Source organism: Spinacia oleracea, chromosome 1 (genome assembly GCF_020520425.1).
Source record: "Spinacia oleracea cultivar Varoflay chromosome 1, BTI_SOV_V1, whole genome shotgun sequence".
Taxonomy (NCBI): Eukaryota; Viridiplantae; Streptophyta; class Magnoliopsida; order Caryophyllales; family Amaranthaceae; genus Spinacia; species Spinacia oleracea.
In genome coordinates, this window is record NC_079487.1 from 109,014,708 (window position 1) to 109,086,796 (window position 72,089).

The following is a 72,089-nucleotide window of genomic DNA, read 5'->3' on the forward strand; positions in this document are numbered from 1 at the left end:
TATAAATAAAGGCCTAGGGGTCATAATTTATACACAAGTTTCAAAGTATTCAAAAGTGAGTTTTTTGAGAGAAAATTAAAACACACATCTTGCTCATAAAGTGCCGAAATTTTCTAGTACCTTAAGGGCGATTCTAGTTGGTCAATCTTAAGGCGGATCCGGACGTGCTGTGGACTATCTACGGAGGGACGACACTTGGAGTCCTAAAAGACTTGTTCTTGTTCGGTTCGGGCGCAGCTAGGGAGGGCACGCAACAAAGAGTATGCATCTAAATTATGCTATATGATTATGTGTAAATAATATGTTGTCCTGGGTTAATGGTTGTTTCCGCATGATCTATGTAGTGTCATATGTATCATAACCTTACAGCAGATGAGGATGATAATGTTATCACTGGTACCTTTTCTATCCATTCTTCACCTGCCCATGTTCTTTTTGATTTCGGTGCTTCGCATTCCTTTATTTCTCCATTGCTTGCTAAATGTTTAACTTTGAAACCATGTTGTGACTTTCATGCTATGAGTGTTGCCCTTCGTAGCGGAGAAATTGTGAAATGTAGAACCATGTATAAGGATTGTCCTATTGTAATAGAGGGAGTTGAGTTTCTAGCAGACTTAATAGCTTTTGACCTATCTGAATTTGATGTAATCTTGGGAATGAATTGGTTGACTAAGTATGAAGCTAACCTTAATTGTTCGAGGCAAAGTGTGACCCTTAGAACGCCAAATGGAGATAGAATTTCATTCCATAAGTTCGTAAGAGAACTAACGATCCAGATTGTCCATGCTTTGCGAGCCCGTAAAACGACTGAGAGTAGTTTTTCTGGTTATCTGTGTAGTATTATTGACCTAAATACCCCTGGATCTTCCATTACCGACATACCCGTTGTTTGTGAGTACCCACATGTTTTTCCAGAAGAAATACCTAGTATGCCCCCACCAAGAGAATTAGACTTTAGCATTGAGTTAATTCTAGGATCCACCCCCATCTCTAAGGCACCATATAGAATGGCACCAGCTGAGTTACAAGAATTAAAGAAACAATTAGATGAGTTACTTGAAAAAGGATATATTCGACCTAGTGTTTCACCTTGGGGAGCCCCTGTTTTATTTGTGAAGAAAAAGGATGGAACTATGAGGTTATGCATAGACTATAGAGAGTTAAACAAGATTACCATTAAGAATATGTATCCCTTACCACGTATTGATGATTTGTTTGACCAGCTTTGAGGTGCAAAAGTATTTTCTAAGACTGATTTGAGGTCTGGATACCATCAACTCCGAATTAAACCTGAGGATATTCCAAAGACAGCCTTTAGAACTAGATATGGTCACTATGAGTTTGTTGTAATGCTTTTTGGGTTGACCAATGCACCAGCTGTATTTATGGATTTAATGAACCGTATTTTTAAACCCTACCTTGATAAGTTTCTGGTTGTTTTTATTGATGATATTTTGGTATATTCCGAGAGTAATGAGGAACATGAGGTTCATTTGAGAAGAGTGTTAGAAACATTGATTGAAAACCAATTGTATGCCAAGTTATCAAAGTGTGAGTTCTGGCTTAAAGAAATCTCATTTTTAGGTCATATTATTTCCGAGAAAGGTATATCTGTTGACCCTGAGAAAATAAAAGCAATTGTGGAATGGCCTAGACCAACTAATGTCCCTGAAGCAAGGAGTTTTATGGGTTTAGCTGGATATTATAGAAGGTCCGTTCAAGACTTTTCTAAGGTTGCCTTACCCATAACCCGACTAGTTAGGAAGAATACCAAATTTGTGTGGAATGATGATTGTGAACGTGCATTTCAAGAACTTAAGAAACGTCTCACCACTGCCCCTATTCTTACCCTTCCATCTGGAACTGAGGGATTTGTTATTTATAGTGATGCTTCTAAGAATGGGTTAGGATGTGTCTTAATGCAAAATGGAAAAGTTATAGCTTATGCTTCTCGTCAACTCAAAGTCCATGAACAAAACTACCCTACCCATGACCTTGAACTTGCAGCTGTTGTTTTCGCCCTTAAGATTTGGAGACATTATTTGTATGGAGTTTCGTGTCAAATTTTCACTGACCATAAGAGTCTTAAGTATATTTTCACCCAGAAAGAACTCAACATGAGACAACGTAGGTGGTTAGAACTCCTTAAAGATTATGATCTTGACATTCAGTACCATCCGGGAAAGGCCAACGTTGTTAAGTCGGAAATCTCACCTAAGCTCAATCCTAACTTTTTCTCGAGCCAGCCAAGATGATCTGCAAAAGATGGAAATTTAGTTCATTAAGAAAGGAAGTGCATGTTTGTATACGTTGGTAATGAAGCCAACTTTGATTGATGAGATTAAGGAAGCACAATGTCAGGACTTGCAATTAGAAAGAATAAGAAACGAAGTGCAAAATGGGAAGTCACCTGGTTTTGTAGTGCAAGAAGATGTCACGTTGAGATTTCAAGGGAGATTATGCGTACCAAACGACCAAAAGTTGAAAAAGAGAATCTTAGAGGAAGCTCAAAGTTCGCCATACTCGATCCACCCGGGAGGAAATAAGATGTATAAGGATTTGAGACAAGTGTATTGGTGGAGCAACATGAAGCAAGAAGTGGCAGAATATGTGGCTAAATTTTTGACGTGTCAAAGAATTAGGATAGAGCATCAAAGACCAGCAGGTTTGCTGCAACCTCTGGATGTGCCAGAGTGGAAATGGGACTCAGTTTCAATGGATTTTATCGTAGGGTTGCCAAGGTCAACCAAGGGGATGAATGCTATTTGGGTCATTGTTGATCGATTAACAAAGTCAGCGCATTTCTTAGCAATGAAGAACAATTCAAATTTGGATCAACTTGCTGAGCTATATGTGAACACTATTGTGCGATTGCATGGAGTGCCTAGTTCGATTGTTTCTGATCGTGATACGAGGTATCAATCAACCTATTGGAAAGAATTGCAGAAAGCTCTTGGGACGAAACTTAACTTCAGTACTGCATTTCATCCAACGACTGATGGACAAACGGAACGCACTAACCAAATTGTTGAGGATATGTTGAGAGCTTGTGTTTTGGATTTTCAAGGAACGTGGGAAAAGTTTCTGCCTATGGTTGAATTTTCGTACAACAACAGTTATCAGGCCACTATTGGTATGGCACCGTACGAAGCACTTTATGGAAGGAAATGTCGAACACCATTATGTTGGAGTGATATCGATGAGGCACGTGTTATAGGACCAGAATTAATTCAAGAAACTACTGACAAGATTCGTTTAATCCAATCAAGAATGATGGCAGCGCAAAGTAGGCAAAAGAGTTATGCGGACCAACGAAGAAGACCACTAGAGTTCGAGGTTGGAGATCACGTGTTCTTGAAAATTTCGCCAATGAAAGGAATAATGAGATTTGGTCAAACAGGAAAGTTGAGCCCAAGATACATCGGGCCATATGAGATATTAGAAAGAGTAGGTGCAGTAGCATATAGACTAGCTTTACCAACCGACTTGGAAAATGTGCATAATGTGTTCCACGTGTCGATGTTAAGAAAATATGTTCCTGATCCTAGCCATGTGATTACGCACGAACCCTTGTTATTGCGAAACGATTTGACTTACGAGGAGAAACCAATTGAAATTCTAGAACGAAGAGAGAAACGACTTAGAAGCAAAGTAATTCCAATGGTTAAAGTCTTGTGGGCCAATCACTTGACATCTGAAGCTACATGGGAAGTCGAAGCGCAAATGAGAGCGAAATATCCCCAGTTATTCGTTTAGAAACGATAAGATGTATGAATTTTAATATGTTATTTAAATGATTATGTTATAATGTTATTCCGCCATGGTTGTCTAGCGAATAGAATGGTTAAGTGTGAATTGTATGATTTCTATGGATGGCTAGTTCGACTGAGCTCCAGTTTCTAGGACGAAACTTTTTCTAACGGGGTAAGGATGTAATACCCCGAAATTTTTAAACTTGATTTATTAAAATTAAAAATATTTATTAGCTTGATTTCGTTTTAAATAATTACGAATTATCGAATTCCGTTAATTTAAACGTTTTTACGATTTATTTTAAACGATAAATTTATAAACGAAAATTTATTTGTTTTTCGTTAACGATATTTTTATTAAGAATTATTTTAACTAAACATTTCTATTTTTAGTAGTTTTCAAAAATAGCAACAAATTTCAGAATTTTGGACTAATCTTGTGAAATGACCAAAATGCCCTCAAGACTAAGAATTTCATTTTTCTTCTCTTTGCTTGCTATTCACGTGTAGCAGGAAGAAGGGAAAACAATTCCTCCCTTCCTCCTTCCCTCATTTAGGCCCCCATTCAAAGCAAAAATCAAATTTGCTTCTTCTTCTTCATCCATTACAAATTCAACAATTCAGAATTCAATTTCAAAAATAAAAACCAAATCCAAAAATCAATTTCACTCCCCTTTGATTCGGTCCACGAACCACCACCGCAAACACCACTGCAACCACCAGCCACCACTACTGCCACCTCCGCCCAACACCATACAACCACCCCAACCACCGTCGCTCCCCAGAACCACCGCACGCACCACCTCCTTCCCTCTCCTTCCCCTCGTCACACTCCCCTGTTCTCTCCCCTGCTCCCTTCTCCTTCGCCCCACCGCACCAACACCACACCACGCACCACCACCTCCATTCACCTTCACCACCATGGCAACCACCTGCTGCCATCGCCGCACCGCCCCTGTCGCCGCCCAGAACGCCCAGAAACACCCCCCAATCTCCCCTGTTTCTCCTCTCCTTCGCGCCACTCATCACCCTTTCTCTTGCTGCTCTGTCGCCGAGAACAAACCACCACCACCGCCGTACTCACCGGCGTATCCGGCGCCACCGAACCCAGCCCCGTCGCCCTTTTCTTCGGCTCTGCTCCGCTGTGCTTCCCCCCTGCTCGTGCCCTCTCCTGTTCTAAATAAACCAAAATCAAAGTTTTATTTTAAAACTTTGATTCCCTTCCAACCCATATTAAAATTGGGCCATATTTCATTTGGGCTTTTTGGGTGAGTTACAAACTTAATTGTATTTTCAGATTTCTAATTATTAATTTGCATGCTTTAATAAATTTTGATAATGTAGTTATTTACTAATAAATATTATTTAATGTTTTCCAGGTTTAATTATCGATTTTACGAAAATAAAATTACTAGCTTTATTTAACCAAAAACGGAATTTATAAATATTTTCATGAAAATCGGTTTATGAATATAAATATATATACTTCGATTGAAATTCGATTAATAATATTTTCAGTAAATTTCGAAATTATATTTTATTAAAATTCGTTATTTATAAATTCATCACTTATAAAATTTATTATTTATAAAATATCGATTTTAGATTATTTATCGTTTTAGTACTAATTCAATAATTTATTATTTTGAAAGAAATTGGACTCGGAGCTCAGGACGAACGAACCAAGGAAAATCCTTAGCAAAATCGTGGAAGTGAGGTAACGGCTATTGCTAGTACCCGCAATTCCCTTCTAAATGTGTTTATGAAATCATGACAATATGATTGAATTTATGATCTGAATGCTTTGACATGTTTTATTGAATTGCGGGAAATGAATTATGTTTTGATTGAATAATTTATTATAATATGATTTCATGGAATTATTCCTTATTTTATGATTGATTGAATTTCTTATAAAAATGATATTATGATTGATTGAATTTCTTATAAAACGCTGTTTATAAGAAACCATGAAAGAAAGGATGTTCGATCGCATGATCCAAAGGAAATATATTACTTCAACTGAAGTAAAAAGGCTAAAATGTAAAATTAAACGAAACATGATAAATGAAAGTGAAAGACCTAGTCCGCTTGGCAGTATATGTTCACAGGTTACGATTCTCGGTCATGCATGTACTCATGGGGCATCCGCCCATTGAGCCAAGGCTCTCATATTTTCGGGCCAAGACCCCATGTTTTATGGACAGCGGTCCATCGTGGAAGACGTTCCACCATGTCATACTTGCCACGGCTAGCATGTGCACCCTAAAGTTATGAATGAATTAAATAAAAGACTTTATAAAATGTTTTACATTATTCTATTCTCCCTGTGTTATTAAATAAAATGAATTGAAATGAATTTACGCTGCTAGAATAGTTCTTTACTGAGTTTTCGGCTCACCGTTTTTGTTTTCTGTTTTAGGTACGGCGGGGAACGATGGAAACGAGTAGTGGCGAGGAATTTCACTTTAATAGTATTCACCTAGTTTATGTTTAAAGTTTTAATAGTTTAATTAAAGACTTTTAGTAAGTTATGTACTTTTATTTTGGTATTATAAAGGATTATTATATATTTTCGGAGTAATTAATAGCTTACGATTGATGTTTGCCTTGTAATTTCCAAAGGGAAGTTACGGCAGGTAATGTCCCGACCGAATTAGGTTAATTCCGCTGCTAATTATGCTTTAATAATTGAATTAGAGGTTGGGGCGTTACAGTGGCGCTCTAATATTTTAGCAAATATGCCTCCTTTATATATATATAATAATATATATTCTCCTTTTTTTTTTTTTTAGTAATTGTCAACGTGTCTTTTGGATTAAGCGCTTGATAACTATTGGTCAAATATTAAAACTTCAATATGACTTTAATTTACATAGTGGGAAAAGTAGTGGATTTTCTCACCCAAACACCTATATATTTTGTTACACTTTTGATGTCAAACACTTTGCTTTTAAGTCGGTAAAATCATACAAGGTTGTAGTAGTATTATGTTACACAACCTTTAGAATCGAACTTTGTCTACACTACTATTCTTATTGTAACTTTAAGATCCTTTACTCACCATTCATATTGATAGCAACAAACTAACAACGTCATAAATAAATACAACGATTAGTTGCAAAGGCTTACAATTAACATTACTCTTTTGGTTGTCATTTGTTTCAACGAAAAATATATTTAAAGGAAAACATAATAGGAACATAGTTCTCATTTTTCTCTATTTCCTTAACCAAAACATTATAAAGAAAATAAAATTGTAAAAGAAATAAGAGATGAAAGGATGTGAGGAGAGAAAAAAATGTACTACAATGTGGCATTTCTTTTATCCAAAAGGATCTTTGTTTTGCACCTTGGAAATTCGTTATCCATCCTTATTTTTTTTGGGTAAAGGAAAAGTACACAGAAGTTAGGATAGTTCTCAACTCCCAATACTGTAGCCTAACATGTCTAAAGAAATAAAAATAAGAAAATTTATTGTCTTTATAGGGATCAATATCTTGTTGTGTCGGAATATTGTGACCTACAGAAGCAACGTAATTTGCCGCGCCGTTAGCTTCTCGATATATGTAATGGAAAGAAGCTTCATCAAATTCTTTCAACAGATATTTGAACTCATCCATTAATAATCGAATCTTCCAAGGACACTGTGTTTTTTCCTACAAAATATTAATAATTAATAAGTTATCACCTTCAATAATGAAAACATGACGAACGTTATGTTCAATAGCTAACAAAAGATTGTTACATCGAGCGATAGCTTCAGCAAGAACCGAAGACGATTTTTCAAGATTGTACATACGACTAAAGATATTATTACACAGATTATCTCTAAGCACTACACCAACTGAACCAGAATTATTACGAATAGATCCCTAAAAATTAATTTTAACAAAGCTAGTGGCCGGGGTGACCATGCAACTCGGATGGTGCTAGATTGTTAGGGGAGTGATAAGTACATTTATTAGGAATACTTATCATCCAAAGAATCAATACTAGTACAAAGCCCCATTCCTTAAATTTTTTTAAAGCTCTAATATAAGTACTCATAGAAGAAGCAGGAGTATGTCGAAAGATGAGATTATTACGAATCTTCCAAATACTCCAAAGTGCAGCAATGGTCTTTTAATGGGAAGGTTAACATTACAACGAAGCTTACGGAAAAGATCAAGGATAGTAGAGTCATGAATACAATTTCCTAGCCAAGTAGTCTTGCGATTCTATTTAAGTACCACAGATGGTGCATATTTTATGGATAACAATATTACGATAAGCCAAATTAATACGAGTAAGAAGACCATTTTGCAATAGTTGCCACACAAAATATCTTGAGTTTGGAGCAATATCTAGTTTCCAAATCCATGAAAATTCCCATTTGAAATAAGAAGAGAAATTATGGGCTAGCCAGGTGGCAGATTTAACAGTGCATTCCCCGTTACTAGAAAACCCCAACAAAGCTCATCCACTAAAACAAAGGAATTGGAAAAAATCATTTCCCAAAAAAAGTGTTTTCCATCAAAATGAACAAACTTTTAGTCACAAAGGTGAGACCTATTATACACAAACCCTCAATCTTAATCAATAGGCCAAGATATGCTCATCAGGATATGAGTATATAACCTCAACTAATTTAACCAAATCAAACGATACATTTACTGATACCTCTTCGTATCAACCCAAACAAGGCAAACAAGAATGTGGACATTCAGATTCAGAACCATCAGGAGTAGGCGTTTTTCAATCCTCTTTGTTTTTTCTGTGCCATAACCTGGGCCAAACCAATTTGAAAATTGGGCTACCCGAACGTCAAAATGGGCCCAATTGCGATTTAGAACTCACTGAGTTACAAGAAATCTGAGTCGTACGACTCGCGCCTCAATGTAAATTATGCATAATTCTGTTTCTCTCTCATCTAATTCAACCAACAGAGCTCCAATCTTTCCGCCATGAAAACCAGATGACAAAGGCTTCAATAATTCAACCACAACAAAAACATTAATTAAGCCCACCAGTTAGGCATTAATCCCTTCATTAATCTTCCCCCTAATTGTCATTTTCTCTTCCCTCGAAATGGGTAAATCACTGCCTTCAACAGCAGGTTTAAAGAACTTTGCTCGAATCATCTCATCAGAAAGAATCACCCCTCCAAAGCAATTCAAACCCACGTCATCGAACAACAAATCGTCTGTCTCAATTGCACAGTCAGCAACTACGCAACCCCGAGTTGACTCGGCGCAACTCGGGCTGAGGATGGACATCACAAGCACTGAGGGTCGGGTTCGGGTGCCCTTGTCGGAGGTGGTCATGGATTGCGCGAGACGGTGGTTTCAAGACACCCTTAAGGAGGCCAAAAAGGGGGACACTACAATGCAAGTTTTGGTGGGCCAGATGTATAATAGTGGGTATGGTGTTCATAAGGACACTGAAAAGGTATACAACATATTTTTGATGCAATTCGATTTGAGGAATAATTGTTATGTGTTATTTACTGTTTTTAGGTTTGTGGGATTGATCAATATCGGATATTAACATACACAGTCTTCTGAATATGTAATGGTATGCCTTTGATTGATGCTTGTTCGTGTGTTCTTGGTTATGAAAAAAATATGGTTAAGCAGGCTTAGCAGCATGAAAGATTGATATTAATTATTTGATCCTTAATTCAAGTGAAGTTAAAGGAAATTGAAGTGAGTTAAAGGAAGGCATGTAGATTTTATGGCTGTTTACATGTGTGTATGACACTGTGTGTGGCAACAAACATGCCATGGTTGCAAGAAAATATCTTTAAGCACACACTACTTTTTGAAATTAAGCTTTCTTATAGCCTTATAGGTATGTTGGTTGACTAAGCTTTTCATTTGGTTGAAATGAAGTGATATTGACATTTAATGGAATGGACTTTTTGATAGTCGAGCAATTTGGGAAAAGGAATGGGACAGGAGACTCGAATTTAACCGATTTGCAGATTTTTCTCTGGGAAAGGAAGAAACCCGGCTCGAAGTTTTTTTGCTAGAGCCTAGAAGGCCTATAACTTGTCAGTGCAAAGTTTTGTTCAATACTAGGATAGTTTGGTTCAAGAGTGAAGAATGACATTGATATCAAGCATGTCAAGGACCAATGCTTTTACCGCACTGTCTACTGTCTGTACGCTTCGTCTCTCCCTTTAGCCGTAGAATTAGAAATGTGGATATTTGGAGGAACGTTGGAGTGACGGATATTATGAATAAGGTAAGGGAGAAATGGAGAATTGACTATGTTGGTTGGGGCATGTGAGACGTTGACCAAAGGATGCCACCAATAAGGAAGGTGGAAGGTGGAGTGTTGGGATAATAGAGATTTCAATGGAAGCCGAGGGAGGCCAAAGATGATTTGGATGGAGGGAGTAGAAATTGACATGAAAGAAATGGGCGTGGCTTTGGTTTGTTTTTTCCTTTTGGGGTTTTCACGGTTATGTTTCCATTTTCACCCCCCTTCCCTTTTAACTTTTAAGTGTGGAGAAGTCATGGAACGCAGGTCAACTCCGATCGTTTGACCTTATTTGTGGTCTCTATTTTGACATAAGGAGTATATAAGTTCTGAAGGGACCTTAATATTTCAAGGTACTTTAGATTAGAATGTTATAACTTATAATGCTGTGATTTCTTCACCTAGAATGCCATTTACACCAACCTCCTGGTTTTTGCACGCCATTTGCACAAACCTCCTTTGCGCTATGTTCACCAGGTGAAACTGAGGCGCACCCCTCCCGCCATTCTTCTTCTTTGTTTCTTTATTTATCATTTGTGCAATAAGTGTGCTTCATATGTGTAATGCACACAACTTTGCTTGGGTTAGGAAATCCTATACGTCCATTCCTCATGTTTTCTATAACCAACCAGTGGTTAGGTGGTGCTGATTTCTAAGAAATGGATTGAACTCGGATTTATAGGCCACTAAATCTGATGTCTGGTGTTTTAAATCTTTTTACATATCACATTTTGTTGTTGTGAGTGACAGCTTCTTTAATGCATGAGATTTTAGGTGAAAGATGATAAGTTGAAGTATCTGGTAGTGTGACCTGACTACTAACTTCTTTTACATATGTAAATCAGGGGCGTGGTTGGATTAGTGTAGCTTCTAAGGGCAGGGCTTCTGCATGGAAAGTCAGCAACAAACCACCAGGTTTCTCGTTTTCCCAAGTTCGGTTTCGATTGTGGACTTTATCAATTCTTATATCTATTTTCTTATAGGGTACAATGTAAGTGACTCAGAGTCACAGGATCTCGAAGACAGCAGGAGCTAAATACAATTCTGTGTTACAGTCATACGGAGGATCCAATTGTAAGTTGGTTCTGTTTATTTATTTTAACTTTCTACTCTCTTTTTTGTCTTACCAATCTAGACAATGTAGTACCAGAAGTAGCATACATAAATATTTTGTCATGCGTATGGCTGTGAAGGCAATATCATCTTTGGTAGGATGATGGTATTTGATGATAGATGGCCTTTTATGAATTGATGAAACGTTTTCTCATTAGGTGTTCGTTCTTTTCTGCTGCTCGGTATATCAAGAGCGAAAAGTGATAGTCCCTTCATTTATATAAATATTTGTTCTTTAATATCAAATGTCTCTTGACTTGTTTTATAGTTTGTATTGTGATCCAAACAAGGTCATTTTTTCGTTTTTTTTATTCCCAGGCAATAACGCACGGGATAACAATCTCAATGCTTGCATGTATATCACAATATGCTAACAATGCATCATTTTAGTACAGAATTTTGCTTTGCTTCCTTTGAGATGGCTTTTGAATTGTTCTGTTTGTACAGTTAATGGTTCGGGGATGTGTAGATAGACGTGTTTCCTTCTCAAGTTTTCTGTTTTCCAAATCACGAGTTAGTTCCCAAGGTTTAGGTTCACCTTGAACTTTGTTATACATTTTTGTGTCCCTCTCAGAGTAAAGTCGTGTCTTCCCTTGTCCATGATAATTGAAACATTTAACTTTCTTGGAAAATCACAATGCTTCCTTTAAATTGAGTTAAGCTTAAATTAGCTTAGTCGATCATAAGAACTAAATTTGACCTCAACTTTCAACTTGTTTCCTGATTGCCTGTATTTCCTTTAGCTAATGGTTAGGAGAGCCATTGAGTACTAGCATGTGATGGTCCTTTTCTTTCCAAACATCATCGTAGTAACAGATATATGGTGGGGAGGACTTAAGCCACTGAACTAGATCATACTATCCAGTGATTTCCATTTTTTTTTGCTGTCTGACGGATAGAGTTGATATCACACTAAATTCATATTTCGGTTCTATGTGGTACATTGATCTAATTTGTGCCATTTGTTTCTTGCAGTTGTGGTGGGACCTTGTCATTTTCCAATCATTCTCATCAGGTTCCGGTATTTTCTTAGTTGCTGTTGCACTGCTTCTAAGTACTACTTTTATTGGCTTTCTTAAGCCTGCAACATTTAAAATTTTCAATCAATGTACATGTACTTATAGTCCTGTAAATCTTACATTTGGCCTTTTTGTTAAAAAAGGAAAAAGTTCCCATTGATCAACCGAGGTTTCATTGGATGACAAGATGGTCACCCTTGTTGCTGGAATTGCATTTTTTGTTTGTCGTTGTTGCATATTTTATACGAAGTTCTTAATTCACTGATAGAAATGGTATGATTGCTGGCCGGAAGTTCCATTCCGCTTGTATTGATGCTTGTTTATTGCAGCCTAAAAGATATTGCTCAAATACAGGAGTGACTAATAAACAATAAAACATAAACAATATACATAATATTCAACAAAATCAATACATGTTGTACAATAATAGTGCCTCTCTGTATCATTCACACTGCTTCCAGTAAAGTTGAGGAAATTGTATCTTGATTCTAGCTTTCACTGCGTGTTATTTATCTTCCTTCACGTTTGTTTTTTCTCCATTCCCATGGCTCCTCTGCATTTTTTGAAGCCCATAGCCCTACCCTCTTAGCCCGTGCCTCCTTTTCCCACTGTGTCAATGATCATTATGTACATTCTAAGTATAAGAGTTTGGATATAAGTAGAATAATTTATTATATTATGCTTTTCTTACATTTGCTAGTTCTGCACGGCGGTCGTAGGCTGCGTAGTGCCATGCTAATCCTTTCTTCAGCATCACTTCCTGTTATAAGGGTGACATATTAGTCTCAAAGATTCATTTTAAGTGGGGAGTCAATAACTTTTTGGAGGGTGAAAGAATTAAGCCATGTAATGGTATTATAGTTAAGTTCAAAGATCACACTGACTCCCATGAAAGGGAAATTGCAATGGTAGATCATGCAAGGGAGTGAAGTACCTGTGCAAATATGCCGTTGCAGTAGATGTCCCCTACATAGCGACTATAACGGTCTTCTCCATAGACGAGAACCCTTAAGCTCTTTCCTTGTACAAGATTAGTCAGCTCCTCTTTCGCCTGCTTCCCGAATGGCATTGCACTCTCAGGTGCATCTATTCCCCTGAATTCTTTTCATAGGCATTACAAAATTGGCAGATAGAGCTCAAGTTGTTACTAATGGTATTTTTATCATGATTTATAATACCTTAATCGAATCCGATACTTTTTGGCTAGAACTTCATCATTTTGAATAGGAATAACCCTGTGACATGAAAGAAATTCTTAAGTTCCTGTTTTTTTAGAGCTCTTGTGTGCCAACGATTTAAATAAATTTGGAAAAAAACGTAAAAACCTGTAATTCTGATCGATTATTTTCTTATGAAGGGCATCTGCCTTGGGATAATCTCTCTCGGCACGTGCCTTTGACCGTTGGATTGCCGCAGTGTGCACTTCTTTAGGAACTGAAGAAGACTCTCGAGGGTCTGCAGTACTTACATATACAGTTATGGTATCTCCATCTGCTACTGCCTTTGCATCCACCTGTTTTCTTTTCAGGTTTAGTCTTCCTGATTTATCAATTTGGAGCAAGAGAAAGAGAAAAGGGTCTTACCGGTAAAGTATGGAGCTCGTACTTCACCCCATCAGGGTGCGCGGACGGCACTCCAGTTGACAGTTCGACTAATGAATGAGGAAGAGGCAAGCCATAGAAGGCAAGTAAGCCCTGCTCATCATAAAGTAATACCCCCAAAATTAAAATTGTTTTTAGTATGTTATTTCATTTCCCTAAAACACGCTATTTTAAGAAATCTTTTGTTGTGGGTTTGTGGAAATTACCTCCACATCTGCCTTCTGGTGGTTTTTCAAGGTTGCAATGATGAGCCTTGATGTTTCCTCTGGGGTTTTTGGTGGGGGCTTGGCTTCCTTCCATGCTTGTAGAATTTTTCTATACCTGAAGGGTAAAATCTCATGTTAGCGATATGCCTCATGATTTTTCAAAATTTCCTACTCATTCTTATACAGAGTAACTTCTATTGTCTCATACGCTGATAAATTAGCGTGAAACAGTTTCACCCAAGACTTGCTCGTGTGCTATAATCAGCACTGTCTGTGAGTCTGTGACCAGTATCAGGGGAAGGGGGGTGGGGGCAATGTCAGAAGCTTCTTGAAGGGATTTTGGTTGCTAATATGCTCAAAATCTTGAACTCTATCATGGGAATCCACTGATCAAATTTCCCTTAAAATTCGCTACATTACAGAATTTGCCAGTCTCCTGTAGCCTGTGGATCCTCCGGTAACAGCCTCTCTAAAGGTATTATCTAGTCGGAGGACGAGTAAATATAGAGTCTGGATCAAGAAAGGGACATACTAATTTCAGGTAGACTGTCTGTTTGACTATTTCTGATCTAATTTAAAGTATTCAAAGCATTCTTGTGTTCGAATTAAGAGCTTGATCAGTAGAATGGTAGAACTTACCAGTTGGCCTGAGCTTTCTTAGAGGATACAACATGCTTAGTAAGACCTTCAGGTACCTGGAAAACATAAACATCAACATCCAACCAACTATTTCATTAATTTCACCTAACATTTTGATGGGATACCAATTCCCAGATTATGCTTGATTAGGAAACGGGAAACCTTACCTGGGATGTGGCTTCAAAGTGGAGGAGATCCTTGGCTAAGGCCGAGACTCCGGCATTCTGTGCAGAAACACCGTGGGGGCCGTACGACTGGGAGTCTGTAGTCGTAGGGTGGATGCAGTTCTTGTACAGAAATCTGAGGGCGTTTCCCATTATTTTGTTTGATCAGCTAGCTAATGCTTCTGTTTGTGGTTTTTTTGATCCAAGAATGGAGAGCAAGAAAGAAAGAAAGAAGAGAGAGAATTTTGTGAGGAAAAGAAGGAATATCAGGAATTCAGGATGACAGATATGATTTGGATATTTATTTTCTGTTACAATCACAAATACTTGCCCCCATTATTTTCAAATATTTTTAGTCAACGGAAAGAGAGTACTCCCTCCGTCCCGGAATACTTGACCTGTTTTCCTTATCGGGCCGTCTCTTAATACTTGACCTGTTTCTAAAAATGGAAATATTCTAACAATATTATATTATTTCTCACTCCACCCCTATTAACCCACCTACCCCCTACTCCATACAAAAAATAATTAAAAATTCAACCCCTACTCTCCCCCAACCCCACCTCTTAACCCACCTCCCACTAACTACATTAAAATAATACCCCACTATCAACTACTACCTATTAAATTAAATAAGTCAATTCAAGTCCCTTAAACTCTGTGCCGGTCAAACCGGGTCGAGTATTCCGGGACGGAGAGAGTACTCCGTATATACTCTGCGGAACAGTTGGTGTGACTTTGAGGAGCGTCGATGTTTTGATCAAGATTCAAGGGACTTTCATGGCACTAAAAAAAGATTTGCATCTGTATATTATAGGTAGATTCCGGCACAGGACGGGTCGTGTAGGCCCACATGCTTGGCCAACGTGGCTCATGGTCTAACGAGCCGTTCCTAGAACAGGTGAAGGGAAAGTTGTGCCGAGTCGGACTCGTGTCTCTAAGAGTAGATTTGTATGCTTATTTATAGGATTTGGTAGCTCTTTGATCTATTGGTTGTATGTCGTACCGGAACTACCCTACCACAGCCCACAGCCAGGCTTCGTAAAAAAGTTGTGGTTTATATTTATAATATGAGCGAAGCTAAATATCTAACTGTTAGGTACTAATCGCTAACTGATGTACGATGTACCCCGGTACCCCAAAAAATGACGCGCTCATATTGTTTGTTCATTCTTGTCGACTGTTTGTTCTTTTTTATTGTATTGTTTCTTCTTTCTTATTGTACTGTTTGTTCTTTCATGTTATTTTTTAAATTCATCATTAAATTTTCATAATTGTTGTATTTTTTGTTCTTTCTTCTGGAATTTTTTGTTCTTTTTTATATTGTTTGTTAATTCTTTCTTGTTTATTTGTTTGTTTATAATAATCATATGGTTAATGTTCATAATTAAACTCTTCATTAATCTTTTATTCTTTCTTTTTGTATTGTTTGTTTTTTCTTGTTGTACTGTTTGTTCTTTCTTGTTGTTTTTTAAATTCATTCATCAAACTTATTGTTGTATTGTTTGTTCTTTCATGTTGGCTTTAAAATTCATCATAAAATTGTTCATAATTGTTGTATTGTTTGTTTTTTTTTTGGAATTTTATGTTCTTTTTTATATTGTTTGTTCCTTTTTGCTGAATTATTTGTTCTTTCTTGTTTATTTGTTTGTTCATAATAATTATCTGCTTTATTGTTTGTTCTTTCTTGTTGTATTGTTTGTTCTTTCACGTTGGCTTTAAAATTCATCATAAAATTGTTCATAATTGTTATATTGTTTGTTCTTTTTTTTCCGGAATTTTATGTTCTTTTTTATATTGTTTGTTCTTTTTTGTTTATTTGTTCTTTCTTGTTTATTTGTTTGTTCAAAAAAAATACTTCCTCCGTTTCTGAAAATTCTTTACGCTTTGGAATACGTGTCCAAAATATGAAAATTTTGACCGTAAATTTTCACTATTATATACATCAAAATGTTACATGTAAGATCTTGTTAGATTGGTCTCGTTATGTATTTTTAGAATATCAACTTTTTATAATTTTTTCACGTACGAAATTGGATATATTAGTAATTAAATATTGCATTGGAGTCCGTGCAAATAGTAACTGTAAAGAACTTTTTGAAACGGAGGTAGTATATGGTTAAAAAACATAATGAAATTGTTCACTTCATTGGTGTTTTATGTTTTTACAAGCGCTTATATTGTTTATTTCCAAATAAATAAATAAAATGTTCATTTCCACAATAGTAAATGTTCATTTCCACAATAGTAAATGTTCATTTCCGAAATAGTAAATGTTCGTTTTTATGTTTTTACAAGCGCCTATATTGTTTATTTCCAAATAAATAAATAAATGTTCATTTCCAAAATAGTAAATGTTCATTCCAAATAAATAAATAAATGTTCATTTCCGAAATAGTAAATATTCATTTTTGTACCAGTATATTAATGTTCATTTTAAACAACACAAAAGGACATCGTTTTGGATAGCCAAAAATTTGCGGTTAGGTACCTGTAACGGAGTATTTAGCAAAGTAATAAATTTAGTGGACTAAAATTAACACTGATGCAAATGTTCTTGGATGGTTTTTGTTTGTTTGTTGAGCTTTGTTGTTTCTTTTTTATCTTTGGCGATTAATAAAATTTACTTTAATTGCCAAAAAAAAAAAACAAGAAATCAATTTTCTCGCTTGGGGAGACCTCTAATACAATACACCGGTTCTATACAAAATTTTGCCTCCCGGCCAAATAAATATCACGTGCGTCAGCATAAAATAGAGATAAGAAATGAAGAACCTTGAATTGGTAACATGTAGAGGTTAACGACTTAGCGTGTATAGTTGAATATCCATGTTTGTTAGTTTACTAATAATAGTACGGAGTAGTAGTTGTAGCAAATACAAAAAGCGTCGGCAAACCCCTTTTCTTGCATATGTAGTTTACGCGTTGATTTGGCAAGCGCATGTCTACGCCTAAGTTAGTCCATATTACCACTTACTTCGTACAAAGGTCTGTTTAGGGTCAATGTTCAGCCTAAGCATAAATGCGTTAGATGTCAATGGGGCGGGGCGGGGCGGGGCGGATGCGGATGTAGGTCCCTCCATCCCCAGCCCCACCTAAAATTTTCATCCCCATTCCCGCCCCATCACCCATGGCGGGTACAAAGTTCATCCTCATCCCCGCCCCAACGGGTGTAAGCTAAAATCCATCCCCGCCCCGCCACCCAACTGGGTATCCATCCCCGTCTTATCCCCGCTTCATACCCGCGCTAATACCCGCCTAATTTTTCTTATTTAGCAAACATTTGCCATATATACGGAGTAATCAAAGTTAACTATAGAAAAAAAATACCTTATGACTAAAGTAACTTATATAATCGAAAAAAATACTCGTCATAACAAAAAAAATCCAAACAATAAATATAAAAATCTCACCTAAATTTATATTATCACCTAAAGATGCAAATAAATCCAAATTCACCCCATCACCCATTGCGGGTATGAAGCGGGGCGAGTGGGGATGGGGCGGGGAGAATGGGGATGGGGCGGGTTCAACACAAAATCCACACCCGCCCCATCACCTATGGCGGGTACGATTTTTATACCCATCCCCGCCCCATCACCCGTCAAACCTACCTCCATCCCCGCCTACTTGGGGCGGATGCGGGGCGGGTCTCCCGCAAAACCCGCCCCACTGACATCTTATGCGTAGGTCTGAATTCCTGTACCAGTTTTCGGTTTTGCGCTTACTGCTGGAGCGGACGAGCGGTGGTTGTAGAGGCGAGGGGAGGGAGTTTCTCAGTATTGGTGTCATATTACCGACCTCCCGTTATTAAGGGGAGCATTCTTGGGAAAACTATGAATTTATGCCCATGTCACCTCCTTTGATGTCGAACCTTGTTATTTATGTTCAATAATTGAAGGAATAATTTCAACCTTCTTTTAACATTAACAGTAATTCAATTGGGCAATATTAGTAACATTTAGTATACTATCAGACTGTTCGCTACTTATTCAAGTGTTAAACCATATTCAATAGTAACGGTAACACCGTCTTTTACATGAATTTTCATAACAATTTCCTCAAATTATCCGATAACAATAGACTTCAGACAAATGAAATCACACTATCCTTTTGCTATGGGCTAAGCCATGCACATGACCAAGCTAGCTCCGTCCATCAACCCATGATGATTAAGCCCAAAACACGCATAAAATGGGTTTTAATATCTTTTCCTCAAGAGAAGTATTATAATCATAATTAAATCAATCTCAATTAAAAACAGTGATATAGGTCAACGCGCGGATGGTGCAGGGGTCTACACGTAGATCTACGTGCACCTGCACCAAAACGCAAAAACATTAAAAGAACATAAGAAACTAAACAGAAAGAACATAATAGAGTAAACGAAAAGAACATTAACTTAAAGCTGAAAAGAACACTAATGTTAAAAAACTAAAGAAAATGTACAAAATTGAAAATAACATATTCTCTCTCCTGATACACTATAAAAAGAACAACTATTTTACAAAAAGAACATCAAGTGAAAAATGCAACAGAAAAACAAAAAAAAAAAATATTTTATCGAATAATATTATAAAAAAATTAAAAAACAGTTAAAAAGTTAAAAAGAACACAAAATAATTAAAAAAAGAACAACAACTTTTTTAGAAAACACAAAGAACAAAATCAAAATAAAAATAAAATAACAAAAACTCAATTTTTTTTATAAAAAAAAAAGACAACAAAAAAAGAACAAGAGAACAAAACACATGAAAAAGAACAACATTTTCTTTTCCCTTATCAAACAAAAGAACAAAATGAAAGGGACGAAAAGAACAACAAATCTATGTTCTTTTATTAGTTGTATTTGTTCTTTTCAAACCACTCAGTGTTCTAATTAAAAAAACAAAAACGCATTTCCGTTGAAAGTTCAAACAGCTAGATATACAAAACTCAAGGCCTAATCAACCAATAAAAACACACAATCAAAATTAAATCATTAAATGACTTGAAATTTTAAAAACTAAAGAAGAAAATGGAGGAAGCTTTATACCAAAATGGGAGTAAGAATCAAAGTAAAAGTATATACAGTGGTAAGATGGTTTAATCAAAGTGTAGTTCCCATTGGCAGAGGCCGACTAACTTGTAAGCTGAGCCATTCTTCAACCAAATCTGACGGTGCTTGGTGAAATATAAACGGTTGGAGCTCCTAAACAATCAGAAAATGTAATCAAATAAAGATTATTAAGCTCAAAAGTTTGTGTGCATGCAGCAGCAGTTGGATTTCTTGTGTTTTTATTGTTTGAGACGTTTGAGTTTTCTTTCTTACTTTCCTACATATTTAAATCTACAGGTTGAAGAACAAATGGATTAGATATGTAGGAAGCATAACTTTTTGGTGGTGCATGGATTTGGCACGTGCAAATATTGAATTGGCTCATGCATTTGGCCGGCTATATTTCTTTTTGTGATCATCGTAAACTTTACAAGGAGGAAGTGTAACTTTTTGGTGGTGCATGGACTCACACATGTAATTAATGGCTCTTGTGGCTATAATTTTTTGTGATTATCGTAAATGTTATAACTTGAATTGTGACACGATATCATTTTTAGGGCCTACTTAAATTATATATGTAAGTACTAGCAAAGTACTTCATTTTGTATATATATATTTTCAATTGATTGAACAATCATATATGTAATTATGGTTTAGTTGGGAATGTAATTCTGGTCATCCTTGATCTACAAGATTTAATTTATTTATATATATGTTTATTCGATCTATTTTTGAAATGCAACAGGAAATAATTATATATATAGCAGATTACAGCCGTTGCATTTGGGGAAAAAAAAGTGGTTACTAACTCTAATGCAACGGTTCAAATTAATGGCGGTAAATGTCAATGGCCGTTGCATTAGATGAAAATAACTGTTACAGTAAACCTAAGGCAACGGTTTTGGGTAAATTGAACAAAGCGTTGCAATAGGTGTAAAAACCGTTGAAATAGTTCTATTGCAACGGTTTATAAGGATTGTTTACAAACTGTTGCAATACCTTGATGGAACCGTTGCATTACACCTAAAGCAACGGCAGCAACTGCAACGGTTGTATAACCGTTGCAATAGAGCTATGGCAACGTTTATCCGCTCTATTGCAACGGTTATCGGCCGTTGCATATGCTCGTTTATGTAGTAGTGACGACGATATTTTGATGCACTTAAAACTAAATCTATATTTTTATTTAAATGTATTTTTTTTTCTTATCCAACGCATCAGATCTATGTTCTTTTATTAAGTGTTATTTGTTCTATTCAAACATTTTATGTTCTAACTAAAAAAAGACGAAACGACGATTTTTTGATGCACTTAAAACTAAATCTATATTTTTTTTAAAAGTATTTTTGTTCTTTTACCACGAATCAGACTATGTTCTTTTTTTAGTGTTATGTGTTCTTTTCAAACCATTATATGTTCTTTTTTTAACAATCTATGTACTTTGATATAAAAGAACAAACGATGTTGATTTAAAGAACAAACTATGTTGATGCCACAGTAAAAGTAAGTTGTGAAAAGAACATTACAATTTGAAAAGAACATTAGAGAAAAGAACAAGGAAACGTACCTTAAACACTTGATCAACATTTATCAGGAGCATCAATATCTTTTAATAAATATTCAAAAACTGATCCCAATCCTCGGAAAATATCACGCTCTCCAGATATTCTCTTGCTTCGAAAACTAGCCAAATTGAACTAGTGTTTTTCTTAATTCACTCATTTTCAACAAAGGAGAAACAGTCATAAAGCTTTTAGAGAGAGAATAAGGAGAAAATATATTTTTTTACTCTTTCACTCACCATCTCACTCTTTCTCTCTCAAAAAATCTCTCTTATGTTGATAGAATATAAATCCTCTTCTCTTTCTCTCTCTAAAATGTATTTCTAAAATGACTAATGGTTATGATTCATAAGTACAATTATTATATATATAGTTGCTGAAAAATAGAAAATGAAAAAATAGGAAGTAGAATCAAAGAATAACAGAGAAGGAGAAAGGAAAAATTCTTAAAGAGTGCATAATGAGAACTATGCACGTGTTTTTATTTTGTTCTTTCAACAGAATATTATAAAAAGAACAAATGAAAAGACTAAAAGAACAAATAGAGGGACTAAAAGAACAAGTCAAGTACCTTGTCCAACAATAATATATGATTCAGAATCATCATTTTCATCATTATGTTATGAATTATCAAGCACATTCTTCATAATATCTGAAAAAATAAAAGGTTAACATGTATAAAACCAAGAAAAAGAACGCACTCAAAAGAACAAAGGATAAATAAAAAGTAAGAAGAAAAATAACACAATAACATAAAAAGAACAAGTTATGAAACGCAAATGAAATTGAAAATAATAAAAAAGAAGAACACAATAGAATGAAAGAACAAATTATGAAACGCAAATGATCTATTTCTCTACTATAATGAAACTATTCTTTTAATACGAGCATAAATAAACTGTTCTTTTAATACGAGCATATGTTCTTTTATTACGTAAAACTGTTCTTTTCTGGAAAAAAAATCGTAATTACATAATCAAAATCTTCAAAATCAGCGATTTCAACGAAATCAGCGTGTTGTTACATAATTTGATTCATTAAAACCATCAAAACTCGATTATTACAAAAACAAAATCATCAAACTAATCAAAATCATCAAACACACGATTATTACAAAATCAAAATCATCAAAACATAGAATTTATTATTTCAAAATTGAAAAATTACCTCCCAAAATCTGATTATCAGCTGCAGAATTCAGATTTGAAGAAGAAGAATCGATTTAATTTGATGTTGAAGTAGAAAAATCAACGAATTTTTGGGAATTTTCACTACTTTCTCTCTCTAAGAACCATTTTAGAAAACGTAGTTCATACTTTCTCTCTCCTCTTCACAATTTGAGTTCAAAACATAAAATCTAGAAAAATATATATATCGCAAGAAGAAAGAAAATCGAATAAAAAACGCGAAAAACAGAGCTGAAAAGAACAGAGTCTTTAATGTTCTTTTGTTCAAGGGTATTGTTCTTTTGTTCAAGGAAAATGTTCTTTTGTTCCCGGAATTTAATGAAACACGCGTGTTTTATGTGTTTTCCATGTCGTTTTGTTTCCAGTGCACCTAGAGCACGGTGCACACGCCTGCACCATCAAATTTGCGGATATAGGTATGTTTCCCATCATGCAAAACAAAATAGCCAATGAGTTAGTATCGTCACATTTGTCGGATCAATAATTTTGGCATACCACTTTAATGATTTTAGCACATCTGTGTGTGAGTAGAGCACTGTTTATAACGAGTGTGCCAAGATCACTTCCCTATTTGCCGTCCTGTCTTATGTGGCAGGAAGAAGAAAATAGAGGGTGAGTTCTTCTTACTTTTTGGCTTTCTTTCAAGCAATCAAGCACACGCCAAGTGGTTCTTTTTCCTTTGGAAGAATAGCCTATCACTTTCCATCTTAAATTCTTAATACAATTATTAATCTAATATGACCTAGCAATGTATGAATATTGAATACGACAGGTAAAATACATATAAACCGTAAATTGTTGTGATTGTTTCACTGTACTGCATAACACAACGCGTATGTATGAAAGAACCACCCTAATTTAAAGGCAAGTCCGAAAAGCAGGAATAAGATGACCTTTACCTAAAGTTGATTTATACTACTTTACTATTATCATCCCCAGAAAAAAGAAGAATCTAATGCCTTCATGGTTATGTTTAAATGCAGGTATATATGTGCCTTAACAAATGCAGAAACATAAGCAATTTCTAGTTTTTCCTACATTTCTCGCTCTTTCTTAGAGTTACAGACTTTCATATTACAATCCCATCAGAAAAAATTATGACAAATGTAAGTATTCATTTCGTACAATTTCTATGTGAATTCAGCATCATTTTTAAACATAACCTTTTCGGCGTCATCCATTAACAGGTGGTTGAGTTGAAGGTGGGACTGCATTGTGATGAATGCATAAAGAAGATATTGAAGGCCATCAAAAAGATTCAAGGTAAAGAACACACAACCTGTAATATTAGTCAAATATTACATGTTCTGTTCTTTTTAGGAAATCTGTTATTTCATTAATTATGTTGATGTTGATTTTGTTTCTTGATTTCTTGGCTAAGATATTGAAACCTACAACATCGATACACAGCTTAACAAAGTCACAGTAACGGGAAATGTTACCGAGGAGGAGGTGATACGAGTGATCCATAAAATTGGAAAGACAGCAACCACTTGGGATGACCGCCAACAATCAAACAGTGTGGCATCAGGGTATATGTGATCTTATTTCTGCAATTTCTGGAGTTATCTGAAATTTTCGTCCTACATCTCATAGCATATGAAGATTTATATAGTAATATCGTTGTATACAGTATAAGCAGTTGATTTTAGAATGTAGCTACATTGTTTTCAACCTGTAATTCAACACACTTCTCTCTGTTGATGTTCAACATTTTGATGCAGTTTTATCTTCCTGCTGTTCATTTCTTGCTGCTCATGTATTTCTTACAGAATTCTTTCAACTTTAAGCTAATTGGGTTAAGTAAATGTCTAAAATATATAACACAAATCTGTTCTTTACTTTTATAGTTGTATGATAAGGACTTCATTGGGAATCAGTTGTTGCCTAATGCCGGGTCATTTAATGGTGTAACCTCATTGTCCTAGTCGAGTAGATGGTGGTATCAGACTATCACCTGTTCAAATTTAGCAACATAAGATAGCTGATTGACTAGTTAATCAACAAGCAAAAACCAAATCATTAACCAAACACTAAACATGATGGATATAGTGTTCCCAATGATCCAATATTTGCTTCACCATAACTTCTTCTGCTATCAGATTAGATAATGCAGGCAAAGAAAACTGGGATCTCAAGTAAACAACGTATGCATAATTACAAATATCAAACCTTGTCTGTTAAGTCTAATCCTTCTGCAACCACTGAAAAACATACACTAATTAAGGTGCATCTTCCTAATAATGAAAAGGTCAATAACCGTGTTACTACAAAACAATATAAGCAAATCCACTAATAAGGAGAAAGCAGCAAGCATTACTAGTCCAAATAAATGATGCATTTCTCATTTGGCCTAGAAGTTGCAACTTGTTTGGTTTTGCTGCCTACCTCTGTATTCTGAGCTGCTATTCTCTTCCCAGAAACTGAACCCAGTGGTTGAGAGGATTTACGTTTGTTGTTGCTGGCTCGTGAAATAGAGCTAGTGACTGGAGTAATCATCCCAGGTGAGAAAGCATACTTTCCAGTAGCTATGGGCTTTGTAAATATTGTGCATAGATCATCATAAAGTGGACATCCGTACTTTCTGTAAGGTGCAGCTTCAGGATGCACCTGCATAAGACCAATACATATTCAGTTCATCTAACTCAGTTAGTAGGGTAATTCTTTTCGTACTATTTCAGATTTTGGGTCGAGAATTTATATTCAAGACCCTAACTATTTGAGCTGTAACAAAAAGGGTTTCCTAATCAGCTTACTCGGTAAATAATAGAGCTTTTCATAACTGTTGACAGCTTACAGAGATAATAGTCTGAAAGAAGCTAGGGGAGAACAAGTTATGGTGTATACCTCGATGTAATCCTTCCATAGTTCATAATCCACATCCACCATTTTTCTCCGATAGTCCCAGCCAAAGCCAGGGTGAGTGTACAATGGTTTCACAATACGATATCTTTTCTTCAACACGGCTAGGTGTTTCTTCAGCTCTTTCTTGTCAAACTCCGAACCAGTTTCATTTCTGAACTCTTGGCACACATGGTCCCAAACTTGCTCAGAAAATCCAGTAGCACATACGTCATCATGCATTTTCATTTCTTCCAGCAGCAATTCCACAAATACTTTCTCTAGGCGCGGTGGCCAGTTTGGCTGAGACCAGACATCCTCTGAGTTTCCCTGCGAATATGCAGCTAATCTTAGAGATAAATGCAGAAGAACAAAACAATAAGTATTCATCGGTCAATTTCAGCTATCTTGATGCATAAAAGTGAAATTGGAAATATAAAAACAATCTTCACCAAATAAGTTTCAGCAAACCTCTAAATCTGTTATTAGATATTCCGACATACCTCTACTAACAGAAGGTTAAACCATATAACAGCAGGATCCAGGCATATACAATCTTATGCTAAGTATATGCATATCTAGAAAGTATACGTGATACAACTGATGTTTTCTAAGTACTTTATCATACTTTTAAAAATCAAATTATTGTTAAGACAAAGAACTATCAATATGCAAGTCAGCCTAATGTAAACTTAAGAGATCCTTCACAAATCACAACACGTTCCCACGTCGTACTCGTTGGATTTAGAAGACCTCGTCCATAAGACCATGAGTACTCCCTGCCCCATATAGTTTGCACTATTTTGAACATCATAGGATTGTAGAAAGTGATAAATTTGTATAAAATTCAGAGAGTACCAGTCTTACGGGCACAACAGGAAGAGAAATAAACGCGTTTGGTCGAGATAAGTAACGGAAGATATTAAGTGGTATTAAGTTGTATTAGGTGGCTTAGGCACTTTTGCATTGTTTCACTTTCTTCTTGGTACCACTTGACTATGCCTTCATTGTACTATATGTCTATATGTATTTGGCATATCAATAACATCAGTTTCAAGCTTGGAAATATAATCACAGTTTACATGGTATCAGAGCCTAAAAAATGCAAAACTGCATAAGCCACTTAATACAACTTAATATTATCACTTAATAGGAGTACCCCTTAATATCTTCCATTACTTATCTCAACACGTTTTGTACCTAGACAACAGGTGTCACACTATCACTCCCTAAAGACTTTACGTGTTGAGCAAGCTCACGTCTAAATTTACAAATTACAACAAACAATGATATGTTTATTTGAAAGGTACTAAACTTTGTATATCTCTAACACATCTCAAAGCGCAACAACAAGACAGTCATCTGAAATATTGTTAACCAAAAGCATAACCGATTAACGTCAATCACCCTAGTACTAATAGAATTTGTAGAAATAAGCCGTACCATCACAAGTGACAACCATTTGAGATCCACATTACCACCAGAACGATCTTAAGTGTGTCCTACACTACTTGAAAATTGAAATCAAAACGTTTCATGGCACTCACGTAGAAACAACACATCTCAAAACAAAAATCAAAAATCAACTACGATTTATCGCATTTCTACTTAATGATTTAGGTTATCTAGCTATCTCACATGATAAACGAGCCAACAAAATTGAAAGCTTCTGATTTCACAAATTAAATCACGGAGTAATAAAGAATTTAAAGAAATCGGAGAATCTCCAACACAAAGAGAAGATTACGTAACAGAATCATATTTCGACAATCAAATTATATTTGTTCAACAATCAAACTACTTAATAACGACACAATTTCAACAATCAAATTCTATAAATTCAGGAATTCAGAAAAACAACATTTAATTGGGACAGTATAACAAAATTAAAGGAAACTAACCATAATTGAAGTAGACGGTGTTTTCCGGTTTCCTCCTCCTCCCTTCGTCATCATAGTTCGCGGAGGCCAAATCTCTCTGTGCAAAATTGAAATTTTAGGGGTGTGTGGTTACATTTATACGAGTGTAGAAAAGAAGAGGGAAATACCCAATTTGATTTTTTTTTTTACCAATTTCCAAGGCGCCAATGTAATTTCTTTTCCCCCCGTAATTTTCCATTTCCCCCAACTTGTTCACCCTATTAAGAATTTTCAACTCCATTTTATACTTTAACTAGATTTAAATCCCGTGCATTGAACGGGTTAAGTTATTTTCTTTGTTGAGAATTTTTTTTTCCTAATTCTAAGCGATAGTTAGAACGGTGGTTGTTTTTATAATCAACTAGCATGTCCTCGGGCGATGCCCCGGTTACAAAGTTGGATAACATACAATTTTTTACGCATTGTTTACCTGCATTGCGAATGCGAGTTTGACCTTTTTTTTAATAACTTTCCGGATATCGTTTATTTTATTTGAATGTTATGTATTGTATGTAGTACGTATCAATTGTAAGCAATAGTGTTCTTCCGTTTTTGGGTTGTTAATATTTTGTAAGTCATGTTCAATGTCTAATAAAAAAAATTGTATCTGTTATGATCCACATATGCTAACACAGTTGTTGATTAATTAATGGAAAAACGTGTTCTACTATATGTAGAAAATTGACAAATTAAAAATGCAGTCATTATTCAAAACCATTTTCAATAATGGTAACAAAATTAAATTTTCTTGCAATCACTATGTGGTGAAATTAGAAAATTAATAACATAAACCATGTGAAAAAATAGTATAAATAGATTTACACTAATCCTATCCCACTTAAATATAGGTAAATAGAGTTAGAAGACATAAATAATAGTATAGCTAAGATGTTAAGCTTTCTACTATAGTTCTTGTTGGTTCCGTGTTCGAACCCTAACAAAGACATTTTGTGTATCAATATAGCAAAAGCACATCCTCCATGTCATTGTTGATGTGGCGCCTTGTCATGTTTAGAGAAGGCGACACATGGCGGCGTGACATGATTTGCCTTGGAGATTTAATAATACTCCGTAGTATAGATGAGTATGACAGTTTTAACGGGTCTTTATTTATTTGTTAAAAATTTCAAAATTTATATCTTATTATCTTTTACCGGATCTTTAATTTATCCATTTTGATTTTTCTCTTATTATCTTTTACTGAGTTTTATTTATAATTTTATAAAAATTCAAAACTTATGTCTTATTATCTTTTACCGGTTTTTTTTTATAATCAAAATAATTCATTGATAAAAAGTCATACGCATCTACATAAAGATTTGAATCTAACAAATACATAACAAACGAATCAAATAAAAACTTCTTTCACCATAGCTACAAATCTACAATCATAGTATATCAAACATTCTTTATACCCTATTTTATATCGTTGTGTTGTAAACTTGACAAATATGATTTCCGTCTGATTCATCTGATTGTAGTCGAAAGATTTACCTCCTCTTCGATCCCGCACAAATCTTTACCAAATAAACAACATGGACCAAACTAAACACACAAAACTTAACTAGAATCAAACCCACCATAGAGGTACCTTTTTTTTTTTGACGGTTTAAGGGAAATTTTCATTAAAATAAAGCCATACGGCATCTACAATTAAAATTTTCCCTACATTAGAACAAGAACAAATCTAAAATATAATAACAATTTCTTTTTTCCAATGAAGAACGGCTCTGAAATCATGGTATACGTGTAACCATGAAAAAACTTCAATGTCAAAGCATCTTTTCGTTGTATGGAAGATCTCGTTACAAAACGTTATAGTCATCTTGAAAAATGAATCTGCTTCATATCTCGGATTGATCTTGATCTTCAAAGTGCATACATCATAGAAACTACACAATTTCCACCATAGCAGAAAACCTTCCGAAAAGCAAGGAGAAAAAACCCTCTATTTCAAGGGAGAAAAGTTCCTCTCTAGAGGAAGAAGCATTATTAAACCTACAAAAACAAAAATTAAAGGAAACAACACAAGAAATTAATGCAATTGGGGCTTTCCACCGGTAAAAATCGATGGAAGTCCCTCAAAAATTTTCAATGGAGGCTAGGGTTTGGAGGAGGGAGCCAGAAAAAGAGAGAAAAAGATTGTGCGGCATATCACCATAGGGGTACTTACTACACAACAATATGTAGCTTTATTGAGATCTAACGCAAAAACAAAACAAAATTGAAGAGAACTGGTCGGAAATAACCAAATGTCCAAAGAACATTGGCTATTTCCGCCCTAAAAATGTGGTAATTTTAAAAGTTTAGATAAATTTAGGATGGTAATTTTTAAATAAAATTTTATAAGGTGGTAAGTTTGAGAAAAAAGACGTTATAAAGAAATAATTATGGAAAAAAACCTTTTTTAAATGATAAAAGTTTAGTTAACCCCTCTATGTCATTTTGTTGGTTAGTTCCCATACAAATTATAGTTTGGGCTAATGACCTACAAAAGCATGCAAATATGCTATAAGTAGTGAAGTACAAATACAAAGGGAAGAGGGAGTATTCAAATATGTGACATATATTATCGTATACAGGCCGCTAGCCTTATCTTACTATACATCAGAGTAACTTTTACACATTTTTTGATGACTTTTAACATATTTTGATTAAGCTTGTTATTCGGGTATCCCTTTTCTAACTTTTCAAGAAAAATTTGTTGTTATAAAGCTGGTCAAATTTTATATTACACTCCATGCGATATAACTAAAATAAATTTGAATAACTTTAGCCTATGTAAAACAAATTCATCTTATAAAAGCACAAATTTACAATCCATCTATCTTCCCCATAATGTTCAGTCGATTCCATCATGAAAATTTTACGACATAGTTTCTTATACAAGTATGATGGCTTGGAGCAACTTCGATGACAAGCTAATTGCCAAATTAGCTTGTCATGATTAAATATTTGAAGCTAATTTACTAAGTCTCTATCTTATTCGACTTATTTTACTTATTTCAAACAAAATAAGTTCAATTATATAAGTTCAGATAATAGAAGTTTTTCAGACACTACACGCAAATAAGTTTTTTTCTCAAATAAATTCAGATAATATAAGTTCAGTAAAATAAGTCGAATAGAACGGAACATCAACTTGATATTTAAATGGTCCAGTTTTACATTAACCATTTAATTTTAATTTTATTTTAATCATTACTTAAATTCCTATTGGACCACTTTTTTCCAAGCAAACTAGCTTGAATTTGCTTGATCAAACTAATTTAATAAAATCACTCCAATAGTTAAACTAGTAGTTTAAAACTTTTGCAAATTACAAGCAAGTCTCCAACTAATTATTAATATATAGATAGGTATGCACCCATCTATATATGCATATGCAGTGAAACGACTGTGTTTCATCAATAAGAAATCACGCGCCTATATCACATACCCATTTTCTCTCTCCTCTAACCTCTGCCCATCTTCTCTCACCATTTTCTCTCTCATCAAAACCTCTCACTCTCTTTCCTCCATTGATGTGCCATCGTCGATATGATGTGCTCACTCTTTCCTTCCGCCGCTAACGCCTACTCCGATTTTCTTCCAACGTTGCCGACGATATGCCGTCGAAAGTCGATCTATTACTGTTCTTCGTCGATCGCGACGCTTGAGAGGCTTCCTACCTACGACGATCTGTTGACCAAATCGATCGGAGATTGCTGAAGATTGCACCGTCTTTCGGCAGAGAGGCAGGGCTTCGAACCGTAGATCCAAGACTTTTTCTCGTTCTCGCATTGCCATTGAAGGTAACTGATACTTTTAAGTTTTAACCATCTCCTTTTTTTTCTTTCCCACAATTTATGCGTTTTTATGCACATTAATCTCACCTTTTTTTCTAGCTTCATCATTTTCTCAATCAATCTCTCGTATTAGTATGGCCGCTTCATGTTTGTTTTGATCAGATTCCTTAATTTATTGTTCAATTGATTTTAAATTTCAAGTGTTAAAATAAATAAATTAATTAATTTTGTTGACTGATTTGGCTTTCATCTTTAGTTATGGGAGTGTTGCAAGAGGGAGAGGTGTGCTCATGGTGCCAATAATGTTTTGAAGAAAGCTATATTGATTGGAGTGGTGTGTAATTTCTATTTCTCTTTCATTTCCTTTTATTTTTGTCGATTAATTTCTTATTTTTGGTGGTTGTACTTGTGATAGTTATTGCTATATATTTATTCACAAATAATAACATTTTTATGTGATGTTCAGTTTTTAAACTCTCGTTTTCAAATTATAAAGAATCATGTTCAATTTTACACAAAATCATGTTCAACTAAATTTAACTACATTTGTTAATTTTGATATTGTTGTTGTTGGTGGTATTGTGGTTAGGATTGTTGTTATGTATGATAGTTCACAAATAATAAGATTTTTGTGCGATGTTTAGTTTTTCAACTCTCGTGTTCAACTTATAAACAATCATGTTCAATTTTACACAAAATCATGTTCAAATACATTTAAATTGTAAAATTAATATATGTTCAATATTTTTGTGTGATGTTTAGTTTCTCAACTCTCGTGTTCAACTTATAAAGAATCATGTTCAATTTACACAAAATCATGTTCAACTAATTTCAACACTTTTGTGTGATATTAATTATTTTTATTTTTTGAACAATATATGATGTGATTATCTATCAATTATGTTTTGCACCAAAAACATCTATTTAATTATGTAATTTGTGTAATTGTGAAATGTTAACTCAAGTTGCATTGCTTAACTTTTGGTTGTGATATGGATTAATTTCATTAATCATAGTAATTATTATTAGCTTCATCTAATTTACGCTGATAATATCGTTGAACAAATATTTTGTTCTTTTAGAAATGATTAATTTGCTACTTTGTTAGGCTTGATTTTGAGTGATGTTCAGTTTTTCAACTCTCCTGTTCAACCTATAAAAAATCATATTCAACTTATAAAACTATAATATGTTCAATACTTTTGTGTGATATTCAGTTTCTCAAGTCGTATGTTCAACTTATACAAAATCACGTTCATCTAAATTTAACTTATTTTTTAAAAATTTAACTTATTAAACTAATATATGTTCAATACTTTTCTGTGATGTTCGGTTTCTCAAGCCTTATGTTCAACTTATATAAAATTGTGTCAACTAAATTTAACTTATAAAACTAATATATGTTCAATACCTTTGTGTGATGTTCGATTTCTGGGTTTGTAAATTTAAATTATTGTTAAAATATTTAATACTCGATTCTGGAGTAAATGCGTGTAAATCAATAATAGGTGACTTTTTTTTAGTTTCTAAAAAAAATCACCTATTATTCATGGTTATGTTCAATTTTTAAAACTCAATGTTCAGTTTTAGAAATTTAATGTTTATACTATGTTTGATATCCTGTCAAGTTCATTTTTAATTAAAAACAGATGATCATTAATTCTTTACTAAAAGATCATTTCAGATTGTATAAGCATGTGTTCATTATTCTTTACTAAAAATTGGCACTCTCTAAATATTAATGTTCAGTTTATAACTCATCATGTTCAACTTATAAAAGATGATGTTTATAAAAGACGATGTTCACAAATAAGAACACTTTTGAAGTTTTGAGTGATGTTTAGTTTTTCAAGTCTTATGTTCAACTTATACAAAATCATGTTCAACTAAAATTAACTTATAAAACTAATATATGATTAATACTTCTGTGAGATGTTCAGTTTCTCAAGTCTCATGTTCAACTTATAAATAATTATGTACAGAATCATGTTCAACTAAAGACAAGCAACAACAGTAATAAGCGAATGTTTATTATTCTTTACTAAAATATAAAAAGTGGCGCTGTCTAAATATTGTCATGTTCGGTTTATAATTCTTCATGTTCAACTTATAAAAGATGATGTTCACAAATAAGAACACTTTTGTGTGATGTTCAGTTTCTCAAGTCTCATGTTCAACTTATAAATAATCATGTTCAACTAAATTCAACTTATAAAACTATGATATGTTCATAAATAAGAACAGTTTTGTGTAATGTTCAGTTTCTCAAGTCATATATTCAACTTGTATAGAATAATGTTCAACTAACAACATTATGATTTTTCTGCAGGAAGGAAAAAGTTAATATGAATGCGCCAACAAATGAGAAAAAAACGATTTAGAAATGGAAGATGTGGTATTAAGAGAAGCTGCAAGAATTGAAGGCGGAAGCAACAAGAAAAAATTCTGCAAATAAGGAAGCCGATAGAAAGAGAAGAGACCGGTGTAGCGAAAAAAGTGGAAGTCGAAAGGAAGCGGAAAAATTAGAAGCATATAGAAAAAGAAAATAGGCAGCAACAACTAAAATAGAGGAAACATATAGAAAATTAATGACATGTTCATTAAATTCCTTTAAATGTCCATTTTTTTTGTTTATTATGTGTGCTTGCAGCTTACTCAAATAATGAGATATTTTTTTTGGAAAACAAGCGTGATAAAAAGTTTTTTTAAAAAATGAAATTTAAAAATTTAAAATTTAAAATTTAAAATTTAAATTTAAAATTAAAATTAAAAATTTAAAACTGCAAATTAAAAATATGAAACAGGAAGGCTGAAACTTTCAAAACGAAGCATCTGAAACGCATATGCATGCAAAATTGCATGCATACCTACGCAGCCAAAAATTTGGGAGTCTCCAACTACTACCGGTGGAGTTGCTCTAATGCGACAATGTTATAGGGCACTAATAATGTCCGATTTCACAATGCCCCCTTCATCCGCAAATTAATTGTCACAAGCTCTATTCTATTCTGTTGTAAATAATATAAAGTGGGTAAAAACACTTTCTTATTTTGGGAAAGTATTTGTCCCATATTGGTAGGGAAATAAAATTTTGTCATGTTTAAATAGTATAATGTGGGTTGTTGTTTGGAGTGCTATCCATAGTATTGTCTGTTCATGAGTTTCTATAGTAAAAAAGAAAAAACTTGATCACTTTGGCAGAGAAAGTAAAATTGGTTTGAAAATTTATTTATGTTTTCATTTCATATTGACCATTTAAACAAGAGCCATAACTACAGAGTACAGATTGATGAGACAAAAGTTTAGATCTTCCATCAAAACCACTGCAATCTAATTAACCAAATCAACAACTGCTAAATAAAATTAAAAAGTGTCAGATAAGGTAAAACATTATCCTCTATACAACCCAGAAATAGCAACATAGCTCTCCTACTTGTCAAATCCGAGTCAACCACCGAGTCAACCTAACGCGGTTGGTGAATTGTCCTTGGACTCACTTTCACACTCTTCATGACCTTGGGCGCTTTCTCGAAGTATTTCGGCGCTTCAACTGTTCTTCCTCCAGATTCATTCCACTTCAACGCCGCCATTGAAATCAGCTCCTTCTTCTCCTCCGCCTCCACTTTCTGTTCTTCTGCAGAAATTTCAAAACACACAAAAATGTCAAAAAAACGAAAAGCTTCAATCAATTAAAGTAAAATGATATGAGCAATAGAAATCAAAACATAAATAACATCAATTGGACGAGTGATTTTGAACTTCACCTTTTGGGAGATGGAGATCGAAGGCATCATCGAAATCAGGGAGATCAAACTCGTCAATCTGACAATCACCATCGACATCAACATCATCAAAGCAATCTTGAAGCCAGTAATCTCGGAAGCAAGGGGAGGAGTGAACAAGGTCCCACCACTGATCGGAGAAATCTTCGACCGTCTGATACGATCTCATCGGGACGAAGATCGGAGCGTTAGGATTCAACCTTGATGATCGAGGAGGTGATTGAGGATGAAGAACATCCATTGTTGATAGATATTTTTTTCTAAGGTTTGAGATATTTTTAGGGGTTTGGTGAGATGTTGATGATAGAATTTGGGAAATGATTTTGAGATAAAGTATGGATAATGTAAGATAATGGAAAAGTGATGGGGTTTATTTATAGGAAAGGGGGTGAGAAAGAGGGCATGAACTTTGGTAAATTTACAGAAATGACATTTGGACAGGAAGGAAATGGGAAACCCGTGGGTCGGTGGATAATACCGGAATAGTTGTTTTTTTTTTATTGAAAAAAAAACTTCGTTAATGTTAATGATTCATCCTAATCTTAATTAGTGTTATTATTTTGGGGTAATTTGGATTGTCCAATGTTAGGAAGGTTGTAGTCTTGTAGAGGTTGTCCATGCTATAACTGGGTATCAAATTATACTCTGTTTATGATAAAAATTGCACTATATAAGGTGAAAAGTGTAATTACTTATTGGCTAGATCTTAGCTAATTATTGTTGTTCTTAAAAAAAAAGGTAATAGAGAAATTTGTTTGATAAAATAGATTATAATGGGGCTGAAAATACAACTCAATTCGTCCCGTATATACCGTTTTATATGTATTTACCTGTTAGATCATGTCAAATAATATGTTAGTTGGGTATGTAAGAGATAAGTGACATAACATTAGTCTGACCGTTAGTAAACTGTAGGACGATCTTCTGAAATGGAAAATAAATAATGATAATTTTTTATTTTTATTTATATTTTGATGGAATCAATATTGACAATTGGCTTTCGTTGTACTAATATAAAAATTCTAAGCAATTACATATTCAATTATGATTGAACATCCTTTATCCACACTCCCGTGTAAAACTCGAATTGGCTGAGATAAACTATAGCATTGAGCTAAATTACACTCATTAACATGAGACGAAAAAGCATCAAAATAACCAGCGGGCAAGAGCAAGGATCTCTCGAACAACCATTCAAAGATAACAATTTATTAAACTAACTAATTGCAAGCTTTCACACTCGACTAGTATCTTACTTGCATTACATATTTACATCATAGAGCTATCTCCAAACCATGCATTTCTCACTTGTGTTTTTTTACTTTTGCTAAATTAATCTATTTTTTAACTCTAAAAGAGCTTAATTTTACGAAACAAGAATGTTACTAGGCTCATATATTGCCTAGTTGATAAAACAAAAAAAACTGAAATTTAAACCAAAATAAATACAAGCACGGAGTTTTTTTTTTTTACCAATAGAGGTTGGCATGAGTGGTTCGGGTTCAAGTCTTGGGTATGAAAAAAATCTCAAACGGGAGGGATGCTGCCTACCGAAGAACGCATGCAAACTCCCGCGGGAAATTAGTCCACTCGCCGAAAGCTGTGGGAACTCCTCGTAGTAGAAATAAAAAGAAAAAAAAACGAGTTTTTTTAAGCACTTTTATGTATTTGGTACTTAATTCGTTTTTGTTGTTAAACTTTTCTCCCTCTTTTTTGTTACATTTCAAATTTAATTACAATTTCACACATTTTATAAAAAAATTATTGAATAATTGTACTTCCTTGTTTTTTTATACATAAAATGTTACTCCGTGTGTATATATATATATATAACAATGTGAGCGACAAGCAAGGGAATTATCACCAGTATTATTCATAACATGTATTGTTCTACGCGGTAATTAGAATTAGATCTCAACAACAATCAAAAGGTACGCAAATTCCAAATTATGGTTAGTAAATAAATTCATACAATGTACATGAATTAATATATTGTGACTAGTGTGTTAAAATTAGTCAGTTTGTGATATTTGCGTAGTATTATGTCAGTATGATGCGTAGTATCGTATATTTATCACCATGAATTTGTGTCAGTACTATATACGAGTATCATGTTTCAATATTACACTTTGTTTGAATTATAATTTTGTACTCTACCATAACTCTTAGATTGGTTTCAGTTACTTTAATTTTGAATTTTTGGAATTAGAAATTACAAATAATATCTAAGTGTTTACAAAGTTTCGCTAATATGTAAGAAGCGGTTATGCATAATTGCATATGCATGTAGTCTATCTTGTATGATTTGCAATATATATTTTTTTTAGATCATTTAATGCGTATGGTAATGTAGCAATATTAATTGATGCACTGCGGTCCATATCAGTTATTTTAGTAACCGTTCTTTTTCATGCGGTTACTATACTGTGGCATTCATTTTTTTTCATGCGGTTATTATATTGTGCCATTAAAGTTAAGTATTGATTGCTCTTCAAAAGCAATATCATGCGTCATTCACATTTTTGTTTCATGCGGCAATATAAAGTTTTTATTGTAATTCCTATTTTTTAGGATTGTAATAGTATTGATTGCTTTGATGATTGTAACTGATAAGTTGATGTGATTTTGATTCTGTTGATAATACTCACTTAACGTTGCTTTCTATATATTATGATAATGTTGTTTATGAATTCGCTGAAATTGGTTTTGAACAATCATTTAAACATGGTTGATTGTTTGATCACCTCTCATGGAGGAAATAACTAGTCATTATGTTATAAAAGTCTAACAAATTTCTATCATATATATGACAATAGATTATGAAGAGATATGTTTAGTGGGTAGGTAAAATAGTTCCCACAATAGTTAAGAACAGAATATATGCAAAAATCAGGGGGAGATAGCTTTTAACTTTACAAAATAGTGATATATGGATTAAAATGGTACATGGATGATAAATGTGGTACAGGTTTTTGTTCAAAAATTATGAACACGAGTATGAGTTTATGATATTGATATCATCCTGAAGATGAATAAAGATGAATATGTTTATTGAAATTGATATGTACCACAATTGAAACGAATACTCCAAAAGAGTATAAGCTATCTTTCCATAAGTTTTGTTAGATTGTCTTGCTATTACAAATGAGATACCAGTTTGTGTCGTTATATCACATCACAATATGTTCAAATTATAGTATTTTATAATTACAGTGATCACTTTGGGAAGATAACCAGTAATTATCTAGTGAAATATTTTATATGATATTATATACGTATGATGTGATAATTCAGGCCATCCGGGTTTAAGAACGCCCGTCATGAGAATTTGAAAATTCTTGTTAAATAAAAATTTATGTGCTGACATTCCCTCATATGTTGTATATATATTCAAAGGCAAGACATATTGATGAGGTTGAGTTGTATTTCAATCAAATGTCGATTGAGAAAATAAATACAAGAGATATTAATGACTTTGAAAACTTGTATAGTTATATGATAGGTGACTTGAAGTTCACCATGATAGTAAGTGACCTGAAGTTCACCAAAAATGATAGTAAGTGACTTGAAGATCACCAAGAAGTTTACAAGTGTTTTGTGATTGATTTAAATATCATAAATCTTTTGATTGGGGCAATCATACGTCAGCACGAAATGAGAAAATATGAAGGAAAAAAAAAGCAACTGCACAGTGCATCTACTCCCCGTGATTAATGTTGATCTCCAGAAGAGAATGAAAATATGAAACATTTATTAAAATACACGTTGAAAAGTGTAATATTAGTTGGTGAAAGATTTTATGCCCCATAATATATTGAAAATATTTTTCCAACTTAGGGGGAGACGAGCAAGAATAAGTTGGCAAAATTGAAAGATAATATATTGATCCCCATATGAGTAAGTGTAAATGCCAATTGTATGTCCTGAAAGTATGTTTGGACATAAATATCTATGACTTAATTATGTTAAGTTTTACATGTCTAGAGACATAAAGGTATATGTTAGTCATAGTGCTCGATGTTACACATAGTAAGTGTTGAGAAATATATCTTGCCAATATTTATTTAAATCTCTACACCTGAAGTGTAGATTATATATACGGTTCCAACATACTGATGAGTTACAAAATTATTTATATGAAAAGGCAAGATAATGCAGTTGATAATATTTTTGAAAAGAAAGAAAACACTATTATATAGTGTATGAAATACCCTTGAAGTGGTATAGATATCTGAACTATAATAGATGGCCCATGAGAAGAGATGAATGGTACCTATTGAATAAGTATTCGGATATCATTGATGAGTAGCATGCAAAATATATGTTGAAGAATATTGATGATACCGGTAGAGGATGGAACCGAAATATAATGCATATGCGATAAATAATGGATTTTGAATAAGGGATCGTAAATCTATGTCTATTTCGATGCAGACATCATTATAATTATCAAATGAGCTCATGGACCTGAAGTCCAACAAGTTATGGATTTGAAATATCTACATTGTACAATGTTTTGCATTTGAGTCTTACACTCATACACATGTGTAGTTAATAGGTAAATGCATTTTTCATCATACATTTATTTTGTTTTATGTTTTATCATGGTATGATATTGATTTACCTAGCTATAATTCCATATTACATGTTTCAAAACTATTATGATGTTGTATATGAATATGCATCCAAAGAATGGTAAGATGGATTCGCAACTTTATGGAAATTTATAAGAGGGGATTCTTACTCCATTGGGCTAATAATTGCGAAAGAAATATGTATCATTGATTTAATAGCATGTTATGAATCATGCAAATAAGAAGAGTTCCTGAAGAATTTATACATGATGTTCTTAAACATCTAGCCCTTTAAGTTTTGCATATGAATGTCACAACATTGATGAGATATAATCAAAACTCTTGAAGAGTGTTTTGAAATGTCGTCTCAACCAGTAGTTTGAGTACTTGAGAATTATGAAATATACATATTAGTTTATTCACGGAAGAATTCTTGTACAAATATAAGTTGATTCAAAATTATAAGATAAGAGTATGTAATATCCTTACAAAGAATTTTATTTTATGGTCCAGAAGAGCCATAAAATACATTATTAATTATATTATACCCCAAATTGGACAGTGATATTATTATTTATCATGTATTGTCATGAAAGTACGACTAGAGAAATTTTGATCAACATTGATGATTACTATTACTTATGACCTCCAGAAGAAGGCTTATATATATATATCCAATATTTAAGGATACATTTTGTAATATTATGTACAAGAAAATATATTTATTTCAGGTATTATTGTCAAAAGTCTGGTGATATAAATACTCACCTAGAGTATACAAGTGAAGATTTGAAAATTCAAGTCAAATTGTGGAGAATCGATTTCCAAGGAGCTTCATGTTGCTACATTTGAAAAGTTATCAACAATATTAGATTCATTGAATTGGAAGATCTCAAGTGATGTATTCATCAGGGGGAGAAAATACGCGTTGCACTCTTTTTCCCTTAACCATGGTTTTGTCCCATTGGGTTTTCCTGGTAAGGTTTTTAACGAGGCAACATCCCACGCGTATTATGATGAGTGTTGTACTCTTTTCCTTCACTAGGTTTTTTATCCCACAGGGTTTTCCTAGAATAGGTTTTTAATGAGGCATCATCTCATGTACATTACAGAGTCATTGTATTATTTTAGATAATGGACATCCAAGGGGGAGTGTTATAAATATATTGTATTGTGGATGCCCATTATACCCCTGAGATCCTTATCCTATATAATGTGTGTATGTACATATTATATTGATTGGAATAAGATGATAACCGTCTGTTTCTCTCTTCCTCTCTCCCACCTTTCTCCCTAATTTCATAACACTAATGAAATTTTAATCATGATTGCAATATACTTCAATTGCTTCAAAGTACTAATATAAAATTTATTACAACAAAAGACGAATCTAGTAAATATGGTGAAATGAAAGAGAAAGTGTGAGTAATGCTTTTGGGAGAAAAATATGTAGGGTACCAAGGTTGATGGTGGTTGTAATAGTAGACAATAGTAGGACAAAATAGTCATTTTCATCCACTTTCTCAAACCTCTAATTGAAAAAAGCTCCTATATTGAGCTTTTTCAAAATTAGCTTTTTCAAAATTAGCTTTTTCATCCCTAAACTCTCTTCCAATCCTCTCCTAACCAAACACTCCCAATTAGCTTTTTCTAAAGGTCAAACCTCTAATTCACCCCAAAAAGCTCTTTTTCCCTCAAACCTCTCCTAACCAAACACCCCCAGTAGAGATGGTCTGTAATCCCCCGTAAATTTATAAATTTTATTAATATATTTTAACGTACATTATTTATATTTAAATAGAATTTATGAATTTTAAGTAATAAATATATAATTAACGTATATTTATTTTATTTTAAGTACGTTCTAAATATTTAACGATTTTAGAACTTTATTATATATTTAATGTATATTTAATTTTATTTAAGTATATTCTAAATATTTTAACGGTTTGTGCAATAAAGAATAATTTTAGAATTTTAAGTTAAAAAGAATTTAAATTACGAAAATCGATTGAATTTAGAAACCAATCTTAAGCGGTGTTGAATTCAAATACCAAACTTAATTCTAATCCTAGCCCAAGTTAGCAAAGCCCAAAATAAGTAAACCCACATCCCTTACCCATATTCCAAATTCATGTAAAACTCTCAATCCTCTCCTCTCCTTCACGTGAAAAGAAAAGCAGAAAAACCCTTAAACCCTCTTCAAGAATTCACGTGAACTCTTACACCCTTTGCTTCAGCCACCACCACCACACAACTCTGCTTCAGCCACCATCGTCGACCAACCACGCCCCTGGCTGCACCGCTGCCGTCAACCAGTCGGCGCCCTCCCTTACTCTCTTCCTCTTTCAATTCGCGTGGAGTTCCCTCCTCCTCTACGTGCTTCTCTCACCACCACCGACAGCAATCCCAGCAACCACCAAGCTCTCGACTGCCGGCAACCAATCACCAGACCACCGGTCGCCCTTCGCCGTACCCTCTGTATCGCCGCCGCCGAAAGGACCAGCCACCGCCCTCCTTCATCTCTCCACTTGTTGCTTCTCTGTTTCTTGCTCAGCCACGTGCAACCACCACCGCGACCACCTGCAGCCACCTGCTGCGTCGCCTAGCTCCGCGACCGCCCAGCTCCCTCCGCCGCTCAACTCCCTCGCTGCCGCCGCCCCTGCCGCCGGCCAGCTCTCTCTCTCTTCTCTTTTTGGTTATTTCTTAAACCCTAAGTAGCTAATTATTTTAATTTTGTTTATTAAATTAATTTATGTTTCTTGAATTAAATTTATGATTTTTATGATTAAGTTATGAAATTTCAGATTATATGTTGTTGAAACTAATTTAATTATTTTCAGATTTGTTAATTACGTTAAGTTAGGGTTTTAATGGAGTTTTAATAATTTAATTCATGTTTCTTGAATATAAATTATAAGCTTTTATGATTAAGTTAGATTTTCAGATTATATACTATGCTTAATTAATAATTTAATTTTCAGATTACATAATTGAATTGAAATAAGAGTTTTTAATTATTAAAGTGTGAATTTTTAAGGTTTTTAATGATTAAATCATAATAGAATGACTATATATTATTAAAGCTATTATTTTTACGATTTTAAGAACGTTGATTATGTTTTGTGGACGTTTGAAATTATTCTATATTGCTGGAAATTTTAAAAGGGATGTTTTATTGGAGTTTAGAACGTTTTGGGATCATTAGTTTAATAGTTATTATGCTTGGAGATTATTTAATTAAGTTTCGATATTGGGGAATGTTCTAAATAGGTTTAGGATGTATTTAGAATACGTTAGTGTTGCTGTAAATTATTAGGAATTGATTTGGGTACGTTTCTTGATTATTTTAGGCGGAGAATTCTTTGTGGGCGACTTTTGAATTCGTTAAAGTGGCCTATCAGTTTGTCTACACAAGGTACGTACATACCTGTGTGCTTGGAATGTGTGTGATTTGTGGAAACCATGTTGAAATGATTCATGAACTTCGTTATGTTGAAATGATTAAGGAACTTGGTTATGTTGAAATTGTTGATGAACTAGATTATGTTGAAAGTGCATGTTTAATATTGTTGGATGGACATGTTAAGCATATATATTTCGTTATGAGAATTATAGCATGTTGGTATGGATGATTGATGCGAACATGCTGGTTGGGAACATTAAATTATTATATATGTTGATTCAGATCGATTGTTCATTGTTCCCTTTTAGCTTTTCACTACTTTATAAGGGCCGAGGACCTTGTTTAGTAAGTTGAAACCTTATACCCATATAGAGGGGTTTATCAGTATCAAAGGAAAGGTTGAATTAATTGGAATAAGTCTTGTGTGACGTCTCTGTGATCACTGGTTTAATTCAAAGATAAAAGAAGTTGTGTTTACTTGTTGAATATAATATTTATGTTTGATGAGTCATAACCAAGTATTAAAAGTTAAGTCATGTAAAGTGAAAATGAGTAGCAATAGCTTTAGACTGTGCACGTCTAAAGTGACGGACAATCAGGAGTTGGGGTCATGGGTAGCCTATGGCTTTTTCTGGGGCCGGATTGATCACCGGTTCTATTTTTATTTAAAAGTCCCTCGATATCGCAGGTCATTGGGGTTTACGGAGTCGCGCCCGTACCTCGTCTTCCTTAGTGAAGAAGAAGAAGTTTCTAGTAGACAACTCAGTCCATTGACTATTTCAATTAAAATAATGTTAATGATACAAAGGTCTAGTTCAGTCAAATATAGTTTTCAAGTCAATATATCTTGATTATCCTTGCTTATGTTTTATTTAGTACCATGTTAGGATTGTACGTTTAATAGAATCATGTTAGGATTATTATTGATTTAGTATGTAGTACTCAGCTTTGCTGATTACGTGCTTTTGCTTGTGCATGTTGATCATGGCTATGCCTTATTGATCCTGTGATGACCCAATCTTTGGTGAGCAGTCTCTAAGGATCAATAAGCATTGTCCATCTGCAGGTTTGAAGATGTTGCATCATTGGGATCGGGAATAGAGAGCTTATATTTAGTTTTGATTTGCTAAGTTAACTTGGGTTTGTTAATTGGGACTTTAAACTTGTCGTACTATTTATATTTCCTTATTTTCGTTGGATGATTTTTGGGGACTAAATCTGTAATAGATTATTTATAAACCTAAAGTTAGTTTTATGTTTTCCGCTGCAAAATTCTGAATAAGCCGTTACGTTTTCACACGGGCGATAATGCCTTGATAATTCTCTACGTTTTATATTAAAAGATTATTTTAGAAAAGAGAGAATTGTCGGGGTGTTACAAAGTGGTATCTAGAAGCTAAGGTTTTACTTTAAAAAAAAAAATTTTAGGCGCCTAACTATCTAGTTATTTAAAATAAATTTCTTAAAAATCGAGATTCTACGTATTATAGTGTTAAAAAAATTGGTACTTTTTTTTTGGGGGGCCGATTTCATTTTACCTTGTGTGAAAGTATACGATATTCCTTATTTACGTTCGAAATCAAATTATTTTTCCAAGTTAAAGTGATACTTTGGACATTTTTATTTTTTTTATTATTTATTATTCAAACAAATAAATAAAAATAATATGAATACATTTTTTTTTAAAAAGGAGTTCAATTTTTTTTAAAGTTGTTTCAAGAGTTAGAATTCGTTAATTAGGAAATATAAATCTTTTTGAATTAATAACTTTATTCTCGAATTTATTCGCTACGTTATAATTTTATTATATTTTCGTTCTTTTATTTCGTTATATAAATGATTCTAATGTTTTAGTTTATGAGAGATGGGTAGTATAAGAAGGGCATATAAGATAGAATTATATGTATATTAGTAGCTAGTCAATGATAAGAAATTGATTGTTATGTATGTGCATGTGCTAATTGTTTAAGTGTTACATTTACAAGTGCATAAAGAATTGTTTGATTCCACCAAACTTATCGATTACTGAACCTTGTTTATGTTTTGGCTGGAAAATCGTTAGTGAGACCTTGAATTGTGTATTTCAGGAATAAAATGTTTCTTTCCAAGTATACCAATATAGGATCCTTCGAGAAACTTGATATAGAAACCCCAGATATTTATGTGAAGAAAATTGTGTTTGGATGTGAATATTATGCTAAGGTTCAAGGGCAACCTATCTTAATGAGAAAGGATATCATAGCAGCCACTATCATTAATTGCTTACCTAACAAATTTCCATACCTAGAACTCAAGGAAAAGTTTAAAGACATGCATTCTGATAATGGAACTCCAAACTTGGTTAAGTATGGAACTTGGGATGGTAGATGGAAATATAATTCAGAAATTCTGACCACCATTATTGAAGCAGCAGAAAGTGGGTTTAGAGACGGTAAAATCGTAGGGAGTCATGTTGGGGATTCAGTTACAGAAGAACCTATGGGAATTAGTGTAAATAATAACCTAGAGGAAAATGATGTAGCTGTGGAGAATGAGAATTTAGGTGTTGAGGCAGAGAATCCTAACTCAGCGGCTCATGAGCCAACCATTGAGATCTCTAGTGATTCGAATGCAGAACTCGAAAGTGAACATGAGATGGCAAGTGAACCTAATCAAGATGAAGACATGGGTGAAGATGCAAACCCTGAGGAAGACCCCGATGAAGACCCTGAAGAAGAGTTCGATAATCTTGAGATCTAAATTTCACTCCGCAAGTTTCAAGGGCAATGGATAGGCAAGAGGCCACAAATATTTTGAAGTCATAAATAGTTAATTAGCTCTTTTATGTTTTAAAGAATAAGTAGCAAAGCTACAACTGTTTAAGGTTTAAGTTTATTGAAGTTTGAAATGTTCTTTATTAGTTTCAAGGATGTAATAAACCTCTATGGAGTTAGCAATAAAAGTTAAAGTTTTCAAGGAAGTGTTCTTTATTCTATTTTGAGGATTCCAAAATAGTCCAACCTCTAGGTAGTACGTCATGGATTAATTGTTTGCATACTCAATGTGAATTGTGGATCAATTTAATTGCCACAATAATATTAAATGATGAGTACATAAAGGAAGTGAGGGCCAATCTAGACCCTCATGACCAATATAATTCAAAATGTTATGCCTTACGTGCAGTGTGAATGTCTTTCGTGAACTATTGAGGATGAGTATTTTTTTTTTTTAATGATTATTGCATCTTGTAGACGATCGTTGCACATTTGTAAACGATTGTCGTGCCTTCGTAAATGATGTGTATTAATGTGAACATTGTTGGTTGAGGCGATCTTTATGGCCAATTCAAGTATTAAATTGTATGGGATAACGTATAGGTGATGTTTCAAAACTAAAATAGAGTATACTAATTGCAGGTCGCGTTCTAGAATGGCCAACAACAATGATCTAGCTGCTGCGATTCGCCTCTTGGCGGAAAAGCTAACCCATGAGAGAACTGAGCGCCCCGATTCTGCAGGGGAAATGTTTGAAAGACTTTCTAAGGTTAAGCCACCGTATTTCAAGGGACAAGCAGACCCTACCTTCCTGGAAAACTGGATTAGGGAGTTTGAGAAACTATTTGAGGCTGTGAGTTGCCCTGGGAGTATGAGAGTAAGTCAAGCTGTCCTATATCTAAAAGATGAAGCCGATTTATGGTGGAAAGAAAATGGAAATAGACTAAGTGCTGTTGAGGGATTCAATTGGGATTCATTTATTGTTGCCTTGAGGGAGAAGTTTTATCCTCCTTTTATGAGAAAGCAGAAAGCGCAGGAGTTTATCAACCTTAGGATGGGGAATATGACTATTGCTGAATACTATAGCAAGTTTATAGCTTTATCGAGGTTTGCACCTGAGGTGGTAGCTACTGAGGAGCTAAAGGCTCAAAGGTTTGAGCAAGGGCTGACGGATGAAATTCAACTGGGATTAGGTGGAGAAACTTTTACTTCCTTAGACATAGTGTATGGGAGAGCTGCTCATATTTATGGTCTGCAGTCTAGAAGGGAAAAGAAAACTGTGGTAATTGGGGAAAAGAGGAAAGATTTTAATGCTGGGGGTAACCAAGAAAACTTTAAAAGGAATAGAAACGGAAATGGGAATGGAAATGGAAATTTCCAAGGAGGAAACAATCAGGGGCACCACAACAACTCGAACTCATCTGAGAGAGTGCATCATTGCAAGATGTGCAGTAACAATCACCCTGGTAAGAACTGCAAAGGAGAATTAGTGACCTGCAACTATTGTCAGAAAAGGGGGCATAGAGAGTATGAGTGCTTCACTAAGCACAGAAAGGAACAAAATAGTAATGGAGGTGGAAACCAAGTGAAGTTTAACCAGTCTGGAGCTCAAAATTCAAAGCCTGGAGGGGCACAAAACAATCAAAAGAACTATAATAAGCCTGCAAATGATAACAACAACCCGAATAAAACTCCAGGAAAATTGTACATGATGAATCAGAATGAGGATGAACGATCTACCGATATAGATTCTGGTACTTTTTCTATTTACTCCGCACAAGTTAAGCATTATTTAGTTCGTGGGTGACTTGTTCTTTTGTTTCGTCATCTGTTGTGAAAAGTCTAAAGTTAGTAGTTTTAATGAAATAGGAATTTTGAGAATAGAATTCGTCGAAAGAGAATTTTGGTTAGCTATTCCCTGATGTGAGTTACGAGGGCGTAACTCGTTTTCTTTAAGGGGGGTAGAATGCGATAGAAATTCGCGCTTTTTACCTATTTTTATGGTATTTTTATGCATTTTATGCGTATTTTAGCAAATTTTACAAGTTTAGGCAAAACAAATAGACTCTCCGCATAAGAAAAGGTGTTCATGAGTAACACAAACAGCTTTGAGTTGGCAAAAGAGTGCACATAGGTGGCACGAGTACTTCTCTATTAAGAATGAGTTAAAAGCTTTTGGGGGAAAATGTGGGAAATTTCGTGTCAAGTTTCGGGACGAAACTTCTTTTAAGAGGGGTAGATTGTAATCCCCCGTAAATTTATAAATTTTATTAATATATTTTAACGTACATTATTTATATTTAAATAGAATTTATGAATTTTAAGTAATAAATATATAATTAACGTATATTTATTTTATTTTAAGTACGTTCTAAATATTTAACGATTTTAGAACTTTATTATATATTTAATGTATATTTAATTTTATTTAAGTATATTCTAAATATTTTAACGGTTTGTGCAATAAAGAATAATTTTAGAATTTTAAGTTAAAAAGAATTTAAATTACGAAAATCGATTGAATTTAGAAACCAATCTTAAGCGGTGTTGAATTCAAATACCAAACTTAATTCTAATCCTAGCCCAAGTTAGCAAAGCCCAAAATAAGTAAACCCACATCCCTTACCCATATTCCAAATTCATGTAAAACTCTCAATCCTCTCCTCTCCTTCACGTGAAAAGAAAAGCAGAAAAACCCTTAAACCCTCTTCAAGAATTCACGTGAACTCTTACACCCTTTGCTTCAGCCACCACCACCACACAACTCTGCTTCAGCCACCATCGTCGACCAACCACGCCCCTGGCTGCACCGCTGCCGTCAACCAGTCGGCGCCCTCCCTTACTCTCTTCCTCTTTCAATTCGCGTGGAGTTCCCTCCTCCTCTACGTACTTCTCTCACCACCACCGACAGCAATCCCAGCAACCACCAAGCTCTCGACTGCCGGCAACCAATCACCAGACCACCGGTCGCCCTTCGCCGTACCCTCTGTATCGCCGCCGCCGAAAGGACCAGCCACCGCCCTCCTTCATCTCTCCACTTGTTGCTTCTCTGTTTCTTGCTCAGCCACGTGCAACCACCACCGCGACCACCTGCAGCCACCTGCTGCGTCGCCTAGCTCCGCGACCGCCCAGCTCCCTCCGCCGCTCAACTCCCTCGCTGCCGCCGCCCCTGCCGCCGGCCAGCTCTCTCTCTCTTCTCTTTTTGGTTATTTCTTAAACCCTAAGTAGCTAATTATTTTAATTTTGTTTATTAAATTAATTTATGTTTCTTGAATTAAATTTATGATTTTTATGATTAAGTTATGAAATTTCAGATTATATGTTGTTGAAACTAATTTAATTATTTTCAGATTTGTTAATTACGTTAAGTTAGGGTTTTAATGGAGTTTTAATAATTTAATTCATGTTTCTTGAATATAAATTATAAGCTTTTATGATTAAGTTAGATTTTCAGATTATATACTATGCTTAATTAATAATTTAATTTTCAGATTACATAATTGAATTGAAATAAGAGTTTTTAATTATTAAAGTGTGAATTTTTAAGGTTTTTAATGATTAAATCATAATAGAATGACTATATATTATTAAAGCTATTATTTTTACGATTTTAAGAACGTTGATTATGTTTTGTGGACGTTTGAAATTATTCTATATTGCTGGAAATTTTAAAAGGGATGTTTTATTGGAGTTTAGAACGTTTTGGGATCATTAGTTTAATAGTTATTATGCTTGGAGATTATTTAATTAAGTTTCGATATTGGGGAATGTTCTAAATAGGTTTAGGATGTATTTAGAATACGTTAGTGTTGCTGTAAATTATTAGGAATTGATTTGGGTACGTTTCTTGATTATTTTAGGCGGAGAATTCTTTGTGGGCGACTTTTGAATTCGTTAAAGTGGCCTATCAGTTTGTCTACACAAGGTACGTACATACCTGTGTGCTTGGAATGTGTGTGATTTGTGGAAACCATGTTGAAATGATTCATGAACTTCGTTATGTTGAAATGATTAAGGAACTTGGTTATGTTGAAATTGTTGATGAACTAGATTATGTTGAAAGTGCATGTTTAATATTGTTGGATGGACATGTTAAGCATATATATTTCGTTATGAGAATTATAGCATGTTGGTATGGATGATTGATGCGAACATGCTGGTTGGGAACATTAAATTATTATATATGTTGATTCAGATCGATTGTTCATTGTTCCCTTTTAGCTTTTCACTACTTTATAAGGGCCGAGGACCTTGTTTAGTAAGTTGAAACCTTATACCCATATAGAGGGGTTTATCAGTATCAAAGGAAAGGTTGAATTAATTGGAATAAGTCTTGTGTGACGTCTCTGTGATCACTGGTTTAATTCAAAGATAAAAGAAGTTGTGTTTACTTGTTGAATATAATATTTATGTTTGATGAGTCATAACCAAGTATTAAAAGTTAAGTCATGTAAAGTGAAAATGAGTAGCAATAGCTTTAGACTGTGCACGTCTAAAGTGACGGACAATCAGGAGTTGGGGTCATGGGTAGCCTATGGCTTTTTCTGGGGCCGGATTGATCACCGGTTCTATTTTTATTTAAAAGTCCCTCGATATCGCAGGTCATTGGGGTTTACGGAGTCGCGCCCGTACCTCGTCTTCCTTAGTGAAGAAGAAGAAGTTTCTAGTAGACAACTCAGTCCATTGACTATTTCAATTAAAATAATGTTAATGATACAAAGGTCTAGTTCAGTCAAATATAGTTTTCAAGTCAATATATCTTGATTATCCTTGCTTATGTTTTATTTAGTACCATGTTAGGATTGTACGTTTAATAGAATCATGTTAGGATTATTATTGATTTAGTATGTAGTACTCAGCTTTGCTGATTACGTGCTTTTGCTTGTGCATGTTGATCATGGCTATGCCTTATTGATCCTGTGATGACCCAATCTTTGGTGAGCAGTCTCTAAGGATCAATAAGCATTGTCCATCTGCAGGTTTGAAGATGTTGCATCATTGGGATCGGGAATAGAGAGCTTATATTTAGTTTTGATTTGCTAAGTTAACTTGGGTTTGTTAATTGGGACTTTAAACTTGTCGTACTATTTATATTTCCTTATTTTCGTTGGATGATTTTTGGGGACTAAATCTGTAATAGATTATTTATAAACCTAAAGTTAGTTTTATGTTTTCCGCTGCAAAATTCTGAATAAGCCGTTACGTTTTCACACGGGCGATAATGCCTTGATAATTCTCTACGTTTTATATTAAAAGATTATTTTAGAAAAGAGAGAATTGTCGGGGTGTTACATGGTCAGTGCGTTGGATTTGACCCAGCCCACCCTGACACAACCCATAATGAGTCACGTGGGTCGGACACACTTATGATCATGAAACAACCCGCCTAACCCGGATATTTTTTTGATGTGTTGTGGGTCTAACTTTCAACACAACCCATTTCGACCTTCCCTTCGGACCCGACACAACCCTCCACGACACATCTAACCCACCAACCCAACACACGAACCCATCCCACTAGACCTGTCAAACGGGTCGGTCGGGTCGGGTTGTAAAAAATTATTTTCGGGTTCGGGTTGGACCGGGTCGGCCACTTTAGGGTTCGAGTGTACAAATGGTTGTTCAAGACCCAGAACTTTCGGGTTCGGGTCGACCCAACGGGTTGAGAGATTATATTTTCATTTATTTAGGTGATAAATATATAAAAATATGGGCACAAATTAACAAGTTTTCCTACACAAGTTTATATTTAGTCAAATTCAACCATAAAATGACGTATAATTCAAATTAAAATCATATTACAAACAACAATAGTAAAAAGAATGTTTAGAATTTCTTATAATCTCAATTTTTACTGTAAATACAATGATTTTCAATCGGTCGGGTCCAAAACACATTTGATCGGGTTTTAACACATTACTTTTCAGGTTGCTCGAATTCGGATAAAATCGGGTTACGGGTCACAAAATCTTGTTCAAGACCCAGTACTTTCGGGTCGGGTTCGAGTCGATTTTCGGGTCGATTTTCGGGTCGGGTCGAAAGTTGACAGGTCTACAACCCACACAACACACGAACACAACCCGCACTCATCATAATTTAAACAATTTTGTATGTTTAAAATGCTAATAAATTCTAATTTTATTGTGTAAATATACATTAACCACATTTATGTGAGTAAGAGAATAACATAAAAAATAATTAATTTAAGTTCATACAAAATTTATAACTTTTTAACGCTTAATTAATCACCCAAACCCACCTGACCAAAACCAGTTCCTTAAACTCATGTAAACCTACCAAACCCACCTGACCCATCGGAATCACATATGTCGTAACCTACCAAACTCATCAGACCCGCACAACCCACCTTACCCACGACCCACGTAACCACGAGCCATCATGTACTGTGTCCGTTTTTTTCGACACAGTGCACGACTCGACCCACCCCAGAATAATTGAGGCGACCGTGTGTCAATTATCCCCGACCACCCACCCAACCCACCACGTTGACCATCTTTGACTCCAAGTAAGCCAGCCAACAACCGATAAGGCGACAATCAATTGCCAAACAAGGCGATAGATTCGCGCAACCGATCATTAAAAATGTACTAGCTAACTCTGTGTTCGTTTTAAACATCAAGCATAATTGGACACTTGAAAACCACATAGGGGACCCAGTGCAAATTCAGGCTTCCTGTAAAATTAAGCGAGGGGGGGGGGGGGGGGGGGGGTGGGATGGGGGACTGAAGCACAACATGATATTGGCTTTACATAAAAATTTGTTGATTATGTAACAGTGGGAACTATATTAATTTTATGAATTTATCCAGTGATGTGAGCATGCCACTCTCCTGTGATATCATACAAAAAAATTATATACTAGGAGGGAAAGAATCGCTTTCTTGAAAGCCATGCTTTAGTCATCTATAGATCTAGGCATCAGCACATGAATTACATACAAGTATCACAGATGCAATCAAAATGTAAGCTCACTGATTTTTAACGTCGTTCACATTGGTTTCATCTGAGCTATCGCATTTGATGGAAGAAACTTCAACCGAATCGGAAGCATCGGGAGATGATTCGACGCTGCGAGTCTGCAGCCCAGAATAACGTGCCAAATCAATCCATTGCTGCAGATTTAACCAAACAACATTGTAAGTATGTTCCCTTTAATTCATATAGTTAGTAATAAATATGTTTTCTGTCACAATATAGTTGAAATTGCATTCAAATTATGCACAAGCATTATATATGTGACTAATGCAATAGATGCATGTTCCCCTATTATTTTGTATTTTCAAAGAGTTACCCAGTATGGGACGGTTAATTGGGTGAAGTACAGAGTCCAGAGAGTTGGCAGATTTCTGCATTGGTAGCAAAGCAATATGCAGTGATATTACCAATAGACTCCATTAAGCAAGCCATGAACTAAAAACACACCAATAATGTGATTAAGTTTGCCAAAGCAACACACATCTAGTGCCAAGGATGCTAAAGATATGCACGTATTGGAGCAAGTTCACGGAGTATTATTAAAAAAATTGAACTAGATACGAAGAAAGGTGTGGGGGTTCCCCGTAATCCATTAACAGTCAAGATCAAGAGTGAACTAAGAATTACGCAAGATTTGTACTTCTATATGATTGAATGGGAATGCTTCTGATAATGAAAATGTAAGCTAACCTGGGTGCCCCAGTAGGAATTGATCACTCTTGCACAGAAGGATAGCGCATTTACAAGCAACGTTTGAGAAGGTAGAAGTTCAGATATTCGATGCTCAATTACACCAGCAATAATCTGCAGCAATAATTCTGACATTATTAACAGATAACATCTGAACAATACAAATATAAAGAAATCACAATCGAGTCTTCTCCTTCCTTATTATGAACTATGCCAGTTCCTGCTTAATATAATCAATCCAAGACTAAGACAGTCATTATTTAATTGCAGGTAACTTAAACTTGTTTGTGAACAGAATGAGATACAACTCTGGGATACATTTAAACGGTTTCTTAAAAATAACAGCTCCTTGCAAAGGATCTCAGATAACGGTTACAATGATTCATTAATCCTGAAATTTTTTATGTACAGCAGCACAAGCAAATGGAGTATATACTAATGTGAATGAACCAGCATTTCCATTTTCCAATATATGATCACAAAGCAATCCCTAGTAAATATAGTATTCACACATACACTATGAACTTTACAAAATAGATAAGTAAGACAAATACTTCATTGGCATATGATGAGGCCCTATGTACAATCTTTCAAATGTAGAATTGATATCCCTGTTTGGTAATTAACTAAATACAATGCTACCAAGAGATGGTACATAAATTTGCACCTTGCATGCACTTGGAAGTATCTGTGAAGGTAACAACAAATACTTGCATGATGTGAATCAAAGTTATATCTATTAGATAAAACAAAGGTCAGTCACCTGATATCGGAGGTTTGCTGATGTTCCAAGAAAGCTACTATAGACAACAGCAGTTTTTAGAATCGGTGATCTTTTTACCGCCTGATTTGTGTCCAGAGATGGATTGAGGTATTTACGTGCTGCATATAAGATATTTGAAGAAGCAACAGCTCCAATGCTAGAAACAAATCCAACTCCAGCAAGTTTCAGACCGCCGACAAGCACTGAAGCAAGCCGGTGATTCAGGTTCCAGTTTCTCCCAACAGGACTCTTTTGGAAAGCGTTGTCTGGGATGGATCCCAGCAAACCTTTTAAAGAATCCATACTGTTAGATGTACCCATCTCATCACTAAAAGATAAGAAAGAAAGAGTTGGGGCTGGAAGCCACACAGTAAAGAAATCAACTACAGCTCCCCTGAGCGAGTCAGTAATGACGTAGTCAAGTTCCAGGAAGAAATTTTCTTTGCGTTTCTCATACTGTGCGAACAGAGTCGTCGTCATCGATATAGTTTCTTCAATGGCTAATTTGTTTAAAAATTTTGGATCTGCTAATAACCTTTCTCTGAAACCCTGCACAGAAGGCACATACATCATGAGTTCTGGTCACCTCTAGCCTTGATAATAAACAAAATAGATATGAAGAGAAGTATTCTACGCACGGTAAGCATTCACTCTGATAACTAGCTTACCTGGAACCGATGAGTAAGTTCCGATATAATGGGATACTGCTCCAAATCAAAGAAGTTTTGTAGCACCTCTGGAGAGACAAGACCAAGATCAAGTCCTTCCTGAAGGTCCTGAGAGACATTTTAAAATTATTGATCAGGTCAAAGAATGATGCTCGAGAAACAAACGCCTAATACTAATTGCTAATAACATTGTTGATTACTTGATATAAGAAAACATGCGCCGTATGCAGTAACCATGGCATAACTTCAATTCAGGAAAAGAATCATGAAACATGTTGATTAGATATTGAAATACGTATTTCCTTCAATTATTTTACAAGAGATCTCTTGCATGTGTCCAAGGTGTCAACTAAAACTTTGTGTTACCACTTACTCAATTAACATGAAGTATCTTCATGTTGATAAAGCTGCAGAGAAGCTGCTATTTCACATTCATGTGGCATTCATTCTAATGTTTGATGATCCACAGATAGCAAATTTCAGATGTAGGTAAGGACTGCAAAAACTAATTCAGATCCCTACAAATAGCAAGCTTGTTGATAAACAAATTGTGGTAGCAAAGCATGGAACCAATTTGTATTTCTCACGTAGTCATCAAGATATCACTTTTCCAACTCATAGTTTCACATGTACAGAAATCTAAATAAATCTGACAGTTGTAGGCATCCCAGTAATTGGAGAAGAAATTTCCTCTTCACACTTTCACAGACATCAGAAGCGGGTGGAGAACAAAATGACAACAGATTGACACTTTGATCTCTTTGAGATCGACAAATGTCGGCTCACGACTCCTGGTGGATGTTTCTCTTGGGGAGTACGCCGTATACGTCTTAAATCCCAACAAATAAAGTCAGGAGCATGCAACAGAATTACAGAAATAGCATGAGCAAAGTAGCAGACCAAATTACTTAGTCTGAATCTGACTGGTATTAAACAGCAGTCAAGAAATAATCTGTTTTAAGTAATGCCAATAAGAGCTAGTTACCTGAGGAAGCGCATCTCTTCTCCTGCCAGCAGCATTCATTACACGTGCAATTTCAGCGCGATCAAAACAATTTCTACTGCAAGGTCTAGCAGCAGAGTACAATAAGAAATCAGCCACAGGAACTTCTCCTTCTCTTCTTATAGATTGCCTTTCTGGGTTGAGTAGCATAACCACTTGGTTCTTCTTTTGCATCTTCTTTGAAATTCTTGCTGGAATCCCTGTGCCTCGAGGTCCATATATGACATGACTTGCACCTGTGATAACAACAAGCAACCCAGAAGCTCCTCCGTCTGACACTGCTTGCAGAATGACCTGAGCCACAGTATAATCCTCAACAGCCCTAGCTTGTACTGTGAGATATGAGCTCGGTCCATAAGTTAATGCCTCATTTAAAGAGGTCAGCTCTTTTGATTTGCGTGAAAAGGCATTAAAGCCTGATGTAAATCCCGAACCAGCCGGAGGAGTGTATTTTTTACGATCAGCAACTGAAAGTCCACCAATGCCTTCAGCTTGGACAGTCCTCATTACCTAGTTGTATCAAAATTTAGCTTAAAGCCGTTAAAAAATGGAAAAATAAAATAAAAGGGAGAGACTGCATGGTAACACTTCTAACACATTTGCACACCCGCACCTACATCCACAAAAAAGCATGATATGGGCATCTACTAAAACTAAAGGAACCCTTTAATACAACTGCAATTTCATTTGGATACTTTTTTTTGGGGGGGGGGGGGGGGGGGGGAATAGAGAAGCAAAAGCTGCCGACCCAAATAAAAATCATTTTGGGACTGTTGTTGTTGTTGTTGTTGTTGTTATTGTTGTGGGGGTATTGGGGGGGGGGGGGGGGGGGGGTGAGGGAATAGAGGAGCAAAAGTAATGAACACAACGCAAAGCATAATTTTCTGATTGCTTAACATGTTGAAACAAAACTTTTCAGGAAAAAACATACTTATGTTAGGTAGACAAATGGCTTTACATTATCCCAGAGGGGCCAGACTTGGATATCTTAAAGTTGTATACTAACATTCAATGAAATTCCTCTCTTGGATAGTTCAGTTATTCAGAATGTAATCTCTAAGGGGAAAGTGATACCCAATATTAATAATTATGTCCTCCATTGATAAGTTTTAACTGCATTCGGTACAGCCTTGGAGGTAGGAGTTTCAGCTAAACCATTAAGATAAGCTCTTGAAAAAATTCCCAAAAAATCAAGTATAAAAGAAAGCACCTCAAGTGGAGCACCACAAGCAACCAGGCGAACTTCATTATCACGGCAGTAACCTAAAAGAGGTTCATATTCCTGCCATCGCTCAGGTGGCCAGTGTGCCGTATAAGACCTCAAGGTGTCCCCATCTATCCTGTCAAAATAGAGGCATGTTTTATAAACTTTTCAGAAATTGGAGTTCTTGCTAAGAAGCAACTGGAAGACCAATGGTATATTCGTGCATAAGTTCGTATGAAGTAGATTATATAATACACAATGAGATCCAGGGTTACAGATAATTGACACCCTGAAACCTACGAGGCTGAGACTTGTGAGTGATATGACAGACTTGTGAGACTGGTTTCTGAACTGCACTTTACAATTGACAACACGCAATAAGATCGTCAGCTTCCTACTCTAATCCACCACTAAACATGACCTTCTACGGTGTCTCAGTTATATGGTTACACACTGGCTGGAGCAATTTGCTTATCTGACCAAGTGACCAGCTGGTAGCATGAGCTGTTTGTATTGGTTGTTTTATTTAGCTATTAGCATTAGATATTTACAAAATGTTAAGTAAAATCAGTCGTTGGCTGTTAGCTAATCAGCTAGTTCGAAAGTCTTTATCAAACATATTTTTTTAACTATTTGACAACAGGAATAAGCTACACAGCCAAAAACGCAAAAACAATCCATACACCGGCTAAAAGCCAACTGTCCAACAAGGCCACAATCACTAGAAACCCATCAAAGCATAATAGTATTCCCAAGCTTAAATTTCAAGGGCTTGCAGGCTAAATTCCAGAGAGGCAACTTTTTAATTCATACGAGGCTCACCGGTAAGTACAACGAATGGGAGACAATAGAAGCATATCCAAGGCATAATGTACCTATAAGCACTATCTTAACTACTGGTAAACCATATTGACAAAACCATGAAAATTCTCTTACAACCATACCAAACCAGTAGGAATTCGATTTTTTTCCACAAGTCTACTCACGGTAATTGGAAACAAATAGATCCCCTTATATACCATGCTCTTCCCATTTACAGTCTAATAATTTCATATAAGTTTCATTTAATGCCTAACAAGTTCACAGAAGTCCAGTTCAACACTTTTTATCTTCAATTCATGGCTTATACTGATACTGTATATGACTTCCGTTCAAAATTATTATTAGTCCCTTAATAATACTTCATAACTTATATAAGTTCCGTTCGAACAAGTTCAGACAAGTATTGTTCGAACAAGTTCAAACAAGTTTTGTTTGAATAAGTTCAGATTAGTTCAAGTAATAAGGTATAAGATAACACATTCACATAACAACAGACTAATGAAGAAAATCACATCACAAATTAAAAGGTAAAAAATTCAACCTTCTATCCATAAACTGATTGAGCTGCTCCTGCAGATCACAAGGAAAAGCTTCAAGAGCCAAAGAAATCGTCCGGTTACTCTCAATACATCTCTTCCTCAAATTCTTCACAATCTCCACCTCCAACTCCTTATCGCCGCCTATCGGAACTTGCTCCGCCTCGCCTAAATACACAATTCTCGCATTCATCACCTTCTCCCACACCTTACTCTTATCCTTCCCCACCGCCAACGGCTCTCCTATCGCCGTCGCATCGTAAATCCTCGACGTTATCTCCTCCTCCTTCTTTTCCGGAGGCGGAGGAATAACCGGCGTTTCCGGAAGCTTCTCATCCGCCTTAACAACCGCCGATCGAAGGAAACTAGCTCCGACGGCTAAAAATGGGGTGAAAACAATGCCTCTTCTTCCGCGGCTAACTTCGCCGGAATCTTCGTTATTTCCGCCAGAATTTTGGATGGATAGGCGGCATTTGGAGGTTGAAACTCGCCGAGTAACACGAATTTTCGCCGGTAATCGAGAAATTTCCGGCGAGAAATGACGGCGAGGTTCGGCGGTGGAGTGGTGGAGAAGCCGTGGAGTGTAGTCAACGCCTCGCTGAGCTTGAAGCTTCATTGATGGCGAGGAGACAGAAAGTATTTTTTGGAAGTTGCTGCTTCTGCTCCTGCTACACTCACATGGCAACTCCAAGAGCTTGGTGAGGGGAGAGAAGGATAGTAAATGGAGACATGGATAATTTTCTGCCTCAAAATAAAAAGGAAAAAGAACAAGAATATTGTGGGACGAACGAAGAGGTTAGGATTTTGGGTTTTCTGACGTGGATTTTGCGGCGAATTGATTTTCAGAAACTACTAGATTATTGTCCAATATTTCCTTAAAAAAAAAAAAAATTATTGTCCAATATGGGGGATGATGATAGAAGTACACAAGGTGTGCAAGAGCATCTTGCACACCACCACTTATAATATGCCACCTCAATTTTAAAAGATTCTATCTCTTTTGAAAATTTTAAACTGAAATTTGAAATGTATTTTGAAATTTTAATTTTGAATTTCAAATTTGTTTTCAGTTCCCAACAATCATCAATTAATTATCTTTAATTCCCCATAAAAGCAATGAGTGCATTCCCCATAAAGGAAACGAGTAACCAAAATATTATCTAATATTTTGATCTTTTCATAACTAAAATGATCCCGTAAAATGGTTTTGATCCGCAATTAAAAATTTGGTTATTTATCCTCTTGAGAAGAATCGAACACGGGTTTGCGCAGTTAGAGTAGATGTTGTAACAGCTTAGTAGTGACCATTGTAGCAAGGGGTATCAGCACGTAAGTCATTGCAAACATAAATCTTTTAATCTAATTTTACCGAGTTTGAGAATTCTAAATATGATTTATGTAAAGGTGAAATGATCCTTTATAATCGTAGATAATATTATAACACATTCATGTGTTCTAGCTATCTTTTCTAATCTTGGTGGTGGGTCATGATTTTGTATTATAACAAGAAGTAAACAACTTACTGAGTAGATGTTTATGAAAATGTTAGGAGTTTCACATCTATTTTACTTGAGTTTATTTTTATTTAAATTTAGTTTCTTCAAAAGTTATATAATCTTGTGTAATCTTAGCCAAACTTAGTAATTAAAGGCTAACTCTTCGAAGTTTTATCTAAATAATTCATTTACAACATACAGAGTTATTATTTTTTGATAACGTTACTATTTTACAGGTTTAGACATACGGTAATAAAAATTTCATTTGGAGATTGATAAAGAAAATTTGGTATCATTAAGTTTTATTGTAAGCCTTTGTGTAATCATAAAAATATGTAGTATATAATTTTTAAAAAATAAATTATATTTTTAACAACCAACTCTTTTTTATAATGAGGTAAATTATTTATCAGATAGTCCCCATAAAGATAACGATTTACCAAAAAATCATAGTTAAAGGTGAAAAAAACATTCAATATTAAGTTTGATGTTTTATTGAATAAAATGATCCCATAATTTGGTTTATCACATTTAAAATTTTGGTTATTTTTTCTCTAGTCAAGAATCAAGCACAGGTTCTCACAGTTAGATCGAGTAGATGTTATAGCAGTGTAGTAGTGACCCCTTTAGCAAGAGGGATCAGCACATATGTCATTTCAAACGAAAATTTTTAATATAATTTTACGGAGTTTGAGAATTTCGATTAAGATTTCTTTAAAGGTGAAATCATCCTTTTTAATCATAGATAATAATACAATATTCGGTCCTGATTCAATAAAGGATTATTGGCAAAAAAAAAAAGCTTTTTTATTATATTTTTACTAGGAAGTACTCCGTATGTTTTTTTAATGAAAATTAAATTTTATAAGTATGTACTTTAATACGTGGGATCATTTGATGTATTATGAAATATAAACATTCGCTGCTTATAAAACCTTATCTATATTCTCAAAATCTCAAATATATTATATATTTTCTAGCACAAATGGATGTGTTGATACCCCTTGCCAAACTGGTTACAACAAAGTTTATATGATCATCTTTACACTGCCCCTAGACCTGCGTTCGATCCTTTATATGTGGATCTTTTTTTTTCTTTGGGAAATTGTTGTTTTATGTTATTATTGTTTTATGGTTTCTTTTTAGTATTTACGGAATGATAATAAACAATACTTCCTTTCTTTATGTATTGAATTTGTTTATGGGATCATTTGTGAGTTTATTCATAAATTTTATCCAATTTTGTTTATCTTTTCATCCAGTTATATGGCAGTAACGATATGTTATTTCGACAATATATGATGTGGACTGTAATGACATATGCGTGCAGCGAACAATCTTTTGCATATCAGAAACTCTTAGATGTAGTTTAAGCTTCAGATATTATGAATAATATAATGGTTTTTCAAAAAATGTATTTGTTGTAAACAATGAAGTTTAGACTTTGAGTTTAATTATCATGTGTAGCTTCATCATAAAACTTTTTTTTATGTCTTGAAAAAAAAAATGCATGTACTCATATGATTCGTCTATAGATAATGAAAGAAAATGCATGTACTGATACTCATATCTTTAAACTTAAAATATCATAGTTAAAGGTGAAGAAAAACATCAACATTTTGATCTTTTCATGACCAAAATGATCCCATAAAAAGGGTTTGTCACAATTAAAAATTTGTTTTATTTGCTCTTGACAAGAATCGAACACTAGCACACACAGTTAGAGTATATGTTATATCAGTATAGTAGTGACCATTGTAGCAAGGGGTATCAGCACGTAAGTCATTGCAAACAAACATATTTTTGTCTAATTTTACCGAGGTTGAGAATTCTAAATGTGATTTTTTTAAAAGGTGAAATGATCATTTTCATCATAGATAAAGCTATAACACATTGTGTTTTTCAATTTTGGCGGTGGGTCGTCATTTTGCGTTATAACAAGAAACAAACAACTTACATGTTTATGAAAATGTTAGAAATTACGTATCTGTTTTACTTGAGTTTGGTTTTATTTAAATTTAATTTCTTCAAAAGTTAAATGATCTCGTGTAAACGTAGTCAAACTTAGTTAGTTATTTAAATCTAGCTCACTAGTACCGAAAAGGCTTCTAGTGACGCTTTATAAATGTCTATTACGACGCATAAAATCGCCGCAAGTGCTTTTACTGACGCTTTCAAACGCGCTCTCTTTGCGTGTGCCGCTACCCCCTATTACGACGCTATTCTTTTGCATCGGTAAAACATATGATTAGCGTTGCTACAGACTTACTACGCTTTTAAGCGCCGCCAGAGATCTAATTCACGTTTTCCACTACCGTACCTTTTGGAGTACACTAAAAGCGTCGCGCAATGGAACTATTCTTTGGGCGGATTCACGGTGGTTACTTTGTAATTGAGAAATCCAAAATTAATGAATTTGCAATTGGTAAATCCCAAATTAATTAATTTAAGATGTTATAAGTTTGTAATTAAGAAATTCAAATTGAATTCAAATCTAATAAACCAACAATGTATTCTTTAGAATAAGAATCTTTAATTCCAATAAAAATTCTGATTTGATAAACTTGGAAAGATTCTACTTTAATCTCAATAGAAATGCAGAATCATACTTCCTTTCTTTATGTATTTAATCTTTTTATGGGATTATTTGTAAGTTTATCCATAAATTTTATCCAATTATTGTTATCTTTCATCCAGTTATATGGTAGTAATGATTTGCTATTTCGAAAATAATATGATGTGGACTATAATGGTAGATGCGTGCAACAAACAATCTTTTGAATATCAGAAACCCTTAGATGTAGTTTAATCTTCAGATATTATGAATAATATAATGTTGTTTCAAACAATATATTTTGTTGTAAACAATAAAGTTTAGGCTTTGAGTTTAATTATCATGTGTAGCTTCATCGAAAAAATTATTATGTCTTGGAAAAAAATGCATGTACTCATATGATTCGTCTATATATGGGTAATGATTCCATGTAATACTTCGTATGTCTTTAACCTTACAAAAATCATAGTTAAAAGTGAAGGAAAGCATCAACATTTTGATATTTTAATGACTAAAATGATCTCATAAAATGGTTTGTCACAATTAAAATTTTGGTTTTTTTGCTTTTGACAAGAATCGAACACGGGTACACGCAATTAGAGTATATGTTATAGCAGCATAGTAGTGACCATTGTAGCAAGGGGTATCAGCACGTAAGTCATTGCAAACAAAATAATTTTGTCTAATTTTATCGAGGTTGGGAATTCTGATTATGATTTCTTTAAAGGTGAAATGATCCGTTTAATCATAGATAAAGTTATAACACTTTGTGTTCTAGCTACTTTTTTCAATCTTGGTGGTGGGTCGTAATTTTGTATTATAACAAGAAGCAAACAACTGAGATGTTTATGTAAATGTTAGAAATTACGCATCTATTTTACTTGAATTTAGTTTTATTTTAATTCAATTTCTTCAAAAGCTAAATGATCATGTGTAATCGTAGCTAAACTTAGTAATTAAAAACTAACTCTTCGAAGTTATGATCAAAAGAATTTATTTACAATGTACGAAGTTGATTTTTTTGGATATCGTTACTATTTTACATGTTTAGACATACAGTAATAAAAAAATTTAATTTGGAGATCGGTAAACATTTTCTGGTATCACTAAACTTATTGTAACCCCTTGTTTAATCATAAAAATATGTAACACATAATTAAACGATAAATCCAGTTTTATATTTCCAACAACCAACATCTTTTTGATAATGAGGACAAATAATTATCTGATAGTCCCCATAAAGGCAATGAGTAGCCAAAAAATCATAGTTAAAGGTGAAAAAAACATCCAAATTTTGATCTTTTCATGATTAAAATGATCCCATAAAACGGTTGTTAATACTTAAATAAAAAAAATTGTGGGCTCTTGTTAGGAATCGAACACAGGTGCACAATTAAAGTAGAATTTAAAGCAGCGTAACAATGACCATTGTGATAAGGGGTATCAGCACGTCAATCTTTAGAAATGAAATTGTCTTAATCTAATTTTGTTGAGTTTGAGATGTTTTCTAATTATGATTCCTTTAAAGGTAAAATAATCTCATAAAATGGTAGTCAAAGTTAACACAATGTTTTGCAGCTAACTTTTTCAATCTTGGTGGTAGAAAAACTATTGTGTATTATAAAGGATATGAACAATTTAGGTTATTTTAAAAATGTTAGGAGTTACACATCTATTTTAGTCGAGTTTGATTTTATTTAAATTTTATTTCTTTAAATGTAAAATGATCCCGAATAATCATAATCAAGGTTAACAAAAAAAAAATCAACATGTAACCTAACTTTTCAAAGTTACAACCTAAACAATTTATCTACAACATACGAGGTCATTATTTTTGGAGATCGTAAATATTATACAGGTCCAAACATACGGTAAGAAAAATATCTTCTTTGGAGATCGTTAGCTGTTTTCTGGTATCGTTATGTTTTATTATAAGCACTTGTATAACCATAAAAATATGTAATATTTATTATAAGAAAAAACCAATCTTATATCACCAATAAAACCCTTTTTATATTGAGGGAAAAAAAATCTGATAGTCCCCATAACTACATAAGAGCAAAGAGTTCCCAAAAAATCCATGTTAAGGTTGAAAAAATGTACATCCAATATTTTGATATTTTTATGACTAAAATATGATCCCATAAAATGATTTTTTACACTTTAAAATTTTTATTTTCGGCCTCTTGTTAGGAATTGAACACGGGTGAGCGTAGTTAGAGTTTCTTGTATTTATTTTTGAGTTATTTTTTTTTAATTACTTTTACAGACAACCTATGTAGGAATCGAACCTACATCCCCTATGCATGTGCATAGTGCTCTACCATTTAAGCTAATAGGTTTAAACATATCTAGTAGAGTTGCTCCATTTACAACATGGACAAATCTTCACATCAGGCACAATCAACAAACATATTCCAATGCCTGAGATCCAACAGTAGAAAACAATAGTCCAACAACCAAAAACTCAGGGCTTCCCTCCTAACTCCTTGACTGCAAACTAACAGCAACCAAACAATCACAACAAGACATGGAAAAAAGATAGAGAGAAAATGGTAAGGGCTGAAACAGTGGTGTAAAGATCAGAGCAGGAGAAAATGAACCAAGCATCATTAAAAAAGAAAAAGAATGGAAGAGATTGGAATCCATTCCTTCACTCCAGCTTATCTTTTTTTGTAGTTAAACAGACTCTGCATAAGGAAACAGACTCCGACAAGGATTCAATAATGTGACATACTTCATATGATTTTCAAGTAAAAGATACACGGACATCATTTTACGTTTATTGTTAGATTATTTTCATAATCTTTCAGTCATGATATGGGCATATTTTCCTTTCACATATAATATGATGTGAGCTGGAAGGTAATAATTATGATGTTTTGGGAACTAATTCAAGTGTCTGCAGTCCCATAGTATCCCATAGTTGAACCACTCAAGGAGGTTGAGTGGATTTGTTTAGAACATGATCATCAAACCTATCAGTTCCACTATACTCGAACTAAACTCCATGTCTAATGTGCAGAGATATACAGTTCTAAAGATATCCCCCTTCCACACCTTGATGTCACAGCTATGAATAAATATAGTTGTCGTTCCATGTTGAAACTCCCGTGTCAAGAATGATTCATAGAAATAAATATCAAGCCAAGAGGTATCCAACTATAACCAGAAGTAACATCTCAATGAGATAGCACTAACTGATCTAAGCCTATTGCTATACATTCTGTGGCACTGCACAAAGCCACTCTCTTTCTTACTATCCTCTAAAAACCTAATCACCGGCCAGTTGACCAATCAATTATCAATAATACACTGCTACAATTCTTGTAACTTACATCATCCTTTTATCAGCGCACATCAAAAGTAAGACTATACAAATGGGAAATCCTGAGAATCTCACCTCATAAAACGGAGGCACTGTGACTCTGGAGTTGTTTGCTGGGGCATTTTTGTCCTCGAGAAGCAACCTTTTAACCAGGTCCGAGATGGGTGAGGGATTCCTTGACGAATAAGAAAAACATATCAAGTATCTCAATGTCATTGAGAACATGGGATCAAGGCACACGCACTTGAAGATGTGCTCTTAGAATAGGGACATCAATCCAACAACACCACTACAACACAAAATGCCAAGACAAGGCCAGCTATCCGATCAAACATTGAACTTAAAGCAAAAGCACAAACACAACATTTTTACCTTCTATAGTAAAAAATACAATATCAAATATATTTTCATCTCATATAAGTCTCAACTTCTTCTACATTTTAGTCACAAAGACACCATGGAATATCATTCAAATGACTAATCTACCTTATAATTACAATGTCATATACACAAGTAGCTAAATACCCCAATCCCCATAGAAAAATTCTAAATGGAACCATAAACTTACAGAGTTTATATAAAACCTGGATAACCAATCTCAATTCACTTTAATACAAAATCCAAAACCCTTTTTGGAAAACCAACAAAACAAAAGCATAAAATTAACAACTTGTCAACTAAACCCTAAGTAATTCTCAAACTGCATCATTGTCTAAATTCAAGCAAATCAAAAATGCAAACCACCAAAACAATTAAACTCTAAAATCATAACATAATTTGAATCGAATTCCCAAGTCTGAATGCAATTGGAACAAGAAATGACCATTAAAAATCGATTATAGCAAGAAAAAAAAAGGGGGCTGAACATACCAGTTAGCGGATAATGCGATTGTAGTGAGAGAAAGAGACAAAAATGACAACAACGGAGGAGTGAGAGACTTTGAGGACATGGTGAATGATGAAAGCGCCGCTTCTGTCGACGAAATATTCAATCACCATACAACTACCGCTGGTTAATTTTTTTTCAGTTAAAGCTCCGGCTAATCAAATTACGCGATTCCAATTTTGTACAAAACCCTAACACACTGACAAATCTAGACGAATTTGGATTTTGAGAGGGAGAGGTGAGCCAACGAACAAAGACCTAACAGAGGAGTTTTGAAAAGAGGGATCGTGGAAGAAGGATTGAAGAGGGGATACAGGCAGAGTGAAAGAGAAGAGTCCATTAAACACACGAACTCATCCCAATTCGAAAATCCTTCCACGAATTTTATATATGTAAATGAGGATTTTTATGAAAAAATAATCTGTAATGGCAGAAATTTAAATATGTAATTGAAGGTTTCTCTAGTTATCAATGGCAGAAAGGGAACTTGTAGAACCTGAAAGCTTGAAGGAGCTGATGCCATTTACCCTTCCCCATGGCGCAATTTTTCCCGCTCAACCAAAGTTATCCCGCTCCTAATGAGGTTATAGCGCAATTTGGTGAAAAAAAATACCGCCCAAAATCACTGATTTAGTTTTAATTTCCCTCTTCTTTGTTAGTGGGATTTGTGAGGTGGCAAATTATAATTGGTGGTGTGCAAGATACCTTTGTACACCAAGTGTATCCCTAGCCTTTTCCCAATATGGGGATTTTCTACCTTTTTTGTCAGCATTTGGAGAGTAAACTTTTGGTAATTTCTCCTCCGACCAAATTGCATGGTATCACAAACTTTCGTATTTGAAATTTTCAGACTAGTCAAAATTAAATGGTCCGCATTTTTCCTCTCCAAAATTTAATACTCCATCCAATAATCATGTGATAAATTAACCTTGTAAACTTTAATTTGAATCGCAATGATTTATGTATGTGAAGTGTAATGAGAGTTGGAAAATACGAGTTTTAATTTAATTCTTTAATATTAATACCCGATAAATTAACTAAGGTAAAAAACAAATCGATTGGTTTGGTTTCGGGGTTGTGGTCAATTTCATTTGAGAAATCTTTCAAGTTGGGTTTGTATTCCTTCATTCAAGTGTATATAGACATAAAACTATTGAGAATTACAAGTACAAATTCCCAGAGAGAGAAAAGTAGAGAGAGAAACTAGAGAGAAAAGAAGTCAAGTGCGAATTGATCACTACCCAACCCATACTTAGGTATGGGCTCTTCATCAAGGCCCCCGGATGATGTAGTCATGTACAATTCAGGAGGAAACATTAATCATCATCAAGAAACATCAACCGCGCAGTCAAAGAGCTTTAGAGAGGTAATATTATCATCAACCCAATGGTTTCAGGAAGCACGCAAGATTGTCAAGACATCTTTTGAGTGGGATGACAAAGAGGATGTAGCTCCAGAAGATGAGTTGGCAGTGAAATTTGATAAGTTAACATTGAGTAAGTTGAGGGATCCATGGAAATTAACTTTGATGGGAAAGTGTATGGGTGTACATGTTAAATCGAGTTATATGGAGAGCAGAGTCAGGGCGATGTGGAAAATTAAGGGTTCACTTGAAATTATAGATATTGGAAGTCAAGTGTTCTTATTCAAGTTCATACAACCAGATGATTACGAGCGTGCCTTGTATGGTGGACCTTGGTTTATTTTAGATCACTATTTGATGCTATCTACATGGAAACCAAATTTCAGGCCATCAATCAACAAGTTTGATTCAATGTTTGTAATGGATACGAATTGAGGAATTGCCAGTGGAATACTACGACAAAGATGCTTTATTCGAAATCGCTAAGTTCGTTGGAAAACCAATTCGCGTTGATTATGCGACTGATAAGATCACACGAGCAAGGTATGCAAGAGTGTGCGTTGAAATTGATTTGGGACAATCACTAAGAACCAGAGTTTGGGTTGGTGGTCATTGGCAGCAAATTGTGTATGAAAACATCACGTCTCTGTGTTTTCGGTGTGGCAAAGTAGGGCACGTGTTAGAAAAATGTGACGTCAGTAAGGTAGTGGTGGAAAATGAGAGGCAGCGATTGAAGGGACCACTGGGTGATAGTATCCAATCTGGTTCAGAGGCCCAAATGGAGATAGAGAACACAGAAAACATGGACATGGGAGCGAAAAAAGATGAGCTAATGGATGGGCAAAAGCAATACGGCCCATGGACGTTAGTCCAGAATAGGAAAGGCCCAAAATTAAACTGGGCCAGACAAAAACAAGCAAACATGAGGATAAATGAGTATAAGAAAAGCGTATCAGAGAAAACTAATGGGCAGACTTACTTAAGCACGAAAGTCTCGATTGCATCAAAAGATAATGAAGTCACCCAATTGGTCCAGAGAATTAATACGGCTGAATTACCTTCCCCAAAATCCCCATTAATGAAAGAAGGCATGCAACCAAGAGTAAATAATGATGGAGATCAGAATACCGTACACTTGTCAAATTCGTTCTCACACTTGGTTGAAGAGGATGATTCACCTTCCCCCTTTTTAAAATCTGGTAGTATTTCTACTGAGCAAGTAAACCACAGTAACACGCCTTCTTCACAATTTCCCAATCAACAACCAGTTGTTTCATCTTCTACTCTTCTCTTGGAAGCTAGCCAGTTTCAACAGGTGAATGGAGAATCAGAACAGCCCCAAAGTTACTGTCATGGAGACCAAGTCAGATCAGAAGTACAATCAACGAAAAAATCATCGCAATTGGATGCAGAAGGGTCCCATGCATTACAGAAGCAGTATGAGTCAGCCGTGGATGGAGGAAGCGAGACCAGTACAGTGCCCAGTTCCGCAAAAGCCAACCCTGAACTTATTCCCAATCCAATCAACAACGATGGTGACATGCAAGACTCAAATTGGAACGAAACCGCAGGAGGTAGAATACAAGAATGCAGTGATGTTAGCAGAGCATTTGAGGAGAAGAGAGGGTATGGAACCGATGGCGCCGAGACCGAGGTTGGGGTGGGACGAGACTCAACCCAGGGAGACTCACCATCGACCTTGGACAGGGGCAAATCCAGATTTCAATCCAATCAATATGCGTCCGCGCATGCAAATTCAGCCGCAAAGAGAAATTCAAATCCATCCCTTGCAGTTCGAAACCCAAGGCCAAGATGTGGGGCGAATAGATTGCCTTATGGCTCTATACGTCACTCAGAGAGAGGTGGTGGGCGTCCAAGTTCAAGTGAGTGCATTTCAGAAGTTAATGGAAGCCAAGAAGGTTCTAACATACATAGCTCCAATAAGATTGGAGGATCTCAACATGATGGGAATTATGCAGTATTGGAGAGATTGGGAGGAATATTTTCTCCCACCGAATGCGGCGCTGATGGATCAGCCTAGTATTGCATTACAAAAATCTCTTCCGAATCTACAAATGAAAATTTGTGTTTGGAATGTTCGTGGTGCTGGGAGGGATGATTTTGTGCCTCGTGCATGGAATATAATTCAGGAACAACATCCAGCCATCTTTATTATGCTTGAAATGAAAAGTGATGATCATCGCGCGAAGGAGGTCATGTTTCAGCTAAAATATCACGATTACAGAGTGGTTCCATCGACTACTCGTAGGGGTGGAATTTGGTTATTCTGGAAAAACACAGTGGATTTAAGTTTGTTCTCTGAGGAGACTAACTTGTTTCATGCTCTGTTCCATTTCCGCAACGTGAAACCAGAGGTATTGATCACTGGAATCCACGCTCCAAGTTCGCCGGGGCCAAGACACAAGCTTTGGAGGGACATGCAGCAGGAGTTACCACCAGATAACACACCTTGGATGGTGGTTGGTGATTTGAATGAGGTTACATCCCAGGCTGAGAAGATGGGGGGGCGACCGTTCAGAATAGGGCAATGCAGTGACCTTAACAAATTCGTTGATGCTGCTGGGCTGGTGGATTTGGGCTATAGTGGATGTCCATTTACCTGGACTAATGCTAGAGATGGGGTTGCTATGATCAAGGAGAGGCTGGACAGAGCAATGGCTAATGCAGCAATGCTTGACACCTTTCCGCACATGAAGGTATTACATCTACCTCGAACTGTTTCAGATCATTGTCCTTTAATTGTTTCGCTTTATAATGAATATGCTGCTGGACCTTTCCCTTTTAGATGTAAGGAAGTATGGATGGAACACCCAGAATTTAAAGAATTTTTTTGTTAATTGCCGGGTTAAGAATCAGGATAATTTTATAGAAGGGAGGAAAAACTTCCTTTACAACATTAGTTCTTGGAACAGTAATGTGTTTGGAAATTTGGAAAAATTAAAAAAAAGATTGCTAGCTCGTATTAATGGCATCCAAGTTTCATTAGCTAAGCATCACTCCAGCTTCTTGATTAGATTAGAAAAAACCCTTTTACAGGAACTTCATCTTATTTTTAAAAGAGAAAGGATAATTTGGGCTCAAAAAGCGGGAATAAATTGGAGAAAATTTGGGGATTATAACACTAGGTATTTTCATCTACTGGCTAAGATTAAAAAAACGCGGGGAAAAATTTTGGCTCTAAAAGGGGAGAATGGGGAATGGGTGTTAGATAGTGTAATTTTGAAAACCATGGCAAAATCTTATTTTGAAAAGCTGTTTCAATCAACTCATGTTCAAAGTAACAGGACCTCCACTTTTAATAGTCCAAGGGTATTGTCCAATATTGAGAGGGATTCTATAACTAAGCCCATTACTGAAATGGAGGTTAAGTCCAACCTTTTCCAAATGGACCCAATCAAAAGTCCAGGCCCAGATGGTATACAACCTGTTTTTTATCAAAAATATTGGGAGGACCTTAAGCCTAGCATTTTCAAGTTTTGCTCAGATTGTTTTGAATTATCGAATATTCCTCAGGAAATCAATTCTTCTTACATTACTTTGATTCCGAAAAAGGAGCAACCAGAATCGATGACAGGTTTTAGGCCCATAGGATTGTGTAACACTATTTATAAACTAATAACTAAGATCATTACGAACAGACTGAGGCCCATTATGAATAATTTAATTAGCCCGCTCCAATCCAGTTTTATCAAAGGGCGAGGAATAGAGGATAATATTATAGTCGTTAAGGAAATGGCACATATTTTTCATAAGGCAAAAAAAGGAAAAAATATTATGGCTCTGAAATTAGATTTAACCAAAGCGTATGATAGTCTGGAATAGGCCTTTATTAGAGAAACCTTGCTTAGTTATAAATTCCCAGAATCTCTCGTTAAGCTTATTATGTGTTGCATTTCTTCTCCCCGAATTTCAGTCTTGTGGAATGGTGAGATTACGGATGAGTTCACACCCTCAAGGGGAATTCGTCAGGGAGATCCTTTATCCTCGTATATCTTTGTCTTATGTCTGGATAGGTTATCAATGCTAATTGAAAATCAAGTGGCTAATGGACAGTGGAAACCTATTAAAGTATCGAAAAACATTTCCGTTTCACATGCTTTTTATGCAGATGATGTCTTCTTATTTGGCAATGCAACCATTTCTAATATGAATAATATCATGAACACTAT

The 72,089-nt window shown here is 34.8% G+C and overlaps 6 protein-coding genes across 7 annotated transcripts; 2 read left to right on the forward strand and 4 right to left on the reverse strand.

The window, feature by feature from the left end:
- Positions 1-8,625: 8,625 nt before the first annotated feature.
- LOC110795161 (uncharacterized) lies at positions 8,626-12,294 on the forward strand. Its single transcript, XM_022000143.2, has 4 exons — positions 8,626-9,182; positions 10,844-10,913; positions 10,982-11,072; positions 12,087-12,294. The coding sequence occupies exons 1-3, from the start codon at positions 8,823-8,825 to the stop codon at positions 11,032-11,034; spliced, it is 483 nt and encodes a 160-aa protein (XP_021855835.1). The 5' UTR covers positions 8,626-8,822; the 3' UTR covers positions 11,035-11,072; positions 12,087-12,294.
- A 119-nt stretch (positions 12,295-12,413) lies between these two features.
- On the reverse strand, positions 12,414-15,034 carry LOC110795160 (staphylococcal-like nuclease CAN2). Of its 2 annotated transcripts, XM_022000141.2 has the most exons (9): positions 14,744-15,026; positions 14,577-14,632; positions 13,938-14,052; positions 13,714-13,824; positions 13,456-13,643; positions 13,309-13,365; positions 13,065-13,224; positions 12,822-12,890; positions 12,414-12,738 (listed from the first exon to the last, which is right to left on the reverse strand). In XM_022000141.2, the coding sequence occupies exons 1-9, from the start codon at positions 14,891-14,893 to the stop codon at positions 12,640-12,642; spliced, it is 1,005 nt and encodes a 334-aa protein (XP_021855833.1). In that variant the 5' UTR covers positions 14,894-15,026; the 3' UTR covers positions 12,414-12,639. The 2 variants fall into 2 exon arrangements, with proteins under 2 accessions (XP_021855833.1, XP_021855834.1); XM_022000142.2 differs by lacking the exons at positions 12,414-12,738; positions 12,822-12,890 and having other exon boundaries at positions 13,071-13,231; positions 14,744-15,034.
- Positions 15,035-23,430: 8,396 nt separating this feature from the next.
- Positions 23,431-24,238, forward strand: LOC110795187 (copper transport protein CCH). Its single transcript, XM_022000172.2, has 3 exons — positions 23,431-23,633; positions 23,715-23,790; positions 23,909-24,238. The coding sequence occupies exons 1-3, from the start codon at positions 23,625-23,627 to the stop codon at positions 24,067-24,069; spliced, it is 246 nt and encodes an 81-aa protein (XP_021855864.1). The 5' UTR covers positions 23,431-23,624; the 3' UTR covers positions 24,070-24,238.
- A 397-nt stretch (positions 24,239-24,635) lies between these two features.
- Positions 24,636-27,543, reverse strand: LOC110795186 (uncharacterized). Its single transcript, XM_022000171.2, has 4 exons — positions 27,416-27,543; positions 27,270-27,345; positions 25,375-25,698; positions 24,636-25,137 (listed from the first exon to the last, which is right to left on the reverse strand). Exons 1-4 carry the CDS (start codon positions 27,526-27,528, stop codon positions 24,847-24,849), a joined length of 804 nt encoding a protein of 267 aa, XP_021855863.2. The 5' UTR covers positions 27,529-27,543; the 3' UTR covers positions 24,636-24,846.
- Positions 27,544-34,287: 6,744 nt separating this feature from the next.
- Positions 34,288-35,204, reverse strand: LOC110795185 (protein EARLY RESPONSIVE TO DEHYDRATION 15). The gene is made up of 2 exons (XM_022000169.2): positions 34,840-35,204; positions 34,288-34,709 (listed from the first exon to the last, which is right to left on the reverse strand). Exons 1-2 carry the CDS (start codon positions 35,096-35,098, stop codon positions 34,540-34,542), a joined length of 429 nt encoding a protein of 142 aa, XP_021855861.1. The 5' UTR covers positions 35,099-35,204; the 3' UTR covers positions 34,288-34,539.
- A 17,164-nt stretch (positions 35,205-52,368) lies between these two features.
- Positions 52,369-59,029, reverse strand: LOC110795158 (protein RETICULATA-RELATED 6, chloroplastic). The gene is made up of 7 exons (XM_022000140.2): positions 58,278-59,029; positions 56,921-57,050; positions 55,693-56,220; positions 54,708-54,815; positions 54,040-54,588; positions 53,277-53,390; positions 52,369-52,723 (listed from the first exon to the last, which is right to left on the reverse strand). The coding sequence occupies exons 1-7, from the start codon at positions 58,886-58,888 to the stop codon at positions 52,580-52,582; spliced, it is 2,184 nt and encodes a 727-aa protein (XP_021855832.1). The 5' UTR covers positions 58,889-59,029; the 3' UTR covers positions 52,369-52,579.
- Positions 59,030-72,089: the final 13,060 nt, after the last annotated feature.

Coding starts and splice junctions, on each gene's coding strand:
- LOC110795161 (XM_022000143.2), top strand. CDS start 8,823: ATGGGTAAATCACTGCCTTCAACAGCAGGTTTAAAGAACTTTGCTCGA. Junction 9,183..10,843: donor TTCATAAGGACACTGAAAAG/GTATACAACATA, acceptor TATGTAAATCAG/GGGCGTGGTTGGATTAGTGT. Junction 10,914..10,981: donor AGTCAGCAACAAACCACCAG/GTTTCTCGTTTT, acceptor ATTTTCTTATAG/GGTACAATGTAAGTGACTCA.
- LOC110795160 (XM_022000141.2), bottom strand. CDS start 14,893: ATGGGAAACGCCCTCAGATTTCTGTACAAGAACTGCATCCACCCTACG. Junction 13,644..13,713: donor ACGAGCTCCATACTTTACCG/GTAAGACCCTTT, acceptor AAAAGAAAACAG/GTGGATGCAAAGGCAGTAGC. Junction 12,739..12,821: donor GCCGTGCAGAACTAGCAAAT/GTAAGAAAAGCA, acceptor TCATTGACACAG/TGGGAAAAGGAGGCACGGGC.
- LOC110795187 (XM_022000172.2), top strand. Junction 23,791..23,908: donor GGCCATCAAAAAGATTCAAG/GTAAAGAACACA, acceptor TTCTTGGCTAAG/ATATTGAAACCTACAACATC.
- LOC110795186 (XM_022000171.2), bottom strand. CDS start 27,528: ATGGAGTTGAAAATTCTTAATAGGGTGAACAAGTTGGGGGAAATGGAA. Junction 25,699..27,269: donor CACCGTCTACTTCAATTATG/GTTAGTTTCCTT, acceptor GCATATTCGCAG/GGAAACTCAGAGGATGTCTG. Junction 25,138..25,374: donor TATGGAAGGATTACATCGAG/GTATACACCATA, acceptor GGTCTTATGCAG/GTGCATCCTGAAGCTGCACC.
- LOC110795185 (XM_022000169.2), bottom strand. CDS start 35,098: ATGGATGTTCTTCATCCTCAATCACCTCCTCGATCATCAAGGTTGAAT. Junction 34,710..34,839: donor CGATCTCCATCTCCCAAAAG/GTGAAGTTCAAA, acceptor AAATTTCTGCAG/AAGAACAGAAAGTGGAGGCG.
- LOC110795158 (XM_022000140.2), bottom strand. CDS start 58,888: ATGAAGCTTCAAGCTCAGCGAGGCGTTGACTACACTCCACGGCTTCTC. Junction 57,051..58,277: donor AATCAGTTTATGGATAGAAG/GTTGAATTTTTT, acceptor CTATTTTGACAG/GATAGATGGGGACACCTTGA. Junction 54,816..55,692: donor GAAGAGATGCGCTTCCTCAG/GTAACTAGCTCT, acceptor AATGTCTCTCAG/GACCTTCAGGAAGGACTTGA.